This window comes from Schistocerca serialis, chromosome 5, assembly GCF_023864345.2.
Source record: "Schistocerca serialis cubense isolate TAMUIC-IGC-003099 chromosome 5, iqSchSeri2.2, whole genome shotgun sequence".
Lineage (NCBI taxonomy): Eukaryota > Metazoa > Arthropoda > Insecta > Orthoptera > Acrididae > Schistocerca > Schistocerca serialis.
In genome coordinates, this window is record NC_064642.1 from 547213733 (window position 1) to 547285821 (window position 72089).

Here is a 72089-nt window from a genome sequence, read left to right on the forward strand (position 1 = left end):
CCGTTTGTAAGGCTTTTCATCTGAATCGAGATGACTGGGTGTCTGTGTTGTCCTCATCATTTCATCATCATTCCTGAAAGAGGCGACATTGGCCTGAGCACAAGTTGAGAATTTGTACGGGCGCTGACAACCGTGCAGTTGAGCGTCCCACAATCTCATCATCATCATCATCATCTAAGGCTTTTTATAAAGTTTGCAAAGATAGATCGTGAGCACTGCGCACAATCTGGGTGCTCTTAAGCATACAATCACACTTCTGCTCTAGTAATTTGGTGACATTCTCCTTAAACGACATAAATTTTTTCGATTTTCGCATACACTGCGAATGTCTCAATAGCTGCACGAGCAAGCCCCACAGGACACACACTGAGCGGCTTAAAGAGCACACGTATGCACAATAACAGCACCTGAGTTACGTGTTCGCTTACATTTGTTATAACAGAGCAGACGTTTGTGGAACCTCTTCCCTTACGATGGCAGAGTGATTCGCGGCGCTGTTATCTTGATGCTATTCGATGAAGTCTCATACCTGTTACGTCGTTGCAGTTCTCTTTGGGGATTCTTTCAAATGCCACAAAATTGTATAGTTCCATTAGCAAAAAAAAAAAAAAAAAAATTCAATCCCTTAATTGTTTGCAAACTTCAGGAAATTCGCCCTACTGTCCGCTGATACTCGCCGAACACCATACCTCGAGGTATTTATTCATTCTGGTTCTGGATATTTCTGCAGTGGCCTGTCTTTGCCGCCTCACCCTCTGTAGAGGATGAACATAGAGCAACATACAGCTTAAAGAGAATCCACCAAGCCTACACTACAGGCAAAGCCGGAGAGTATGGTACCTCATTAAGCATACAAAGTGGTTACCGTAAGCACACAAAAAGTTAGTAACACATTAGATCAAATGCTCAGTGGCCAATAAAGTCCAAAAATAAAATTACGTATTAGGGCACGACATAAAAGAACGTAAAGAATTTTATTGGAAGATGATGATGGTACCAACGGGTGTTGAGGTAGCTGAAATTTATTGTACTTTCCGTGTCCTGGAGACGATTCTGGCTGCTGGACACGAGTTTGCGGAAACTGAAGGTAAGTCGGCTGCACTCAGGTCACCGGAAACTTCCTACCAGCAAGAGAGCGGGGGGCATACAAACAGTTGAAAGATTAAAATTTCATAACATTCGCTTAATACAGGCATTTTCTCCAGTTTGCGTTTGACGATTATAGACTAATAGGTGCATGATACAACATTAGGCACTAGTGCTTATTAAATCGAATATAATCTCGGAAAGAGTCACTTAAAGTATGTGCACTTTCTGGACAAAGACAGTGAAAATGTATATAAGTCAATTTTCACACATCACCTCAGAACTGAAGAACACACTCTTTTCCGGGTTTAGGAAATGACACTACCAGTAGTACGTTTGTTTTCAAATTCCGGCAGCAAAATAATTGACAGCCTTATTTGAGACGATATAAAATACTGACAGGCAATAGCAAAAGAAAAGTTATCCTGAGAAAGAGAACTTTATTTACGTTGCTGCTGTGGTCTTCAGTCCAGAGACTGGTTTGGTGCAGCTCTCCATGCTACTCTATCTTGTACAAGCTTCTTCATCTCCGAATAACTACTATATCCAGCATCCTTCTGAATATGCTTACTGTATTCATCTCTCGGTCTACCTCTATGACTTTTACCCTCCGCGCTGCCTTCCAATACTAAATTGATCATCCCTTGGTGCCGCAGAACGTGTCCTACCAACCGATCCCTTCTTCTAACCAAGTTGCGCCACAAATTTCTCATCTCCCCAGTTCTATTCTGTACCTCATTAGTTACGTGATCTACCCATATAATTTTCAGCATTCTTCTGTAGTACCACATTTCGAAAGCTTCTATTCTCTTCTTGTCTAAAATATTTATAGTCTGTGTTTCGCTTCCGTACATGGCTACACTCCATACAAATAATTTCAGAAAGGTCTTCCTGGCATTTGAATCTATGCTCGATGTCAACAAATTTCTCTTCTTCAGAAACGCTTTCCTTGCCATTGCCAGTCTACATTTTGTATCCTCTCTACTTCAACCATCATGTTATTTTGCTCCCCAAATAGAAAAACTCCTCTATTAATTTGTCTCATTTCCTAATCCAATTCCCTCAGTATCACATGATTTAATTAGACTACATTCCATGCTCCTCGTTTTCCTTTTGTTTATGTTCATCTTACATCCTCCTTTCAATACACTGTCCATTTTGTTCAACTACTCTTCCTGGTCCTTTCTTGTCTCCGACAGAATTACAGTGTCGTCCGCAAACATCAAAGCTTTTATTTCTTCTCGATTGATCTTAATTCCTACTCCAAATTTTTCTTTTGTTTACTTGCTCTATATACAGATTGAATAACATTGGGGATAGGAGCCCTGAAACTTCCTGGCAGATTAAAACTGTGCCCGACCGAGACTCGAACTCGGGACCTTTGCTTTTCGTGAGCAAGTGTTCTACGAGGTGCATTCAAGTTCTAAGGCCTCCGATTTTTTTTCTAATTAACTACTAACCCGGAATCGATGAAACTGGCGTTACTTCTCGACCTAATCGCCCTGCAGACGTACACATTTTTCACAACGCTGACGCCATGATTCCATGACAGCGGCGAAGGATTCTTTAGGAGTCTGTTTTGACCACTGGAAAATCGCTGAGGCAATAGGAACACGGCTGGTGAATGTTCGGCCACGGAGAGTGTCTTTCATTGTTGGAAAAAGCCAAAAGTCACTAGGAGCCAGGTCAGGTTGCGTAACGTTGGCTCGATGTGCGGGTGCGTTGTCTTGGTGAAACAGCACACGCGCAGCCCTTCCCGGACGTTTTTGTTGCAGTAAAGGAAGGAATTTGTTCTTCAAAACATTTTCGTAGGATGCACCTGTTACCGTAGTGCCCTTTGGAACGCAATGGGTAAGGATTACGCCCTCGCTGTCCCAGAACATGGACACCATCATTTTTTCAGCACTGGCGGTTACTCGAAATTTTTTTGGTGGTGGTGAATCTGTGTGCTTCCATTGAGCTGACTGGCGCTTTGTTTCTGGATTGAAAAATGGCATCCACGTCTCATCCATTGTCACAACCGACGAAAAGAAAGTCCCATTCATGCTGTCGTTGCGCGTCAACATTGCTTGGCAACATTCCACACGGGCAGCCATGTGGTCGTCCGTCAGCCATTCTTGGCACCCACCTGGATGACACTTTTCGCATTTTCAGGTCGTCATGCAGGATTGTGTGCACAGAACCCACAGAAATGCCAACTCTGGAGGCGATCTGTTCAACAGTCATTCGACGATCCCCCAAAACAATTCTCTTCTCTTTCTCGATCATGTCATCAGACCGGCTTGTGCAAGCCCAAGGTTGTTTCGGTTTGTTGTCACACGATGTTCTGCCTTCATTAAACTGTTGCACCCACAAATGCACTTTCGACACATCCATAACTCCATCACCACATGTCTCCTTCAACTGTCGATGAATTTCAATTGGTTTCACACCACGCAAATTCAGAAAACGAATGATTGCACGCTGTTTAAGTAAGGAAAACGTCGCCATTTTAAGTATTTAAAACAGTTCTCGTTCTCGCCGTGGCGGTAAAATTCCATCTGCCGTACAGTGCTGCCATCTCTGGGACGTATTGACAATGAACGCGGCCTCATTTTAAAACAATGCGCATGTTTCTATCTCTTTCCAGTCCGGAGAAAAAAAATCGGAGGCCTTAGAATTTGAATGCACCATGTACCAACTGAGCTACCCAAGCACGACTCACGCCCATCCTCAGAGATTTACTTCCGGATACAACCACTGCTTCCCTTTCATGCCCCTCCATTCTAATAACTGCCATCTGGTTTCTGTAGAAATTGTAAATAGCTTTTCTTCCCTGTATTTTACCTCTCAAATTTTCAGAATTTGAAAGAGGCTACTTCAGTCTAAATTGTCAAAAGCTTTCTCTAAGTCTACAAATTCAACAAACGTAGTTTTCCCTGTCCTTAATCTATCAGAAAAAGAAGAATCGTAGTACCCTATCACTAAAACATCAGTGAGTCACTCTTGGAATCTGCTAACTCATACGAATACGGTAGTGTAAGAATATTGTGACGGGCAGAAGGAGAGGTGGGACATCCAGTTATTTTGGAGCATCAGTTGTCGCAGTATCCGACATCTTAATAAGTTACTGGTAACAGTTACTGGTAAGAATTATTTGTAACGTTCAGTTATTTTTACTTCCGAACTCTACAGACTGGGTTACAGTTAATTATGAGCACTGGTGAAGAGCGAGTCGCTAGAATCTCTTCACTTTCCTCTTGCCAGTTTCTGCACCAAATAGAAATCTTGTCAAGATCTGACTGGTTATTAGGGCAGCTTTTATTAAGACAGTACGTCTTTATAGATAATGCACCACCTGCAAAAAATCTGAGGTTGCTATTGTCTGCAGGTCACATACGAAAATGCCGCAGCTTAAGACTGATAGTGTTTGGAACTAGTAAGTACACCACCAGCTGGGCGCAAATTACTGGATGACAGGCTGTCAGCAGTCGATAGCCGTAGCCTCGCCACACATTGCCCTCGGATTGATTCGCTCGAAGTTGCCGCGGAACGATGCGCGCCTCCTGAGCGGCCGGCTCTGCTTGACATTAGCATCTTATTTGGCGGCTCGACGCCGCGGGGGCGGAAGGCGGCGCTGGTTCCCGTCCGCCACACACCCCCGTCGCCCCTCACCAACTCCCACCACGGTCGCAGCATGAATAATGAGGGCCCCGCAGCAGACATCCGCTTACCCACACCCCGCAGAGCAGCGGAACGGAATTTTTTGCCGGCTCCTTCGCCGAGAGATCACTTCATTAGTTCTCTCCTTTTTATTCAGCACTAACCACTCACGATGGCGCCTTGTTATACGAGTGAGGAAGTGGGAGGAAAACGTCGACAGCCAACATCGCCAGGTGAGCCCGGCACAGGCGAGGAGGAGATTACCATACTGCATCTGTGGACTTCTGCGGCACAGAAATGCAGGGGCAGTGTCGCTCTGTATGATAATACAGAATTTTGGCCGTTATGAGCGTTTTCATCCGAACTTGTAAAGAGAAACCTTGCACCTGGCTCAGCATGCTGTCTCTTTTCGATTGCATCTCATAGTAGTTAGTTTAGGTAATGAACTCTAGAATGGACCACGAGTTTCTTTGTGTGGGACTCCTGATAGGGGCCTCTATTTCTCACAAGCGAATGAAGGGCTGTTTTGTTCAGAAAAGGTCGTTCCTGGGTTCTTTCCTTATCGAATTCTTCTACGGACACTCAGTCAGGTGTCTGAATATCGGTGGAGCTGAAACTAGAGAAGGTAGTGATTTTTGACTCTAGGTTCTGGTGCGAAGTCAGCGTCTACCTCAGCCCAGAGGTGTTATTGCCCACAACGATCAGGAATGTTATTATCAACAAACTATTGCCCCACAGATGTTGCTTGATAACAGGTTGCATTGTCATGCTGATGCAACAATTCATAGTCTACGAATTGTACCTTTAATTTTTTTCATATCCCTCGGCAATCAGCGTTTTCTTCAGCACAAAAATGTGAACACACACTAACCTCGAAAAATACGCCGTCTCCGCCTCAGTACATGAGTGTTGGCATAACTCCGAAGGGCATCTAATGTCCTCCAGCTATTTGTCACACCAAAATTCTTCAGTCGGGTGTTAACCACTGCTTAGCACTGACAACAGGAAAGCGTGGCTATGAGGAGCTGCTCGAGCTTTGTACCCAGTCTTTTAAACCACCTACTCTGTCATTGTGCCAACTGAACTGCTGATAGTGCTTTGGAGCTCACGAATGATTCCCACTGCTGGTTCCAAGCTATTTTTTTACACCTACGCTCCGTAACGCTCGACAGTTTCTGTCCACAATGGCTGGTCTTGCCTGGTCCTGATTTAGCTATGGTGCCTCCTTCGTGACCCCACTTCAGACACATTACCAGCAGTCGACTTAGACAACTTTAGAAGGGTTGAAGAGACAATGATTGATTAATTACTCAGGTGACGTCAAATGTCTCGTTCACGTTGAGAGTCACAGAGCTCTCTTGAGAAGCCCATGCTGCTATTACTGCTTTTCTATTGACTAGAAAAGTATTCTCCAGCTGCTTTTGTGATTTCGGGTCGGATTCTGTCGTGTTAATTTCGCAATACGTATGCGGGAGGAAATAATACGTCGCTAGACTGTTCCTGGAAAGCACTGTCTCGGACCTTCAATAGCAAACCGTGATGCACTACGCCTCTCTCGTAGCGCCTGTCACTGGAATACGTTGATCAACTCTTTAACGGTCTCGCCCCAAGTATACCGATTCGGGACGGAAAGTGTCGATCTTCGTTGGAGCTGTTCAAACGGTCCACATGGCTCTAAGCACAATGGGACTTTGCAACTGAGGTCATCAGTCCCTTCGACTTAGAACTACTTAAACCTAAATAACAGAAGGACATCACATACATCCATGCCAGAGGCAGGATTCGAACCTGCGACCGTAGCAGTAGCGCGGTTCCGGACAGCGTTGGTTCTGTTCTCTCTCTTTTATTAATCTCAATTCGAAATGGTAACAGGCAGTAAAGCAATAGGCAACAATCGGTCGAACGAGTGTTCTGTAGGCCACTTTCTTCGCGAGTGAATTACATTTCCCGAATATTCTGTCAGTGAGTTTGTCTGGCATGTACTTCACCTACCAGTTTTATGTAACTATCCCATTTCAGGTCGCTCCGGATTGTTACTACTAGACATTTTTCATTAATTACTGTTCCCAGTGATTTGTGGCCAGAATTGTAATTGTACAGTTTGTACGCACACGTGACGTTCATTCTTGTTCAGGACCAACTGCCAGTTCGTGCACAAATAGTCGATCCCCGACAGGTCCTCCTGCGATATGCTAGCCTTCTGGGATTGCAACTTCCACATCGACAACAGAATTGCCAGCATCTAGTCTCACGGAGCCCCCAACGTTTCCATTAGGTCATTAACATAAAATATTAAGAGTAACGGTCGCGCAGCACACCCTTGGGGTATTACCATTACATTTGTTGGTTTTGATCTTTCACGAACGACATATCTTCAGTCTGCAAGGAAGCCCAGAATTAGCTCGTGTTATATTCACCACGCAACATATCGGCGTGTCTCTTTCCTTTCCCATTCAAATACCGAGCGAGGCAAAATATTAAATTTTCAGAAATATTATATGTACAGATATCATTGATGGATGATTAGAACCATAAAGTGACAAAGTTCGCATTTTTCACTCTAAAAAGGTTCTATGACTTCACATCTAGTCAAGCGACACACTTCCAAGCAGTAGCAAACATTGTTCCATACCTCTTGTAGCAAGATCCTGTAAAAAGTCATCACATCGATGCAGTCACTAAGCTGTTGCAGTTCTCTTGGCGGAGGGGGTACGTATACATGGTCCTTAATGTACCAGTAAGGGTAAAACTCAAAAGGTGTTTGTTTCGGTGACCGGGGTCAAGGAAAAAAGAGTCACATCATCCTCACCGTTACACCAAATCCAGAGAGGCAGAAGTTAGTCATTTAACTAGCGACGAATATCGATTCTCCGATGAGGGGTAGATCCCGTCTTGTTCGAACATGAAATTCTCGGCGTCTTCAGTCTGTTTTCAAAACAGTTGCAACAAACGTAGGTAAAAAATACCGGTGACACTTTTCTCAAAGAATAAAAAGGGTCCATATAACTTCGTCTGTGACATGGCACAGAAAACATTAACCTTCGACCAATCTCGTTAGTGCACCACAATTTAATGAGTATATTCAGTGTTCTACACTCTCAGATTGTGGCAATTAAATTTTCCAGATAAATGGAAGCTTCTTTCGTCACTGAATATCAGCTTGGAGACATAATGTTCATTCTCAATAGCTTCCTGCATTGTGAAGCAATACTCAAGGTGCCAGAAGTAATATTCAGGTTTTAACTGTTGCCCGAGTTGCAGACGATGTGGTTTTAAATTTAAGAGCCGTCGCGAAATTTTCAATGTTTTTTCCTGCGGTATTCCCAGTTCGTGGATTGCACAGATGTTTACATTCTTCGACTGCGTACTACTCACCTTCTTCCCTTGCATCTGATGGTCTTGATCGTTCGGTGCTTTCCTGTTTACAGACACAACCGGTGTCCCTAAATTGTCGATATAAAGGGACAGTGCTCTGTTTACATGGCGGTTTCTTCCATAATTGCTTCTGAATGTCCGCTACACTGTTCTAACACATAAACAGCTTGCATATTCCAACACACAAAACCTCTTTCCTTGAATTAACGCCATTTTTTCAAAGAAATGCAGCTGGTAGGCACAGTGCAAACTCTGAGTGTACGGCTCTACTCTTGCTTTAATCATATTTGTACACGTAATACTTTGTAAAACATGATTTTTGAAAACGAATGAATCACTTACAGTAGCCCTGCATTATTCTGACGATATGTGAGAAAGTTATCGTGAGAACTTCGTAGCGCAATTTCCAAAGACTCCTATTCTTCTCTGAGCAACTTTCTTACACGTTCATATCGGGTACAGAGGCCTGTCAGGATCATAACTGCGCATTTCTCAATGCTTTCACCTTCTACTACAATTCTTAATAGAAACTCCAAATGCTCTACAACTGGTTGCCCTAGTCGTTTTTATGCGTTTTACAGAAGCTCTGCACGTTTCCAAAACTCTTCCACAAATACATGTACTACATAGACATTTTCGACATTACAGATTTTATATTTTAGTCCCATTTTATATTGTATTTCGCTAATATAGCGTCTAAGTATCCATACGCTATGCTGAGCTTCAGTTACCCATCATTAATCTCGTATTCTGATTATGTCGGGTTCTTCCTCTTCGTTGTGCGCATTATCGTCCACTTGCCAGTTTTTAAAGAAAACTGCCATCAATTTCACAGAAAGAAATACTTGGCAAAGTCTTTTTGCATTCTTTTATGATGACCATGTGACTACATTTTCTCCTAATCAACAGCTTTGTCAGTAAACAGCTTCACGTGCTACTGACCTCATCTGCTAAATTGTTTAGATACATGCTATTACACTTCGTTAGAGGAAAACAGATGTTTCTCCAGACTTTATCATTTTGTGCTACACAATTAAATGATTTGAATGTTAATGAAAAGACACAACAGCCGTATTTCAGCTATAATGATTTTCATTATCATTTTCTTCAAATTGTTCCAGTAAACTTACTCATATGTTCAACTTAGCGTAGGTGGTGAAACACTGAAAGGTGGCTACACTGTGCCACTGCGCCAGAGATTGCGCCAAAGAGTACTATTAAGCCGCCTCCACAGTGCGTGTCGAGAGTTCATAGCAGTCAGTGCTTGTTATGAGATTGTAGAGGTCAGTGCTTGTTGAGAGCTCATTGTAGTCAGTCGTACCGAGATGTGCTAGTGGGCACTGCTTGTCGTGAAGTCGGAGTGAGATGTGGTAGTAAAGAGTGTTGTTCCATGTTTTATGCAGTTATTTGATGGGAGAGATAGCAGATGTTATTGTAATGAGTGCATTTCGTCAATATATATGAAGGTAAAAACTACAATGTTCTTTTATTAATTGTGTGTCTGAAATAATGCGTCACTACAGGTTCAGTCAACAAAGCATCTGGCTTGTGTTCTTGTATTAGAGTGAATTCTGGTTTTCTTGCGTAATTATAGTTTTTCTAATTTTCTTTTGTCACGTCAGCATAGTTGGTATTTAAAAATTTTTGTCTTGTTGGAAAGAACCGTGCCAGATGTGGACGTTGAGTCACACTCCCACATACAGCACAGTTACATTTGTGCTTGGATTTTGTAGGTTTTATAGTTGCTGGGGACTTAATTAATTAACTGTGTTTACGAAAATTTTCTTACATTGTTTGTTGCAGTCAGATAGCGTAAAAATACTAGTCAGGGCCAACCGTTTACGAGACACAGCGTAATCGGACATACAGCTATCAAAATCATTTTCATTATATTAAATAAGCCCCCATGCACGTGGCGACCCTGCCAGGATCGTCCCTTGGATTCTTCTGATTGTGAAAATTGTAGACTGTAGTATTGTTGTAGTAATTTGTAGTTAGTAATTGTAGTCTATTTTGCATGTGTAGATTTGGTAATTGTCATTCTTCTAATGGTATTTTTTTTCTCAGAATTAAATTTGTTGTCTTGTCAACGGGTTTGACAATTTAGTGCAATTATTTCAATTGTTCGTTAATCGTGTTTGAGGGAAACATCTAGTGTGAATAGTATTGTTGGAGATAAGGAGTCATTGTGTGTGATTTTCGTACAGTGACGAATCTTTCGTATGTTTTGCAAATGATTACGCGATCAATGAAAAAGGCAAAAATGATGAATAGTGAGGATAACGAAATTGTTGACATGGCGAACTCGCCAACAGAGGAAAACAGTATGATGGATAATGAAGTGGAAAACAATGTAATAAGTCGGGAAGACAGTCCGGAACCATTTCAAAATTTTTCTCAATCAGAAAATTCACAGAATACGAGATTAGCGATAGAAGATTCTGAAATAGTATCGAACACAGATAGCTTTGTGGCTATGCAGAAGGAAGTTAGTTTTGTGGGAAATGTTAGGGGCGAAAGGAATTTCGAAAAAGTTAGTACGGAGCAGTTGATGAGTGCAATATTAAATTTGGGATCACAGTTACGATCTGAATTAAAAACAGATAGGGGAACAATGGAGCAGTTTCGATCTGAATTTAAAACTGAGATAGGAACAATTAAAACTGAGATGGGAACAATTAAAACAGAGATGGGAACAATGGAAACTCGGTTAGGATCTGAATTTAAAACAAAGATGGGAACTTTGGAAACACGGATAGATTCACGAATAGGGACATGTTTCAAAAATATGAAAGATGAGTTAAAGAAAGAAATCAGGGAAGAAGTACAACCGATTGTGAATTCTCACAATAATAGATTAATTGCAGTAGAAATCAGACAAAGGGAACAGGATAGAGAACAGGAAGAAAGAGATCGCGTGATAGTACAGAATTTTTCAGAGTTAAATTTACAACGTGCATGGGGGCTTATTTAATATAATGAAAATGATTTTGATAGCTGTATGTCCGATTACGCTGTGTCTCGTAAACGGTTGGCCCTGACTAGTATTTTTACGCTATCTGACTGCAACAAACAATGTAAGAAAATTTTCGTAAACACAGTTAATTAATTAAGTCCCCAGCAACTATAAAACCTACAAAATCCAAGCACAAATGTAACTGTGCTGTATGTGGGAGTGTGACTCAACGTCCACATCTGGCACGGTTCTTTCCAACAAGACAAAAATTTTTAAATACCAACTATGCTGACGTGACAAAAGAAAATTAGAAAAACTATAATTACGCAAGAAAACCAGAATTCACTCTAATACAAGAACACAAGCCAGATGCTTTGTTGACTGAACCTGTAGTGACGCATTATTTCAGACACACAATTAATAAAAGAACATTGTAGTTTTTACCTTCATATATATTGACGAAATGCACTCATTACAATAACATCTGCTATCTCTCCCATCAAATAACTGCATAAAACATGTAACAACACTCTTTACTACCACATCTCACTCCGACTTCACGACAAGCAGTGCCCACTAGCACATCTCGGTACGACTGACTACAACGAGCTCTCAACAAGCACTGACCTCTACAATCTCATAACAAGCACTGACTGCTATGAACTCTCGACACGCACTGTGGAGGCGGCTTAATAGTACTCTTTGGCGCAATCTCTGGCGCAGTGGCACAGTGTAGCCACCTTTTAACACGTTCTACGTAAAGTAGTACTATTTCCCTGTGACACGAACATCTTCATCACCAACAAAGCCACAATTAGACAACACAGCTCCATAAATTCATCAAAATTTCAAGTGGATAAGAACTTAATTCTAATTCGAATGTCTGAAGATATCAACAAAGCCTTGGGGTCGATTTGTGGCGTGGTATTTCCCATGATCACTTTGAATCAATGAAGGCTATTCGGACGACTAAATCGACAGGACTACTTGAGCACCTCGAGTGGCGCTATGCCTGACGCTTGAAAAATACTGTATCCCACCAGGTCATCGTGACATGTCGTTCACGAAATGCTCTGTGTGTAAGCGATGATTGGCACCATGAACGCGACGTTCATAAGCCAAAACATTATGACCACTAGTTCATAAAAGCGATCTAGATCACAATGTATAATTTTTTATTCTGGCAGCCAATTTTTGGATACGTCACGTTGAGACACCCAGGGGGACTCGCAGCTCTTTGGCGAGTTCGTGCGTGGCTACTACGGGGCCCAGCCTTCGCAGCATCTGTTCCCTTCCTTGCTGCACGTCTATCATCCTGCTGTTCTTTTCCCCTGCCTTGGGGAACATTTCTGGGATGTTCTTAGGAATGTTCCACACAGTCCGCAGTTGACTTTCGATCAGTCTCATCACTGATTTTTAGTTAGTTTTTTCTTCCTTCGTTCACCTTCTCCTATCCTCTCTCGTCCACCTCTTGCTGGATTACCCACTTTGAGCCGCTCTGCAGCGGACTTCAACTTTCCCAGCACCCTATCTTTGGGGTTGGGCGACAATGCCTCAATAGCAACTTTAGTTTTACGTTTTATTCGTGAGGGTGGAGGTTTTAATGTGTTGCAGGGTGGCTGGCTTCTCCTTTTTTCTTCTAATGGCCAGCCAGCCATTGTCAACTGCTTTCTTGTTTTTAGTCTCTTCTCCCAGTTTCTTGCGTCTCTCTGTGGTTTTCTTGTCCTGTGTTGTCCATTGTAGTGTTTGTTGTATATTTTTCATTCTTCTGGTCCCCTCTTGCTCCTGTTGTTGTGCCGTATGTCTTCTTCGTTTTTTTCGTTCTCTTGGGGAATTTTTATACTGGGAACAATGGATCGACGACCTCGCCGTTTGGTCCCTTTCTCTCCCTTTTAAACCAACCAACCTTCATTCGCTTCCTAAAGACACTACTCCAGTTTCATGAAGTTTACATGGAACTTTGCGATAGTGCCTCTGTGTACACTGATTGCTTCCAGACTGACTGGTGTCTGGTGTGCCTTCGTTATTCGCGCCGACGTGTTTCGTTAGTGACTTCCAGCACACTAGTCAGTATTTACATCACAGCTCTTCGCCCTGCCTGCCACAGAGTACATCCAACGGCATAGGCTTTCCAGTTGTCATCTGCTCACTCTCTCTCAGCTCCCTTCAAAGCCTCTGTGCGCTGCACGCCGTCCATCCCTTAGTGTAACGAGTCCAGGAAAACTGTCACAAGCTCACTCTTGCTGGAGCCACGGTGATGTTTATGTGGGTTCCTGGTCACGTCGGTCTGGCAGGAAACGAGGCTGCTGAATCTGCTGCCAAGGCTTCAGTCCTCGTACCTCAGCCCACTAGTTCTTTTATTCCCTCTGATCATCTCTGTGTTGCCGTCTGTCAGCAGGTAGTGTCACTATGGCATCGCCACTTGTCCTCCCTTCATGGGAACAAGCTCCGGCTTATTTAGGCTCTCCCAGCTTATACGACCTTCTCCCGGCCCCCCTGCCACGATGAGGCCATTTTAAATAGGTTTCGTGTTGGCCTTTTTAGCCGTCGCCATTTGTTACGTGCTGCTCTCCCACCACTTTGTGCACGTTGCGCTCAGCTTTTAACAGTCAGCCATCACTCTGACGAAAAGCCGTTTTATTAGCCGTTTACGTTCCCGTTTGAGTTTGTTGTCTGAGTTATCGGACGTTTCAGCGAACGACGCACAGGCTGTCAACCGCGTTCTACCTTTTATCCGTCGAAGCAATATGGCAAAGGCCATGTAATTTTTAGTTCTGAACTTAAGTTTCTCTATTGTGTATTTCATTGATAATTCTCCATGTCCCTGTTTTTAGCTGTCTTTCCCTCGTCGACTGGATTTGACGCATAGTTGTTTATAACTCCTCTCTTAGTGTTCGTGTTTCACAGTTTTGACACGGGTGCGTATGACCCTAGTTGTTCTTGCGCCCTAAAGCAAAACAAAACAAACAAATCATCACTTTAAGACCAGAGGCTTTTATATAGTGGCGGGCAGGAAATCGCGTATCTGTTGGAAATCACAGTGATTGAGAAGTCACAGATATCACAATAACAACTTTACAAATTCTAACTGCGATTTCAGCCACAGTTAGCAGTCGCAAGTAGCATTTCACATTCAACGCCATGAGCCATCTGTTGGCCGAATTCCGTACTGCTTTCTGCGATTTCAGTGAACAGTCGCGGCTAGAAGTCGCAAGTAGCGACTAAAAAGCGCAGTTAGCAGTGCCATCTGTTGAGCAAAGTTCATACTACGCTATTCGCTACCGAGTCAAACTGCTATTTCTGTGACAAGTCGCAACTAAGAGCCGCAAGTAGCAATTAAAAAGCGCAGTTAACATGTGCCATCTGTTGGCCGACGTACGTACTTCGTTATGAGAACCTTCTGCATCACGAGATAGATGTGCTGTGTGTACATATGAAGGGCTTATTTCAATAGTGGCACAAGTACATTTTTGTTCATTTTTAAATACAGAGTTGTAAAGTTAAATGAGCGCTGAAAAATCTGCATTTGAGACACCAGAAATATTCAAGCATATGGCTTCTTGCTACAGATGAACCTTTATTTATGTTTGTTTGGATCATAAATTTCAGAAGCATTATAGGCAGAAAATTGGAGGTAATGGACTTGTACCACTATTGAAATAAGCCCTTCATATTATATGACGACATGCACATTCAGCATCAGTTATGGTTGGTCAAACACAGTTGTGACTCTGAATGTATTATATTAATAAGAAGCGACAGTGCCTTTTTCTCCTGAAAATATCAAGTAACGTAACAAATGTGTTTGATCCTGCTTCCAATATGACAGTTTTGGTCAATACTCCACATGCCTACAGGAGTTTGCAATGTTAACACAGCAGAACTCAGACATCTGTATAAGCGTAGTGAAATGAAAACAGTATTATTGAGTCATTCCAATGCCTCACTTTTGTTCCGACACAGTTCAAGACTTGGGTGAAAAGTTTTACACCTGGTGTTCTACATGGCAACTTCACACACAAGAACTTTTTGCTGACACTACTACCACCTACATAAGTAAGCTTTTCCTGTGTTACTTTCAAGTAATGCACGTAAGCTATTCCTGATTTAACTGGAAGATCTGTACTTCCCACTTTCATATCAACAGCCTCAAAATGCATATTGTAGACTTCGGGATATGTTACAAGTCAGTGTCACAGCAAGATTATGGAGAAAGAGGGGGGGGGGGGGGGGGGCGGCGGCATGTCACTCTCCAACAAGTGTTTACCAATAAATAAGTGGCGGAATATTACGGGTATAGGACGGCTTAACATGTGGAAAATGAGATTTTCATTATTCACTCACTGTACTTAACATTTATTATTCCGTTAAAATCGCACAACTTCAATAAAACACAGTTTAATCACTCATCTGCACACATATTTCACAATTATGTCACTTTTAAACTGCAAATCCTCTAAGAGCTCTCTTGAATCTTCACGAGTCTCTCCCAACAGCCTTGATGTGGGTAGATACGTACAGCAACCAGTAATCAGAGTCAGAACTGTGTCTGCAAAATCACAAGGATTATTAAACAACTTTTGCTGTCACTAATTACAAGCAATATAATTGACAGAGTAGATTGCTAATATTTGCTGTAATGAAAGCCACTCAATGGGGTATATTTCACATTTGCAAGAATGATCTCACTGAAGTAATTAAGTCCATCGAAACACTTAGAAACTAACCTCTCGTCTGACGAAAACGGTCTAAAGACGCAGTGGCAACTTCTCCAGATCTGTTGACAATGATATTTTGAGTTATCACTTTACTGAGTGACTGAAATGTAGTTCGGGTACCTGAGAACATAACAATATGTTAGAATTCATTTTCTCAACACGAACTACTACGGTACTGTATGGCTACTTACATATTAATTACACTATTAATATTTTCACAGTTATTTCTTTTATACAAAATTAAAGCCAACGGAAGAACAAGCGTAAAACATACCTACGAATGACAGGTTTGTTGAGATGCAATTTTCTGTGTGGACAGATGTAACTTTTTCATACGGTGGTAAGTCGCGGGAGTATACACGACCTAGGTTCCTTAACTTCGACTCTTAACTGCGACAAATCACAGTTAAGAATAACAGATACTGAAAAGTAGCATTCACAGAAATCACTGATATCGGAAAATTGCAGTTTAGCCCATCACTACTTTTATATGAACACAAGGGTGTCAGAAATTATGAGCGCTACCCACCGAGTGACTGAATGCTGCCTTATAGCGTTGTGGTCACGTGACACTGGGACGTTGTGGTCGCATCTTACTGTACGGAACGTCTATAAAGGGAGCAGAGCCGAACAAGAAGTCTTTATACGGGCAACAAATCGTGAAACACTGACACTATCGACTTTCACAAAGAGCAGACTCTTTATGTCCTGGTGGCATGGACATGGCGAAGCTGGTCGGCTGCTCCCGTACTACTTTGGTGATCATGTATGGTAAGTGTTCAAAGCCACTGATAGGTGACAAAAAGTTCAACGTGAATTCGACGCGCATGTCAAATCACACAACGTTGAGGTTGGGGGAATGACTCTCAGTAAAGATGGACAGGCCACAACTGTGGCAGACTTGATGCGAGGGTACTATGCTGGTGCATGAACAAGTGTTCGGAAACAAACAGATCAGCGCACATTGTTGAACATGGACCTCCATAGCAGGCGAATCTTACATGTTACCATTCGACCCAACGATATAGTTTTTTATGATTGCTGTTGGCAGGGAAGGTTCGAAAATGGAACGTGGGTCAAGGAAAAAAGGCGGTTCGCCTGGTAGGATGATCCACGTTCCTTTCCACAGGAGGGCAGTAGTCATGTCCGCAAAAGTCGTCACCCTGGAGAAAGGCTGCTCGAAACATGCACCACGGGCGCAGGCTGGTATTTTGTTATGGAGACATTCAAACGGGGCTCCTATGGACCTGCGGTAGCAATCTGACACTACGACTCCTGTGGAGTACGTGAACATTATTGGTAATTTACAACAGTGTAACTGCCTGTACCACAAGGCCAGAATCGTACTACAGAGGTTTCAGGAGCTTAGTAGGAAAACTACGTTGATGTCTTGGTCACAAAACTCGCCTGACTTTAGCCCGATAGAACAATTCGTACTCTTGCTCCGCGTCCACAAACAACTAGTCCGTAATTTGTCGGAAATGCGTGACGCATGCCTAGACATCGAAAACTTTTCAAGAATGTGATGAATCCAGAACTACTAGTGTATTTCGTTCTAAAGAAGGACCTATACCAGTCGGCAATAGGTCACAATGTATTGGCTCATCAACGTATTCATAAGCTGCTATGTTATGCTATATTTTTTCCTAATGTACTAGATGAAATCCAGTTGGGCTAAGAATAAATAGCATGGACCAGGACAGTAATAGCTTGCTGTTAGTACAGTATACAGACTAAATACTAACTGCTTGCTTGTCTTTCGCTGGTACGTACATTGACCTTCACACATCCATGAATGTTCATTTTCTTAATGGGATCTACGGAAACGATGCTCGATGAATTGAACAACAGTGTTACTTATTATACCGGACGCGGATTCGCGAGGACGACTGTTCAGATCCGCGTCCGGCCATCCAGATTTAGTTCTTCCGTGATTTCCCTAAATCGCTCGAGGGGGATACCGGGATGGTTCCTTTGAGAGCGCGTGGCCGATTTCCTTCCTCAGCCTTGATTTATTCCGAGCTTGAGGTTCGTATCTAATGACCTCGATGTCGGCAGGTCATTAAATCCTAAACTTCCTTACTTCCTTTTTCCAATGAACATGAGATAATTGAAATAGCGTGTTCATAACCTTTATGTAGCACCCAGGTGAAGATGAAAAGACTCTGCTGGTCAGTTACGGGGCTTTCTCTCGAACAAATGTAAAGGGTAATTACGAAATTCATGAAGGACCTTAAGAAATTCGATATCAATAAGTGGCAAAGAGAAATGTAACAAATGATACAGTGTATGAAATACAAACCCACAAAATTAGTTTGCAGTCTCTGTAAACGTTCTGTATTTTCACCCTTCGTCGAACGTCACACATTTAATCGGTTGTCCAATTCTGCCGATAATCGGACGGCCAAACATATCAGAAATGACCGGCTATGCGATGAGGTATCACAAGTCTCAGAAGTTCTTCGGTAGAAGTAGAACGTAAGCAGTATTCTTCTATAATCACACAAGAAAGAACAGTGCGACATGATGTCCAGCCAACGTGATCACCACTGGAGTAGTGTGACAAAACGCGGCCACAATACGGTATATCTGCACACTATTGGATGTTCAATTGTGCACTAGTTTGATAGGTAGACTTTTTGAGACTTCACATTGCGTCCCTCACACAACCCACTGTTTGACACGTCTGATCATACATACCGTCCTCTTCACTTCATTTCGCTCTTATAATGTGATACATTCTGAAACACGCCACTAAAATCTTTTTACATTAACTGCCGATTGGTAACGGTTGTATTCTAGCATACACAATCTTGTACGCACCACCCTCGGCTGCATGCCAAAGTAACCTTCAGGCACCACATTCGAAAACTACTTCGAGAGTTTTTTCACGTACTATTTTTACTTGCTATGCTATGTTGAGTCTTTTACTCATGACAATTTCTTAAAAAGTTTCATGGACTTTACAATTATCCTGCCATCAAAAAAAGTAATTTTTTTAAAAGTGAGGTTACACAAAGTAAAGCTATATGATAACAAATTCAGACCGAATGAAACCCACGTCACTATATACAATGTGTGTGTGTGTGTGTGTGTGTGTGTGTGTGTGTGTGCGTGTGTGTGTGCGTGAGAGAGAGAGAGAGAGAGAGAGAGAGAGAGAGAGAGAGAGAGAGAGAGGGGGGGGGGGGGGTATCCGTTGTGTCGGACATCATCATTAAGTTTTTTTAAATGTCACATTTCTTTGTTCTATGGAAATTAGAAATAGACTTCTTTTCACTGTTATAAACGTCGTACCGTCTGAAATACATCGATTTTAAACGATGGCAAAGGCGCCACAGCAGCTGCTGTAATGCAGAGTGCGATGGTTGCTGCAGTGGGCTTCAGGAGAATGCAGCAAATCGCATAACAGCATTTTGGCAGAAACAATATGAACGAATGGTGTCTGTTGTTTCGAAAATACGTACACCATATAACTGATCTGCTTCGATCGACAATGAATCCACCACGTTCAGTGCGGTCGCACATTTACATACGACCTCCTGTGGGAATCTCATAGGAGGGAGAATGGAGGACACGGACATATAGGTGGCGCTATGTGGGACTGTGGATCGGCTGAGAGGCGTGCCGAGACATTCCAGGCAACTACGATGAATACTGTTACCTGGTGGCGCAGTTGTTAAGACAACTGCCTAGTAAGTGGGAGATCCAGGCTCGAAACCCGGTTCCTCACCTGTTATGACTCGCCACATCTGACTACGCATGAAGTCCCGACGCAGCTGACATCAGACGTTCCCTTCCCTTCGTCTTCCTTCCTTTCCTCTTTCTTCCCTTCCTCTTCCTTCCCTTCCTCTTCCTTCTCTCCCTTCCTCTTCCTTCTCTTCCTTCCTCTTCCTTCTCTTCCTTCCTCCTCCTTCCCTTCCTTCCTCCTCCTTCCCTTCCTTCCTCCTCCTTCCCTTCCTTCCTCCTCCTTCCCTCCCCTCCTCCTCCTTCCTCTCCCTTCTTTCACCTCTTTCCTCTCCCTTCTTTCCCCTCCTTCCTCTCCCTTCTTTCCCCTCCTTCCTCTCCCTTCTTTCCCCTCCTTCCTCTCCCTTCTTTCCCCTCCTTCCTCTCCCTTCTTTCCCCTCCTTCCTCTCCATTCTTTCCCGTCCCTTTCCATTCCCTTCCTTCCTCCTCCCTTCATCTTCAATCCACATAAATAGGCAGAAACTGCTACGCCATTTCCATTACTTAGCAATAAAATTAAATTTGTGTTGATGTGATGTTTGTAAGTATCGTGCATTCCGGCCCATTGTGTAAACACTTCACGTAGTTGCGTCCCTGCTCAATTGCAATTGTCACACTCCGTTTCATTTTGGATGAGGTGGCAAAATCGGGTGGACCATGGTATATATGTAAGGTTTCTATAGGCTTGGCAGCCAAACACGATTCTTTCAGCGAGAATGCACACCGGGTTTTGTTTCCTCTCCCGGGAACGCAGGTCGCGCTGGGAGCGAGGGTACATGAACAGAGACGCTGCATTGGCTATTACGAGCTGGGAATTTGGGTCGGCTGCAGAGCGTGTGTGGATGGTCGTTGCGGTTAAGGTAACTGTTCGAGAGAAGCGAAGCATCCAGGTTTGAGTCCTGACGCAGTATAGATTTTAAAATCGCGTTCTGATGCAGCACAAATTTTACACTCTCGGCATTAGTTAATTTCAGTGCCATAATGCGGCCGCCGCCTGAAAAAAAAGGGTTCACTGAATACGAACAATAGTGTGTCCCAACTGTCGCATCAATACACAGCTCACCCCAGTGTGGCAGCAACATAGGCTGTGTTCTCACATGCAGACCATTAAAAACTTGTTAAATGGCATTCAGTCATAGATCGTCGCAAGGATATTGCCCATTTTGTTGCAACTTGGTAATAGTCTTGCAGACTCAGTATTCGGTAATAGTTCTTGCAGTCTCACAAGGGGAGGCCGCCAATTGTGAAATTCAGATTCCATTCATACTGCGCATAAGAAAAGCTCATCGCCAGAGGTGTAATGTGGCAAAGCACCGAGATGCACTTCTCAGCCGTTGTCGAGAAAATCGACAGTTAAAATAAACCGTTACGATGAAATACTCTCTACGATAAGCGCTCGGGTTCGTAATCCGAAGGTTGCCGGATCGAATCTCGCGCCATGTAACTTCTTTTTTCTTTAGTATTTGTTTTTGTAATTCAAATGTGTGTATACACACACACATACACACACACACACACACACACACACACACATATATATATATAATTCCCGGCAATCAGTTCCAACAATTATGCATATAATAAGTTGTTGGAAGTCGTTTGTCGAGGAAAAACTGGCGACTTCGAACATAATTATGTATTCCACAAAGAAAGTTGCATTTCACAAATGTTATTAATTGTCTTCATAATGTTAACCACGTATAGTTAACGGAAGACGTAGAAACGGTATTCCGAAACGAATACGTATAGCGTAAGTCAAACGTTCGAATTAGAATAGAAACCCCACGAACACAAAATTGCTGTGGCAGCTATGAAATATAAACTCCGTTACTCGCTTGTTACACTTGAAGGACAGATGTTGAATGGGCCGAAACGAGCTGCCGCATAACAGCGTAGATGCCTGCTAACTTCGAAAGAAGGTAGATGCGCTCCCTAGCGCAAGTTATAACATCGTCGAAAATCAGTGAGGACGTGAGAGCTTTGGTACACCATGTTAAACAAACGGAAAAATGGAGGCGGTACAATTGGAGAACGATCCAATATATATATATATATATATATATATATATATATATACGAATTACAAAAAACTAATAATAAAAAAATGTTGCATGGCACGAGATTAGATCCAGCGACCTTCGCATTACGAACCCGAGCGCTTACCGCTGCGCCACCACGCTGTATAAGATTATTTATCGTAGAGAGTATTTCACCGCAACGGTTTCTTTTAACTGTTGATTTTCTCGACAACGGCTAAGAAGTGCATCTTGGTGCTTTGCCACCATACACCTCTGGCCATGAGCTTTTATTATGCGCAGTATGAATCGAATCTGAATTTCACAATTGGCGGCCTCCCCTTGTCAGTAGAAAGAGTAGGTTTGTCCTCTATCATGCCTCATACATGTTAAATTGGTAAGACCTCTGGTTAATTTCCTGACCGGGATAGTTGTTGTTGTACCACATAGCCTCATAGCAGTCGAAACTTGACATCCGTTGTCGTACTGAAAAAGCATATCGCTTTTCTGTCGATGAATTTGCAGTCACACGGGTTAATAGCCTGTGCAATGTTGCGGCATTGCTTGCTTTAACCTGCAGATAGACCAACTACGACCGTAAGTTGTAACTAATGGCCTTCCAAGTCATAAAACCTGGAATGTGACCTGTATGACATGGCCCAAAGTACTAGGGAACAAGCCGCTCGCCAGGTCTGCGTCATATACGTGCACCTCCATCACTCGCATGCAAGCAGAACCTACTCTCATCACTGACAATAGAGCACTGTTCCATTCTACGGTAGCTGCAATTGCGCGTGTCGTGTTGTTAGTGGTCGCCTGGCTAGAGGCATAGGTGCTCCTAATTTCGCGGCAACCAAACAGCTCCCAATGGTCGCAGATCACTAGTAGGTGCCACATGTGCCCAGATTCCTCACGCAGATGATGTCTGACCGGCCACCGCTGCTCGCAGAACGGGTCGATCTTGACGTGCATCTGTGCTACACGGGTGTCCAGAACCTGGTATACAGCGATGGGATTTTTCCACATACCGCTGCTGAAAGCAACGACGCACTGTCAATATATTGTGCCCAACATTGCAGCAACATGTCGATACATCCATTCAGCTTCCCACAGGCCCGCAACGCGCCTCCTTTCATTATTGTCCATCTATACGAATTCTGGACCCACAGCACCAAGCAACGGCCACACAAGAGGTCTCAAGATACCGTCACGAAACCTGATAGCAGTTAAACCTTGTCGATTCACCCGTACAATTTCATGAGCGACTGTTTGAATCTCAATATAATCCCTGCCAATACCATTAAGGATCCTCCTCGACAACGGTCTCTTTCCATAATGTTTGTGTCCCGAAATCGTGTTCCACGTTTCCTCAAGATGCGAATCCGTCGAGAATCACTCCTCAGACCAATTCCAGACTCATCTTTGAGAAGAACATTGGCCCACTGTTCGGGCGTCTAGGTAATATCTTGATGACTTCACTCTAGACGTTCCCATCCGTGAAGACGCATCAGAGGTACGCTTACAGCAAGTCTCAGACAATAAAGGCCACTCTGCCGAAGCCTTCTGTACACCGTTTGCTTCGATACAACAGGTCCAGTGGATGCTGCGAGGTCATACGCCTGTTGCCGTTTGCACTTACAGCCAAATAACGGTCTTCTCTTCTGATGTCACACGTGGTCGGGCCTGCCCTGGTCTTCGGGATACAGTTTCGGTCTCTGTCAACTGTAACCAGTCTGAGAAACAACAGGACGGTTCACTTTCAACCACCGGGCCACATCGGTTTGCTACTGTCCCGCTTACGCTCGTAATATGGCCCGCGACAGCAGTGAGTCTGGTCTTCTCTATGCCACACTCCATCGTCTGTGACTGTGTACACAGCGACTGTAGATGGGGAGCTACCCGATAAATATTACCCCGTTTGACGGGTGCCGTGACGTCATCGCTGGCGTGGTTGCCCGTTGACCGGAATGCGTAAATGTAGACTTCCGTGCGGAACATATGTTGACAGTTAGTACGATTATACTGTGACATAGACACAGGAAGGGGAAATAGCGGTTTGTTGCTTCAATTTTGGACGCCAGTGTAGTACACCTAATACCTTATATATGCCATTTTGCATATCCTTCTACACTACTTTGACCATATGTTGCTCCCTTGAGCGTCGAATTAACAGTTCCTGTATACAGTATCAGATGTCAGAGCAACGTATCCCTTATTTTTTCTCGCATTTTCGTTTCGCTACATCTTCGTTTCGTAATTTATTTCTCAATCTAATTTCTAAAATTCTCAGAGAGCGCCTCGATTCAGACACTTCCAATTTCTTCTTCGCCAGATTTTCGATGGTCGACGTTTCACTTGCGTACAGGGCTGTATTCCAGAGATAACTTACACTTTCAGGAACTTCCTTCTGTCCTGTATCTCTATAGCGGTTGTTAAGTCGGTCATTTACTGCTTTGATTGCTGCAGGGGCTGTTGCCTATATCTGTGACATTTACAGCACGGATGGTTTGAAAATGGACACTGGTGCACCGAACTAGTCACCATCAAAAAATAAAAAAGATACTTCTCAATATAACTTATGAAGAAGCTGCAACCATTTATTTCTATTAAGACATATTGCGGAACTATTTTCCACCTGCAGCATGCTGCAAATTTGTAACCTTCCATTATTGACCGCACTCTTACTTCATGGAAATAATTTTGTAAATGGGCGCACGACAAAAAATATGCGAATTATGATTAATACGACCTTGTGACGTTTAAGGGGAAGAGTGCAACAAATTATGGTGAACAAAATTACGGTCGCCCATACAAGACGGACGTACACTATTTTGAATAATCTTATTACTGCGTAAATGTTGTTGTTGTTTTGGTGGTCTTCAGTCCTGAGACGGGTTTGATGCAGCTCTGCATGCTACACTATCCTGTGCAAGCTTCTTCATCTCCCAGTACCTACTGCAACCTACATCCTTCTGGATCTGCTTAGTGTATTCATCCCTTGGTCCCCCGTCTACGATTTTTACCCTCTACTCTGCCGTCCAATACTAAATTGGTGATCCCTTGATGCCTCAGAACATGTCCTACCACCCGATCCCTTCTTCTAGTCAAGTTGTGCCACAAACTCCTCTTCTCTCCAATTCTATTCAGTACCTCCTCATTAGTTATGTGATCTATCCATCTAATCTTCAGCATTCTTCTGTAGCACCACATTTCGAAAGCTTCTATTCTCTTCCTGTCCAAACTATTTATCGTCCATGTTTCACTTCCGTACATGGCTGCACTCCATACAAATACTTTCAGAAAAGACTTCCTGACACTTAAATCTATACTTGATGTTGACAAATTTCTCTTCTTTAAAAACGCTTTCCTTGCCATTACCAGTCTACATTTCATATCCTCTCTACTTCGACCATCATCCGTTATTTTGCTTTCCAAATAACAAAACTCCTTTACTACGTAAATGTAGACTTCGTATAAACCTATTTCTCATTCCTAATGAACAGTTCAGGTATTTTCCAGTAATTAACGTCGTCTCTTATTTCATAACCAAAAGAAAATTAATCGAGTATTCACCTCATAAGACAGTGTCAGAATCTTAGATTAATTATGAAGTAAGTGTTTGAACCGTGCAGGTGGAATTGTAAAATGATAAAGATGAACAGAGTTCGCATCTAATACTCAACAATGACATCAAAGTTTAGTGAAGGATTCGAAAAAAGAACCAATAGTAGGTAGTATGTACTAGGTAACACACACTGCATATCGCACCGAACTCAATATATTTAAACCAAATAAACTAAATGAGTCCAAGCACTGCAATACTAGCTAAATCAGTATATCGCCCTTAGACAATAAAGAAAAGAGATGGTTTGTAGGTGTCGGTCGTAACATGGCTGCAGTTCCAGTACTGAAGCACTTAAGTAATTCACACAAGTCTGAGTAGGTGGGGCTGTTTGTTGAACGCTGCACTGCACTTTCAATGATACCGATAGACATTATCGTTCAACATAGTCGCAAAGTCTGTGTAAACAAGTGTCGAAACATTCTACCAGTATTTCATTACCTTGATAACATAAAACATTCTATTGATCATGGAGCCATTAGAGAACCGCTGTGTAAACGTCCTCATTGTTGGAAAATATACATCACCTCCCTCCGCCCCCCCCCCCCCCCTCCTTTCCTTATACCCTCAGAATTTCACGGTGAACCTGTGTGCGGTTTACACGTTTTGTCATCAGGGATAGTACTTCAACTTAGGAGTATGTTTTCAGTTTCCATGCCAGTTCAGTCGTGTACCATCGTGCAACTGTTAAACGGCAGAGCTGTATTTTCAGCATGTCGGGACCATGTACTCCCTCGTAACAACACGCCACTCCAGTTTTGCAACGGTAAAGCATGGGACGACATGTGTATCCTACATTCTGAAGTCAATATGAATTTGCAGTATGCCCTGGAGCTTATCTTGCACTTTCCATCTTCCAAGACATAGAATCATCTATCATACGAGACCTCTTCTACAACTTTTAGCTCCTTTGAGCTATGATAGCTCGCTCTTGCAGAAGATGCTTACGCCTTGTTCCTGTAAGACTCCTCAACCGTACCGTATTCGCAGGCTTTCTTTCTGCTCAATCCCCACCTTTTGCATACTATCTTCATACCAAAGAACGACATCCCACCGCTTGTTCTCTATCTTTTTTCCTTATCGATTCCTATAAACGGACCGCTGGTTTAAATACAAAGTTTCGGAGTAGCTATATATAAATTCAAGAAAACACAAAACAGCGTGATTCATTTACAGGAGATTTCAGCATAGACAAATTAACATACTTCGATTAAAGTATTACTTCAACACTAGTGTATGTATCATGTGAAGTATTGTGTTGCATGCTACGTACCATTTCAATACCGCGCCTCCAGGTAGCTCATATTCTTCTCTTTATATTTTCTTTTCCTTCATGCGTGTTGTCAGTGTCAGGTGGTAGCAACTTTATGCCCTCTAACTGAATTCCACAGTTTTTGTTGACATTACCAAGTGTAATTTCAGCTCAACGTTTATCGCCAGCCTATGTCCACTTACAGACACAAGTGGTCTACTTAACGGAAACAGCAGTGGAAATTCTTCCGTTGCCACGAAGCGCTGCTACGAAGCCAGCGAATAAAGACCGCACAAGGCGGCGGGGAATTGAATGTCACGCGAGCCACAGGTTGGCACGTGTTACGAAAGCGCTCGGGAAAGAAGCCATACAGGTACCTACAAGTGCAGCTAGCTTTAACTGGCTACGACAATCACCGGCTTCGTGGTTAGTGTAGCGCTTTACAAGACACGTGTATGACACTGGTGGTTTTGGCAGTCCTCTTTGAGTTTCTGATGTGATATTTGAGGTGTCTAACAAATAGAAAAACTTCCGCAGGCAAGAGCCACAGAATCCATCATCTGATTCTTGCCGATATGTATGTTTCAGTTCAAAACATTTTTATAGGTCGAAGTCCTATAAGTGATTCCAAATTATAAACGGTGAATATATTTCGTACTGCTGTGGAGAACGGGGTGTATTGCTTATATTTCGGCACAGAGTGCTTTCAGAAAGTAATCAAAGATAGGCTGCTACGTAAGCGTGATGATAAAAAATTGAAGGGCGATAATGCTTTTCTGCGAAAGAATTAAATAACTTGTGACGATACTCCGATCCCGATCGTCGTCGGGAGAATTTTGTTAACGATTTTTTTCTGAAAGCCTGAGTCCTCTGGTCTAACAACCACTTCCCGGACACACACATACACACATACACACATACACACATACACACATACATACATACATACATGCGTGCATGCATGGTATCCCATTTATCTTGACCACCCTAAATAACTGTTTGTCCATATGCAAATTACAAAATATTTCAAGCAAATGTTCTTTAGCCGTCAGGGGGACATCAATCATGATTGTCTTCGTTGTAGCTTTGTTTTTTTACAAAGATATGAACATCGTTATGACTCTTTTAAATGTCACCCTATATTTTTTATTCGGTAATTCATTTCTTCTCCTAAAGGCCTATTCAAAAGTGTATCACAGTGTACCATTCACTGAAATAAGACGTCATTAGTCACATAATACAACACTGACGTTGACGCTCCCAGCGCTTAGAGCAGGTACTCGGGGTTATGGAACACATGAACTTGCTGACGTTGACAGAGGACAAATGCAAACTTAAATAGAATGCACTCCCGTAATTCCGGCAACCATCGTCAGTTGCAGAGTTGTGTGGGTAGAATGTACACCAACGAAGAGAAGGTAGAAATGATACCCATCTATGGGGAATGTAAGTTAGCGGAACAGTAATTGCAATACTGTTTTCTTATGTACAGGTACATTTAGTACAGTAGTTTAGTCATTTTAATTATTGTTGTGTCGTGTAGGCATACAGTAAAGGCTGTCCTTCCTGCAAACTGCATCGACTTAACGTTTCTTTTCTTATCATCATTATTGTTGTTGTTGTTGTTGTTGAAGGTAGGCGAAATGCTACGCAGGCAGCGGAACTGTACAGTGAGCTATATCCTGGCAAGAACCCACCTTCCCGACGGATGTTTTCTCGTGTTGTTCCACGACAACGCAATCATCGTAGCACTCGCACAGACGAAGCTGCCGAAGTTACTGTTCTCGCTTCTGTTGCTATGAATCCATATGTGAACACACTATAGCTTGAACACGAGATTGCCATTCCTAAAATCAGTGTACATCGTATTCTTACACGTCACCGATCCATCCTTACCATGTACACCTACATCAAGAATTGCATGCGATTTATTCCCGGAATCGTGTACAATTCTGTCAGTGGGCACAGCAGCAAATCCTCGCTATCCCGAACTTCTTCTCCAATGTTCTATTTACCGTTGAATGTTCCTTCTCAATCAGAGAACAGGTAAATACAAGGAACATGCATTATTCGTCCAGCGACAACCCACGATGGCTTAGACAGGGAGAACATCAGTGTCAATGGAGAGTTAACTTCTGGTGTGGGATGATTGGTACTACAATTGAGGTGATTGAAGCTCACAAACCATCCACCAGAGCGTTGTTTCACCTTGTATCAGCATTATCCTTAATTTATGAGCGTGAGTAATATATGTAACAAGTAGGCAGTAGGCATATGTAGGAACCAAGACGACTATTAGCCTCCTATAAGAGATGAATTGTCGGTTGGGAAAAACATTTGTCCATTTGCGAAGGAGTTCAGTAGCTTATGGCCAGCCGAAGTGGCCGAGCGGTTCTAGGCGCTGCAGTCTGGAACCGCGCGACCGCTACGGTCGCAGGTTCGAATCCTGCCTCGGGCATCGATGTGTGTGATGTCCTTAGGTTAGTTAGGTTTAAGTAGTTCTAAGTTCTAGGGGACTGATGACCTCAGATGTTAAGTCCCATAGTGCTCAGAGCCATTTGAACCATTTTTGAAAACATATGATCGTGTTGAGAGGGCGAGAACCGTAAATGTTATCGTAAAACCTTAGTGTTTTCGCCGTTCTAGACGACTACCAGCGAAGACTATTAAGGTGAAGCTAATAGTTTTGCAAAGGTTGTTCAACTTAACATATTACGCACATTACCGAATTGGTTAGCTGTATTTAGGTATCTAGCGTAACGATTTTAGAAAATCACGGGGATTATGGAGGTCGCTGAAGGAAATTTCATCACTACTTGCAACGCATTAATATAAGAGGTTTATTCACACAATTATAATTATCAACTCTAAAATATCAAGTTGCTTTCATTAAAATTGGTAATTGCGTCACTGTGATACAGTTGTAAATGTCTGCGTTTTAACCGTTCAGGAAACGTTTAATTTACATGATTAACTCTCCTTACTCATGAAACGGTGCTACACCTGTCTCCCTCAACCACGGAAAGAGAAAGATGTCATTAGGCGCCCTATCAGCAAATTAGGAGTTGAGAGAAAATTTGATTGTTCAAAGGAGCAACACGTTTGAGTATGTCCTGAGCACAATGATTGGAAGCTTCGTCTTTACAGTTTCCCGTAAACTCGCCAGGTTTCCGTAAGATACTCCAGCGACGGTGTACCCCTTAGCAGCAAATTCATTTTAGCAATACTTCATGACAGCCCCAAAAGGGACTAGCATTACTTCTCCCGACGATGGTTTAGTTTTCCCCTTTTCCCGGTGATGTTGAATGCACACTTTTCCACGGCATACTTTCTTTTGTCTGTATTTCATAGCGGTAAGCCCAGTAGTCATCCAGTGTGAATAGGCGGCTGAAAGAGTCATCTGGGTTGGCCTGACACAGCTGCAGCATGCATGCTCCTGCCTCAGCCTCATAAACGCGCTTCGTATTCACTCCCACCTTGAAACATTGGAGTTTCAAAATAGGTGTGAGCAGCTACTGAACGCAGTGGGTAGTAACTTCATGTTAAAAATTAGGTGCAGTATGTCAATAAAAGTTCCTTCTTCCACTGTCGCTTGGATTATGACAGGCCAGTCTTCGAGCCTCAGTGCCTCCAGCTCACTTGTGATGCTGGTTCTGTTGTTCACATTTTCATTTGTTTGACTTCACCTCAAAATTCAGCACCACTGTGTCATATGATGGTAAAGCAGCGTTTTCCCTCTTCAGGCGCAGAAAACTGATTACCGTGGGGTAGTCCACTTTATCACAGTGATGCAGTACTTTATTACGACACCTCTAGGACTGTGCTGCTATTGTGTGGGAACTTCAGTGTGTTCGATGACTGTAGACCAATATCTGCATAGGAACAAACGATTAATTACGTAATTTTAATTTTTAATTATGGAAATTAAAACTTTTACTGTCTATACGTGCCATATACAGGATGTAATGGGTATAAGTGTAGATATCTTTACTCGATGGTTAGGATGGTGTACAGAACAACATTACATCAGTTTTTATGCCATTTGTAGACTAATTATTATAGCCTTACGTTGCTGTTTGTTTTTAGGGTGGGCAGTATCTTTTAATACATGTGGCAAGGACAACACATTAATGCATATGCTCCCCTCGGCTTGAGATCAGGTGCTGATGAATGGATGCGTATACGCAAAACGTTTGGTTTATCCTGACAGTGATAGTCCACTTAGTGGTACAGTCACAGCCATGCAGGAGACATTAGGTAGTAAATAACGTGGTGTGTTTGTGGGAAGACTGTTCGACACGCACACACACAGAGAGAGAGAGAGAGAGAGAGAGAGAGAGAGAGAGAGAGAGAGAGAGAAAATACAAAGAAAATCTGAACTTTCGCCCCTTGCACTTCGTGTGTCTGGCATTTGTTTCATCTTGTCTTCTAATCCAGTAAGGCATTCGGAGAAGTTATTGTAGGTATCACGGTGTAGGGCAGAGGCAACGGAAGGAATGAACCTATGGGGGGGTGGGTCCTGAGCTATACATGGATAGTCCACTAGATAAAAGCACTGTACGTCGAACTTTCGGTTTTTACCTTTTACAGGATCTAAGTAAAACAAAACACTTAAATTACCCAATTCACGAAGTGATATATATCAGATTTTAAGCAGTAATGTTTGGAACCGATAAACTTCAGTCTTACAGTTCTTACTATGCTGGACATTACAATCATCCAATTTTAAGATAAACTTTCCTTCGGAGTGCATAATGTAAAACATCTTTGCACAAATTCGCCAGGAGCAGTTGTAAATCAAATACAAATAAACAGATACACTTTCGAATGTATCAACGTTGTCCTGTTAGCGCGTATCGTCACTCATACAGTGTGACCAGAACTCGGCCTACTAACTTTCAGAGGCAGTAGTTGAGGAAAAAGAAAGATAAGTCTAGTAAGCGGGGGCTGTAAAATGCGTACCTTGAGAGCTAGAAGCACGTGTTTGTCTTCGCTACTGTGAAATCATCTCTTCTACTGAACACGTGTTTGTAACTATTAAGGTACGCATCACAGAACCCAAGTTCAATAGACATCTTTTCTTCTTGTTTTAGTCCACACTGCCCCCTCTGAAAGTAGGAGGAGTTCTGCCTCACCCTGTAAGAGTGACGATTGCGGTGTGTCGTCTTGATAAGATACAGAAATGCGGGATGGAAAAGCAGTTTGCAACCAGCATGCAAATGAATCTATTGTTCACAGCTAAATGTGTTGCAGGATAACACTGCCGTTGTTACATGAGAACCATGTCTCGTTTTACGGTACGGTAAATAGTTTTAATGTACCTGGTTGATAACTTCTTAGGATTGGCAAATCTGATCCATATGCTGGCATACATCGCTATGGGTGAGAGTGAAGAAAGTACTAAAGCTTTGACTTCCAGTAATATAACAGGAAATAAATTTAAAATTTTTTCAAAAAATTGATCTTTATCATCAAAGCAAGCCCATCCAACAAGGTGAAGTCGTACCACATCGGATGGGAAAAGTCGGTTTTTAATTGTTCTGAGGCAGAAAACCCCATAAAAAGCAAAAATTGACATCGGTTTTTTTTTACCCTAGGCAAAAGGTTAAGTAGCAAGCAACCACTAAATGGTTTTTTAACTGTTGTGAGACAGTTCCAAGACATCTTTACTATACTGCCCGCTGTTTTCTGCCACAGGATGAAACCGAGAAACAGCATGTTCTACAGCAGGTCGGAGTTTCTCTGGGGGGTCACTTTCAGAAAACGTTGTGCAGTGCGTGCCTTCAGTTCATCTATCTTCGTAATCGGAAGACTGAACACATCATCTTTCAAACAGCCCAAAAGCCAGAACTGAGACAGATTAAGACCAGATGAGCTGAACAGCCAGGCTTCAGGAAAATGACGACTGATAATACTAGCATTCCAAAACGCTTCTGCAGCAGCTGCTCCACTGGCTATGCTATGTGCAAAAGAGCGCCGTCTTGCATAAAAATGATCGTACCCACACATCTATGCTAAAAAAGGGTTGGTATGACATTGGTGTGCAAAATATTTTCATAACTTCTACCAGTGGCAGTACAGGGAACAAGACCGGCAGGACCCAGACCTTCTAAAAAATACGGCCCTACACATTTACCTTTGCAGACTGAAGCGATAACGGTTAATGTACGAGCGGATTCTCCGTTGCTTGTATTTTGCGATTATGTGTACTAACATCTCCTCGAAGACTGATCGTTCAAATGGCTCTGAGCACTATGGGACTTAACATCTGAGGTCATCAGTCCCTTAGAACTTAGAACTACTTAAACCTAACTAACCTAGGGACATCACACACACCCATGCCCGAGGCAGGATTCGAACCTGCGCCGTAGCGGTCGCGCGGTTCCAGACTGAAGCTCCTAGAACCGCTCGGCCACGCCGGCCGACTCGCAGACTGAAATGGGCTTCATCTGTCCACAGAATGTTGTATGCCATTCATTATTCACTTCCATCTGAGCAAGGTCAGCATGTAGCAATTCCTGACGATGATGAATTTTGTATGGACAGCAATGCCGGATGTTTCGTATAGTTCTGAAACTGTGCTCACAGGCATGTCCAGGGTTCGGGCAGTTCCCCGTGCAATGCATGTTTGCCCACCACAAATGGTTCAAATGGCTCTGAGCACTATGGGACTCAATTGCTGTGGTCATAAGTCCCCTAGAACTTAGAACTACTTAAACCTAACTAACCTAAGGACAGCACACAACACCCAGCCATCACGAGGCAGAGAAAATCCCTGACCCCGCCGGGAATCGAACCCGGGAACCCGGGCGTGGGAAGCGAGAACGCTACCGCACGACCACGAGGTGCGGTTTGCCCACCACATCTTGACCCCTCCTGCAGTGCAGTGGCTACGTCTTCTACTGACGTCCTCCAACGCAGCGGCAACATCTACTTGTCAGATAAAGTTTTCCTCTCTCTGCCACAATGCACGTTAAGACGCAGTCTTTTCGAGTTACTTAATAATTTTCTCAAGACCCTTGACAGACATCGAACCAGCACATTTTTTCATACCGTTGAGTGTTCGGAAGTTCTGAAGAGTTAGCTTGTGCACTGTCATCGTTCTAGTGAAAGAAGTTCACCAGCAGCGCAGTGATCTTGCATTGAGAAGAGCATCTTAGACCCAAACTGAGTTACATCCGTGTACCCTATTTTCTGTATTCTCCCGTTTACACCACCATCTATTGGTAAAATTGTCTTTAATATTTTGTTTTCTTTTTTTTCCTTTTTTCAGTATTTTGAAGCTACAACTTTAATTATAATCACCATGTATTTTTCCCAGTTATCCTGAATTCACCGCTGGAAAATGTTCAGTGACACCTTTGTTCAACGTCCACGCTAGATTGTATGTAACTCTGTAGCTGTCTAGGTCACTTCAAAAGTGGGAGGTGGGCTACACTATATCGAAGTATCAGCTCTAGCAGAATAGAAATGCGGAAACACAAGTCCGAAAACAATTTATTGGACTCACCAAAACGAAACAATAATAGAATCTCCAAAAGAACAACAGACTCAATCCCGACTGCGGATCGTCACCTATATACAATAAGAAATAATAATATAAAAGACCAGAATCTTTATGGGGAGGGATCACATTCAAACAGTTCTAAAATGTCCATAAGTTCATCGATTATAAAACGTCCATCCGCAAGAGGTCGGCCAGCTAGAACAGGCGTCCGGCCATGGCTGCCAGGGTGGCAGCTCTCTAGACTTCCAAGAGGTGCGTCGAACTGCCCTTTGCCGACAGTGCGCCGCCTTATAACTCCCGTTTGGCGGATGTATATGTCGGAACTATTTGCGAACGGGTAGCGGTCTCTGGCGGCCGTTGGTGGAAACCTGGTGTTGTGGCCGCCGGTAAATATTTGTGTTTACAACACAGACGACGTAGGTTTCCCTGGTGAATGTACATCCTGTGATGCGAGCATCCCGTTTTAGTCGTATGTGAAGTGGGGTGCCGACACAGTAGGCGCTACGATGTCTGCAGTTTTCGACCACAGCAACCTCCAATAGGCCGATGCCTACTAAAGCATACTGCTGTTCAAACCAACCTTTGGTTTGATGACAGCTATATCTTAGCACAGTGGATGATAACTCCATCAGATTTTCCTTTAATTATTTAGGAAATACTGAGGATTGATGACTCAGTTCGCTATGTATTTCAGACTGGACTTTGACACTTTTATAATTTATTTTTCTTGCTCTATCTGCAATGTGTGACGTAAAATATTATGTCTTATTTGTGTCTCGATTGTAGCCTACAGTCCAGTGAGGTATATCATTGCTTAAAACTATCAGTAATTTCCTTTTGTAAATATCGTAAGACCTCAGGGTGTTTATTATTAGGTCTATATTTCTTTGTTAGTAGCAGATTCTTAAGTTGGTAGCACACCACTAATCATTAGTAATTACCCCTAAAAATTGTAAAGACATGAGAGTCTTCGAGTCATTATCTTAGACTGAAAAACAAAACGTTCACACAGCTCACAGAGATACATCTCGATGACGTCTTCGACAACCACAGCTTTTTCGATGTGCCCCCGTCATTTCCAAGGCACAGATGCAACGAGTGAATCTGTACAAGGAAATTTAAAACCTCATTATGCGGGATATAAGACAAAAGACTGCGCACAACACTGTAAACACTAGGCACCAGTACACAAACAAGGACGACGAACTTCAGGAGTAACTGATAGTGAAAATTACTTAGAGGTGAGCAAATAGCTTTAAGTTTCTTTAAAGTGAGTACCGCCGTTAGACTGTCTTTTATTGCAGTGTTACATTTACATGATCATGATTTAGACTTCAAATTGCCATTATCAAGTGTTAATTGTTATACAGTGCCTAAGGTGGCATACTGTCGTATTTAAAATACATTATTAGACACATTGTCTAAGCGTCGATATTCTGGTAAACTCTACTGCTTTGTTTTATCACTGAGTATATCAACCCTTAGACAATGTGTCTAATTTTAAATACGCCAGTATGCCACCTTAGGCATTGTATAACAATTAAAACACTTGATAATGGCACTTTGAAGCGAAAATCAAGATCGTGTAAATGTAACACTGCAAATAAAGTCTAATGGCGGTACTGACTTAAATATATTATGACTGTGGCCCAACATTATGAAAAAAATCACTAGCTTTAAGTTAGTCCCTACCTTGTTTGACTAGGGAGAGAGAGGGATAGCAAGTTTAATTTAAACAATATCCTCCACCTCTATTTACAATGTCACTTGATAACTCCATCTCGACTGCTTCTGTAATTACGGCCCTAACAACCGGAACCTCCATTCAACAGAATGACTGGCGCCAAGCCAACGTTCTGCCACAGAAAATTTGCTAGGCTATTGTAAGCTTGTGCGACACTTACGCTCAGTACACCGGCACTTCATTATCCTGATGGTGTCATTTTGTGAGATGCCAAAACTGAAACACATGCGGTAGACACCGGAGGGTAATTACTATTCACTATTGATATTACCAGACATTGATCACCTTTGGCTGTGTGGTGGCATTAGCACTGACAGAGTGTATTTTGTGTTTCTTATGTTCAGCCTTTCGAGGTTTTAAATTACCTTGTGCAACTTTCTCTAGTTACATTTTGCTTTCGGACTGCCATGGTGCACACCTCTAGACATATCGATGTTTGTTGAGGACGTCACCTGGTTGGATTCCCATATGTTGTCAACATTCTGCACTTCAGGAGAAACTCTAGACCCACAAAAACAGAGGTGTTTCCCTTGTATAAGAAATACGATCTTTCAATAAGAGCATACGGTCACATTAATTAAGACGATGTCTGAGTTGTATTTCAGAAGTCGCACAAGTAAAATCTCGAACTTAGCAGCTGTGATCTTTTTGTAACGAAACTGGTCATATAGACACTGAGTACTGGCAGCCCCAATTATAATCTCTATGGCCGGTCAGTCGTGGCGCTCTAGCTTACACTGGCAAGATCAGGTTTGCTCTGATCTCTCTCTCTCTCTCTCTCTCTCTCTCTCTCTCTCTCAGCTGCAGATGAAGCGCTGGATCTGTCAGCCGGTGGGGCCGTTTAATTAAAACAGGTTTTGCGATCGCGGATTAGGGCAGCGGAAACAACGCCGGCTGAGGGAGTTGCAGCTGCGCACGAGATTAGCGCTCGTTAGTCGGTTGTCATTCTCAAACAGCGCTGGCTAATGACTACGGCTGAATCCTGTTCTCCGTGCACCTCCTGTATGCAGCACACAACCCTCGGCGCAAAGAATATGGCGTTTTCGTTCCACCCCCCTCCCCTCACTCCTGCACCCAATCACGCACCCGCCACGAACGAAACAATACCGCACGACGCCAAAATCAACTCTAGGGTTCATTCAGTGTGTGTGAGTGTGTGTGTTTATTCTACGCATGGTCTGATAACTTGATATCTCTGCAGAGGTGGCACCAAAACCTGTAAGGTTCTGCATATTCTAGATTGTGTCTGCTCTTAAAACTTTGCACCAAGACTGCTCATTCCAGTGTTAAGTTTATTATTCTTGGATGCTTCAGAACAAGTGTTGTTACTCTGCCCTCTCCTTCTGGTAAGGCTATTCTCGTCTAAACTTTTTAGTATTTCTCCATATCTGCACAACTTATTTTTTAACTATCTGTAGCTCGACGTCTATAATTCACCTGGTCTTTTCCTCATTGTAGGAGGCGGGGAAGGGGAAAGGGGGGGAAGAGAAGATATTCTACAAACATTTACAAGCCGCCCTTGAAACTCTCCTCATTTGTTCAGAGGAAGTGGCTCTAGGTGTTAACACGCTCCTGGTTACATTTTACGTCTTCGTTCTGCTATCGGCATGTAGTAAAAGCGAGTAAGAGAACTCTTACTTTAACCGCCTTAAGAAACGTTAAAGTTTGGTTAGTTCCGTCGAAGTTCGCCGCCTGTCCTGTTTTACCGGTCAGCCAAACCTACGACGTCAGACATCTGTAATGAAGAGTGGCCGCACAGTCCCAAGACGTCTGGGCGTGGTTTGCCACGTCCTGAAGACACTCACCAAATCGCACCTCGAACATCCGACATACTGCGCAGTTTCCGAAATGTTCGAGCCGACCTCGGGGCCATCACATTCCTACCCTCCTGCAAGCTCAGATAGATCGCGCTTATTCGCCATTCTGATACAGACAGGACGATCCCTGACACCACATGTACCTTGCGTTACTCTGACTAGCCGTTATTCCTTGCCAGGTTACGCTATTGCCTGAACAGGTTTTTATCGATGGTAGGTCGGTGGTATAATATTGTGCCCGATCAGTGTATATACTTGTTAATAAATGACGATTGTTCTTTTCTTCTGCAGTTTCGGCTTTAAGATATGAATTTTGGATTAAAATATCTCGTTCGTTTGGCGGGTTTTCAACATATGCATATTTCTTGCATTCGTTGCCATTTTGTACAATTCTGTTGAAGGGTTCATATACAACGAGTTTTAGTTGCCCCTCCCGTGTTGCTTTATACAACTGTCTCTAAAATTTGTCGTAAAACAGGGTTCGTAGTAGAACTGAATATTTCACAGTACATTTCCCTCTCTAACTTTGATGGATTACTTAATGAATAAAGTCGATAAGCTTTAAGTAAGCTAAATTCAGGAGAAATGTTATTCTTGGATTTGGTATGTAGTCAATGGTCATTAATTCTCGCAGTCAAAGATCTTATGCCAATGTTAACTTTCCCTTCGATTTGACTAAAAATTGACGATCACTACTGTGGACTGCGTAATGTAGCGATCGAAAATAGTCCTCACAGTTTCAGTTCTGGAATAATATCTATCCAGTGAAACTCGCTATCTGACTTCCCTGAATTCCCGTAAAAAAATTATTACTTCTTTCAATAGTAAAATTTTGCCTCTCTCAAAGACAATTGCTACCAGATAAAGTGGAAAGTACTTCTGAAATTAAAGTTTCGAATACCTTCTCACTAAATATTTTCATAATAAGTGCTCACACGAGCTAACACAAGACAAAACGCTTTAGACAAGATGAGCTGAGATACAATGACAAAAAGAGTTCGAGAAATTGTCTCGACTATTTATAAACTTACGCAAAACAAAAGTTAACGTAACTGTAACTTCTTTCCCTTAGACGTTCTTAGTACACTATTTACTGTCTTGAAATGAGTATCCTTAAGTAATTCACAGCTACGCAAAAAAAGAATAACGAAATTGAAACTTCCTGGCGGATTAAAACTGTGATCCGGACCGAGACTCGAACTCGAGTCTCGGTCAGGCACACAGTTTTAATCCGCCGGGAAGTCTCATATCAGCGCAAACTCCGCTGCAGAGGGAAAATCTCATTCCCGAGTAACGAAATTATTTTTAAAAAATGGTTCAAATGGCTCTGAGCACTATGGGACTTAACAACTGAGATCATCAGTCCCCATAGAACTTAGAACTACTTAAACCTAACTAACCTAAGGACATCACACACATCCATGCCCGACACAGGATTCGAACCTGCGACCGTAGCGGTCGCGTGGTTCCAGACCGAAGCGCCTAGAAACGCTCAGTCACATCGGCCGGCAAAATTATTTAAAATCATGGTTACGGCCGTATAGGAGTAGATTCATTAGCCCCTCGGACAGTAGGCAGTTAATAATTGTTTTTCTGGCCTCTGTTCAGGAGCAGCCACGATATCATACCCATTAAATTTTAGGCTAAACTCTAGAAGTTATTTGTGGGCATAACAATTTGCTGTCTTAAATTTCATTCCTTAACCAATCTTAAATGTTCCAACCTAAACATTCATTGAGCCTGACAATGTTTGCTCACTGTGAACTTCAATTATTTCACCTCTTAAGTACGGTAACTTAAAATTAGATGGTCCTAACATGCTGCTCACTACACACTTTAATTATTTCAAATTTTACATATCATTTTACAATTTTCTTTTATGTCTCTTGTTGTTCTGTCTTCTTTCTTTAGCCAGGCGGAATATCTCACGAACTTTGAGTAAACAGGTATGACAACCCACTAGGTCTACAGCTGGCGGTTTAAGAACCGAGCCCAGTGGGATCATTTTATCGATGGCTTCTGTTCGGCCAGGCCGCAGCCGGCTTTATAATCGGCAACATGTGGTGAACAACTTTCAGTACTCCAGCATGAGGACTTCTAACAATCGAACACAGCGTAAGACAATTATCAACATTCAGAATACCTGTATATACATAAAGTCTTGGAGTAGTGTCGGCTATTCCAGATGTGCGATTTCCCAATTTCACAACATCTATAACAACGACATAACATCTAGATGCATTATTTTTGCATACAACAGTCTCGTACATTTGTCGTGTACACTGTGATTACAGTTCCTTCATTTTCTTAAAGAGTTTGGTTTTTGCATTTCTCGTGCGTTATCACGGACCAACGACACACTTATCGTTGCGTTTTTTATGTCTGTTCGTAAAGTCCTTTTCACAGATAATGCTGCGGAGTGTACGAACGAGTCTTCTTGCAGCATTGTTTTCAAATGTCGTCACAATCACTTTACGCTTGACATTAAAAGATTCTAACTATAAATGGTTAAGTACACTTGAGTAAGGACAGTTTAAATGGTTATGGAGAATTCAGCAGACGCTGGTATTTGCGGTTAGCCTTACCAATACATACCACGAGCATAACTACTAGCTTCTATCTGCATAGGAAAGAAAAATCTAATCTCAAAACATGTTAGTCACAAGCGACCTCCCTTGATTTTACGTTCTTACTTTAATTGTGATGAGTAAACAGTCAGTTTGTCAATGACAGTCCGATACAACAGGACCTTTTTCAGTGCAACAAGCGCAGTTTATATTAAGTTCCTTACTATATATTTGACCCAAAAGATCATCAGCTTACTACATAAAAAAAAAAAAATCCGAGGCCCCTGTAAATGAAATTATCATTAAGGTCCTGGTCAGTCAGAGATAATTGACTAATTACCACATAAACGTTTAATTAAGTGAAGCAGATGAGCATACTAACAGCGAGAGAACAGTTTACTATCAGCAAAACTTTGTATACGAGAGGTAGGCTCAAACTACATGAAAATTTCACTTAATGCTAACACACGGGACAAAAACCTTTTTAGAAAACAAATGCCTGCATCTACATACAAAATGACAAATTTTACGTAAAAACTTACTTCATTGCTAATGACTACTTGTAATTACTTTTGAGGCCGTTAAGAAGATATAAATCTTGTTTCTTCTAATTTTCTTCAAAAGTAAGTAGCTCCCTTGATGAGGGATCTATAGAACCATGTATAGTCCAGAATGAAGAACTTACCACTTTTTGTTCCACTTTTTTTTCAAAAAAACGCTTTATGGTAACTTTATCCATATAAGATGAAAGCTGTATTCTTTGTGTAATTTGATCTCCAAGTAGGATTGCCGGCCGATGTGGCCGAGCAGTTCTAGGCGCTTCAGTCTGGAACCGCGCTGCCGCTACGGTCGCAGGTTCGAATCCTGCCTCGGGCATGGATGTGTGTGATGTCCTTAGGTTAGGTTTATGAAGTTCTGAGTTGTAGGGGACTGATGGCCTCAGATGTTAAGTCCCATAGTGCTCAGAGCCATTTGATTTGCAAGTAGGATTGTTTTGAATCTACTGAAGTTAAATATTTTACTCCAGAGTTTTTGCTACAATTCTTCTATATTCTCTGGTCACATACAGACAGGTTCAATAATTTTATTAATGTATAGCGCATCTAGAACTAAGCAGATATTTCCTTCTGGTAATTGAACCACCAATACTGCCAGTAGTCTGCTGATAGCTGTTGCCAATACAGCTAGCAGCGGACTGCTACAGGCAGAATTGGTGGTTCCATTATCTGCTAGTCCAGCGTCTTACGAATTTCTTTAGTCACTGCTTCTGAACAAGTCGATCGACAAAATGTTTAATGAGGGCACTACGTTGTGTGATACACGAAGTTCTTAATAATCCCAAGCTTTTCATCCAATACCTTTACGTAATTTTTTAACAGATGACAAAGTTACTTACGTTGTTCATCTTTCAGATACATGGATTCAGCTGCTTTGTGGTAGAGTGTGTTATCTCTACTTCTTTTCTCTGTTTTTAATTACACAAACTATTTTCAGTTGCTATGTGCAGTACCTTTTGATTAAGACATCTTACAGTAATTAGCTGACAATATTTATCGTGAAATATGAGCAGCTTCCCTAGGTTCAGTTTTATATAGTTACCATTACTCTCTAATACTAATATTCCTGCCTTACGGTCCATTGTGATTTTCCTCTTGCGCAGGAAATTCCATCCCCAAAATACATGAATTGACAATTTATTTAATACCAAGAAGATGCTTTTTAGTACTTCCTTCTGGATCATAAAGTCAACCTCCAATAGCTCCAGTAACATTGCACTTCTGAATGGGGAAAACCTGAATGTCTTCATACTGATCTGTTTGTATGAATTGTAGCTCAAATGGAAGTAGTAGCCCCAAATACATAATTAAACAAGTAGTTACCTCATTAATTGAAGCCTTAACCATGGCTTATATCATCTTTCCCTTGGCTGATTTACATTCTAGATATTCTTTACTTAATTTTTGGTTCAAAAATGGTTCAAATGGCTCTGAGCACTATGGGACTCAACTGCTGAGGTCATTAGTCCCCTAGAACTTAGAACTAGTTAAACCTAACTAACCTAAGGACATCACAAACATCCATGCCCGAGGCAGGATTCGAACCTGCGACCGCAGCGGTCTTGCGGTTCCAGACTGCAGCGCCTTTAACCGCGCGGCCACTTCGGCCGGCACTTAATTTTTCCTGAATTTTCTCGCAGTCATTTCGTCTTAGCATTAGAACTCCGTTTCCACATTTGCCTCGCTCTACTTCCGCGACCAGCCTCAGAAGGAAAAGATTGGTCATATTTAGTTTTCTTGGTTTGTCAGTGCTTACGTGATTCTACCATAACGTCAACTACTCTCATACTGTGATTATTCTGTGGCTAAGATTTTGACGGGCCTGGAATAGGTGTAGTATTATTTACATGACTGTTCATCTGACGGTACATTTCTAAATGCTATTCAGTTGCAGCAGCAGCAGCAGAAGGTTGCCAAGAAGCTGGATTATTATTATTGATGTTGTTGTTATGCCACTGAGGATTCATATTTCGGTTATCTTTATTGTATGTACCAGCGTTTTTATTGTCCTTGTACCTTCTTTTTCTCGCATTATTATTGTTCTGTGCATGCCGAATTTGGTTTTGGTGGTAGTACGGATAGTAGTTAGTACTGAAATTTACGGTCGGACTTGAATTACATGTAAAATTTCCATCCCCGTTTCCATTGCTATTACCCCGATAATTTCTGTTTCTCTTCTAATTCTGATTATTCCTATCGAAATAAGTACTATTTTTACTCTTATTATGATTCTCATAATTATTGGGGTTGTCTTTTGAATTTTCATAATGGTTTTGTTGATTTCCGTCACCATTCAATTGTTTGACATTCTTTTGAATCGCATCATGGGAATCTAATAGTGATAACAAATGTTAGAGTTCGTTACAAGGAACATAGCCAAATTTTTTTCTCATGTTGATCGGTAATTGAGCTTTTAAAATTCTGAGTAGTTCTCGGGGAGAAAATGGTTCATCCCAATATCGGGTCTTACTTATGTAGCGCTCAAAATATTTTCGCAAGCTAGCTATCTTTTTGTTCGTCAGGGGTCCACAATCTGTCGATAAATCTACGTTTGAAATCTTCGTACGCACCGCATAATTCCATGACTCCAGTGACTACAACGCGGAATCGCCGTCTTTGTGAGAGATAAGAAACTGGTTTTTATGGTACCCATTCCAGGATCGTGGAGAAATGTTCAACTTTTGATGTACTGGGTGCGTAACACCATTCTCTGAAGAGTGCATCTGGAATTCCCTGTTTCTAATTATACTTTCCTCAAGTTTCATTAATGGCGTAGACGGACAGCTACATTTTGGATCGTCATAGCTTTCAGAATTCGGTCCGAACATTTTGTGTTTATTCCATATCTGTAACTAGGTGAAACATTTCAGATGATTTGTGTCGATTTGGAAACTTGCTCAGTTCTTTGTTAGTTCCAACAGAAAAATTATTTTCGTGTGCGGTAAAATTACGACTAAAGGTACCCTGCCGTTTCCGGTGTTAAAGTATGACCTTATCTTTTATTTGTTTGAATTCGGCCTTCATTTCTTCGAGCAGTTCCTGCGTACTCGTACTTGAATCTTTACATTCTGGTTGAATTACTGCACCTATTTCAGAAGAGACCTTAGCACTAATTTCGGTATTTTTGGCTTCCATCCATTCGAACATACTCCCTTCCCATTTTTTTAGATTGTTTAACCAAATATTCATGTCTTTTTGATTACCTAATTCCATATTTTCGATCTCTTGCATAACTGATTCTACAGTACCTTAGATCTTGGTTTGTTTTCCCTGGAAACATTCTTAGTGTAGCTTTAATTGAGCGACCAGTTCAGGCACTCTCATATTTATCGTTACTTCGGCCAATCTCATATGGATTTGTTCAAAATCATCGAAAGTCTTTGTCCCTCTCTGCTAATTTTGTCCCTCATTCTTTTCTCCTTTCCTCAAGTTCAGCGATTAATCGCTTATCCCTTTGAGCCTCTCTCTTCTCCCTCCCTCTCTCTCTCTTCTCCCTCCCTCCCTCTCTCTCTCTTCTCCCTGCCTCCCTCCCTCCCTTCCTCTCTCTCTCTCTCTCTCTCTCTCTCTCTCTCTCTCTCTCTCTCTCTTGCCTTTCCTAATCTTGTTCATCTTATTTCATTAAAAGAACAGTAAATGTGTCAGAAGTCTTTATCCGACTGGGTACCTCCTCCTGTTTTACTATTGATTCTCATTATCGTATGTATCGGCATTGTTAGTGTCACGCGCGACTGCTACAGTCGCAGGTTCGAATCCTGCCTCGGGCATGGATGTGTGTGATGTCCTTAGGTTAGTTAGGTTTAAGTAGTTCTAAGTTCTAGGGGACTGATGACCTCAGAAGTTAAGTCCCATAGTGCTCAGATCCATTTGAACCATTTTTTTTTTGTTAGTGTCACTGTAGTTCCTTTCCCTCGGATTGTTGTTATTCTGTACACGCTGATTTTGGTTTCAGTGGCAGTGCGGACGGCAGTTAGAACTGAAAATTAGGGTCGAATTATATGTAAAATTCCCGTTTCCATTTCCATTGCCATTAGGTCGATAATTTCTGTTTCCTTGTAATTCTGATTATTCCTACGTGTTTCCTGAACACGTAGATGCAAAACAACTTCAGGAAATATTTATCTGCGCTCAATAACTGATTCAGAGGCATCTAGGTTCGATGACTCAACACTATCAAATCTGCTGTGTCACTTGCATTGGAATATTTTCTACTTCTATTTCGTCTACATCGATTAAATTTTCACGTCATACCAGATACGCCAATCTATCTGATGCCATCGTTTCTGATGTGTCCTTACCACTGCCGATAAAAAAGGATAACTTTAGTTACACTAATGGGATAAAGAAATCACGATAGTTTCTAAAGACTCTGCTTATTGTAATCTCCAGTTATTGTCCTTTGTTGGGTCCCCATGCTGGTTTGCACCATATGTGACGGCTTTCGTAATCTTCATACTCCTTGATTAATTGGTAGTGGACAGTGAGCGCTAATGTTGCCCTCTTTCTGATCTCAGGGTGTGGCCATAGTTAATTTTCTTAGTCAGAAGACACCAAAAATTACAGTCATTAAAATTTGTAATAAGGCAGGGTTCGTAATAGAACTGAATATTTCGTAGTGACTTTCTCTCTTTAACTTTGATGGATTAATGAATGAACAAAGATAATAATCCTTAAGTAAGTCCTGTCCAAATTAATTTTGCGCCCTTGCAAATAGTTAAATGCACGTGAAAAGTTATTTTTAAGAGTTACTACAAAGTCAGAGATCAGTAGTGCTGGCAGTCGAAGATACTGTGACTGTGTTAATTTTTCGTCCGATTATATTTAAAAAATTGCCTATCGCTGCCCTGGATTGCGTAATGTAGCGATCGAAAATAATTGAGTTTCTCACGGTTTAAGCTTTAATTTAATTTCTGTCCTCTGAAACTCCCCTTCTCACTCCCCTAAAATCATTTAAAGGAACTGATTATCATATCTTTTAATACTAACATTTTTCTTCTTATAAAGATCATTACTTTAAGATTAAGTGGAATGTACTTCTGAAATTAAAGTTTCGAATACTTTGCCACTACATATTTTCACAACAAGTGCTCTCACGAGCTAACACAATACAAACAATGTTAAACAAGATGAGTTGAGATAAAATGACAAAAAGAGATCGAGACACTATTGTCTCGACTATTTACGGAACTATACAAAACACAAGTTGACCGAACTGTAACTTCCAACGCCTACACTTTCTTAGTACAATACTTACTGTTTTGAAATAATTGTTCTTAAATTATCCACATTTTATAAAAAGATAGCGAAATTATTTAAAATAATGGCTTGCTATAATATAAAGATTCGAACGTGCTTTTTACCCGCATTTTAAGCAGCAAGTACCCGATCTGTCACAGATGTAACGACTATAGAGGGAGCTCAAGGCTTGGCTACAGTAACAATGCTCAAGTTGATGTAGGCTGCTGCGGTTGTACAGAGATGAAATGGCTTGCGCTGGTAGAGCGGCGCGCAAGTTATTGCCCTTTCGGTAAGAACTAAAATATTTGTGAGGATTACGTACCTAATTCAAGAAGCTGAGTACGAAGACATGAATAAATGTACCATAAGGAGAAGCTAGTGTGGATTGAATGCTCATCTGAAAAACGGCGATGGCCATGTGGAATGGGGTACATTAACCTGCGCAATACCAGGGTGTGGCGGAGGATAATATCTGTCCACCTTTTGAATATGTTGTTATGTACTCAGTTACTTAATTTTTTGAAAGATGTATTTGACGAGTTCTTCTACCAGATACCATAAATACTTCAAACTTTTCAGACAAACTTCATGCAGAATTTTGAGTCTTAGTAGTGTGTATCATTTTTCCAACTGCCAATATTTTGAAGTTCGAGATCCATCCTACACATCAATATCTGTTTAAAACTATGTTTGAGTAGTAAACGCATTTTAATGCGATATGCTTTTTTTCTTAGTGCAGGCCCCTTGATAGTACATATTATTCAGAACACAACTAACATACCTATACATCTCAGAAAAATTTTATGTTAATATATGTCAAAATCATTTCCGAATATGTTTTTCCGTTTTATTTTAGAGTGGGCATTAACTCCCTTCCCAGCTCCCCGTTGGTAATACGTGTTATGTAAAATCCGTTGGTATTGCTAGGGTTAATATCTGCTTCATTATTAAACGAGTGAGTTAATTTTCAGGTTAGCTGTCGTTTATTTAGTCCTAAGATCTAACACAATTGGCAAACCACGTGGTTAAATTTGTCCAACTTTCTGCTGAGCCTATCCGGAGATAAAAGGAACGAGCAGCCCGCGACAGCGTCTGTGGCTCGGCGCATTTGCCACGTAATCACACTGCTGTTTACGCTACGCGTCCTCGCTGTGACGTCAGGGGGCTAACGCAAATAGCAAGCACCTCTGTCAGAGTGCCCCTCCCCACTTCTCCGTGTCACAGGGTCTTATTCCTCACAGGCACCCCGTCAGGCAGGCGCTGTGCGACAGTAAAGTAGTGAACCTCAGCGGTGCAGAGCCGGGTGAAGCTTTCATTATTAAATCTGGCGCTGAGCTCGGATTAGCGGGGAGAAGCAGGCTGCGCTGTCAGGCTGCAGAGCCGTGCGTCACGCGCGGCCGCTGCTGCTGCTGTTGCGGCCCGTCACGTGTGACGTCACGCGGCGGCGGCGCCTCGCGAGCGAGTGAGTGCCGGGACGGGCCCGGCGGTGTTTAAAGCTCGGGCGCTGGGGACCGCGTCTGCGCCGCCAACTTGATTGCCGACAGAGCAAACACCGGGATCAAAAGGCCGCTGTGGCTGCCGCTGCCGGCGAACATCCCCTCCGCTAACTCTGAGCAGGCCTCGGCGGCGAAATTGCTCGCGGAAAAGTCGCAGCCTCAACTCTGTCTACATGTAATGCTTCCAGTGCCTGCGAAAATCGTTTGTCAACGGACGCTGACCACTAGATGATTTCAGAGAGATCACTAACGAAACGCATATTTTTAACTTTGCAAAATACGGTTCCTCAGGCCGTTCAGCTATGCAAACAGCAACAAAAAATTGGATATGCGGTACGTGTATGCAAGTAACTGAAAGGTTCGAAGGAATTACTGACACAGGCTGCAAGTGGACGTTGACTGATATCAATGAAACGTTGAAAATTTTAGCCGGACCGACATTCGAACCCGGGTCTCCTGCTTATTAGGCTGATGCGCTGACTAATTTGTTCGTTGTTGATCGTCGTGTTTGGCCGATGCGGACGTCACATGACATCCGTCAAGTTCGTTTCTTGATGCTTCCACTCAGTTTTTTTTATTGCAGAGGCCAACCAGCTCTCTAACTGAACACGCTGAGCTACCATGCCGGCTGTCATCTGAGCCGTCTGGACGCAGTGGACATCGCAGCTACCTCGACTACCCTAGCATACTGCTAATGTAGTGCTCCGTGCCCATTATCCTCATGACTCACAGCATTTCGCTCATTCCCGCAAACGTTTGGAGCCGGGTGTGTATCTGCACTGAAGAGGTCACTGGCCGTCTCGCCTTAATTACTAATACTGATCAGCCAGAACATTAAGACCACCCAACTAATGCCCAGTTAGTACATCTTTGGCACGGATAACGAGTCGCGGCATGGAAGTAGTGAGGTCTAGGTAGGACGTTGGAGGGAGTTCGCACCACATCTGCACACCCAAGTCACTCAGTTTCCATAAATTCCATGGAGGGGGCCACGTTCATGTGTGTTAGATCGGGTTCAGATATGGGGAGTCGGTGGGCCAGCACATCATTTGGAACTCGCCGCTGTGTTCCTATAATCACTCCATCAGGCTCCTGGCCTTGTGACATGGCGCATTATCTTGTTCCAAAATGCCACTGCCGTCGGGAAACTTGATCGTCATGAAGGGGTTTATGCGATATGCAACTAGTGAGCGATAGTCAGGGTGCCGTGCATGAGCTCTGCTGGACCCATGGATGCCCTGAATGTTCCACACAGCAAAATGGAGCGGCCGCCAGCTTGTTTCCTCAGTACAGGTACAAGTAGCTGTTCCCCTAGAAGACGACGTATTCGCGCCCTCCCGTCGGCACAATGAATATAGCATCGGGATTCATGCGCCAGTCTGCCGCTGCGCTAACGTCCAATGACCACTTCAGTCATAGTTGCCGTTGTCGTGGTGTTAACATCGGAACATGCGTGGCTCGTCGGCTGCAGAGGCCCATTCTTCGGAGTGTCCGGTGCACTGGTGTTCAGACGCACGTGTATTCTGCCCAGCTTTAAAGTCTGATGTAAGTTCTGCCACATTTCACCACCCGACCTGTTTTACCAGTCTGCCTTGTCTGACATCCGACACCTGTACTCAGGAGAGGCCATCCATCCCTACGACGTCTCGACGTGATTTCGCCACGTGTTGAAGAAAATCGCCACAGCAGTCCTAGAACACCCGAGAAGTCGTGCAGTTTCTCAAATGCTCTTGCCGAGGCTCCGGGCCATCTGGCAAACTCAGATGATCTCGCGTCTTACTAAAAGCTGTGCTTCAGATCAGTGCAGGAATCACTAGTTATCAAAATTGCTTAATACGGAATATAAAGCATCTTCTAAAAGATGCAGATTGTAAGGGGACGGACACACAAGACACACAATTTACACATGACACTCGTTCATTAATCTGCGTTGTCTACGTTGTGTGCCACACTACACTTTTACCTTTTTTGGTTTGGGAAACTTCTTTCTAGTAGCAGCTGATCAATCCTGTTTTGTTTTGGATGATTCTTTGTTTTAGCGACAACTTCTTTATTCGGTACTCTAATAAGAAACAGCTCACTTCGATAGCGTAAATTTGTCGAATTACTGGTTATACAGAAATACCTGTTAACAAGATCGTTTGAAGACTCTGTATACAAGATTAAAAGTGTAGCTACCCAGCGAGGCCCATTGTGGGCTATAATTAATGAATGGCAGCGAAACTTGGTAGATATTCTAATGTTATGTAGAGCCGATTAAGTGGATGTCCGGAAGGGACATGAGCTGGCATATAGAATATCAGTGCGGAGTGTATTAGCCTTCTGTGGCAAAAGAAGATTAGGCAACGGATCCTTCTAAGATCCAGCATTGATTCCCGAGAAAACTCCCTCTAAAGGGCAACCGTTGCCAATGGTTGTGGTTTTTGGACAATCTAGTTTCCTTTTGTCAGTCTTCCGACTGCTTTGATACGGCCTTCTACGTTTTTCCTGTCTTATTGCTACCTCACTATCTCGGAGGAGCTTTTGCACAAAACTACTTAAATTACTTGTTGTGTGTACTCTAACCTGTTTATTCCACTACAATATTTGCCATCATAGCTTCCTCTCGTTCCATGGGAGTTCTCCTCTCACGTCTAAATCAAATGCTGTCATACCTTTAATCCAACCAAGAGCTATTCTTTCTTTGCTAGTCCTTTTTTCTCTCTGCTCGTTGCATCCTCATTCAGCCTCTGTGCCAGGCTTTTTGAGATAAAACACAGGTCCATCAGATCGACGGAAAAGGCATAGTTACAGTCGCAGGTTATCATTCCTAAAAGTAGCAGCCGTTACATCGTAGCTGCGAAATACATGTAGTGTTGGAGCTGCTGAAACGACTCAGTCATAAGTGACTCAATGTCATCTAAACAACCTCCCCGAGAGACACCTTATTCGCCAAACAGTAGAGCCCTGGTGAGCTTTTGGTTCAATGGAATTTATCTTACTTTCTGAAATGCAGAGAAGCCTCTGAAAGTAGAGAAATGTGCATACAAAGACTGAGATGCGGTTAATGGCTGTGGCGGATATTCTGACATTTTAATGTCTTCCGGGACATTAAAGGCAGGCCGTGACGGTGCACCTGTTACACCTTGCCAGTACTGCGATTTATTATTCGCCTCTCACAGCCCCACTCCCCCAGGGAATCATACTAACAGTCGTACAAACCCTCACCTCATAGTGACTGTGGCCAGCTGCTACTCAAACAACGATTTGGCCACAATGTAGTCGAGCATAGGACCTACAGTTTGCGGCAGGAATTAACGAACAAAATGGAATACTGAAAGCAGAAATATAAAGGACGTGCTACAGGAAAATTACGGTGAAACGTCCCTGCCACGATGAATTCATTAGATTATCGGCACAAGCCTGGCTGGGGAGGTATGGAGAAATGTCCAGTAGGGTATCTTTTCAAAGGTTCTGAGAAGAATGGGAGAGCAGAGACGAGTAATGGACAGGAGGATCAGAAATTGAATACCAAAGTAAACATATGAGGTTTATAATAGCTCGATATCAGGAAGAGCAGAGGGGATGATGGAGGAAAAGATTGCAGATCATGGATAATGTGGTGGGCGACAGTACATATAGAACTCGTAAGAAAGCGATCGACCACCGGAAATTGTGACGTGCAGTTCCTACCGACGTAGAGCAACAATAATCATTTCAACGGAATCGTCGTTGTTTTCGGGGAGACAATGGAAAACTTGAAACTGGACGTCCGGAAGGGCACATGAGCTGCGTGAAAATTTTCCGCATCGTGCATGGCGTTTATTACTTCTGTGCTATTAGCTCCATTTGCAACGCATTTTGCAGACAGTATCCCCATTTGCAGCTGAATGTACCTATACAAATACATCATTGCACGATGATTAGATCAAGAGATATTACGTCATAAACTGAGATGCGTGAAACCGTCGCATCTTGCATCAAGTTTTAAACCTTTATTCTTTTCTACTGAGGCATTTTTGCAGTTGAGTGAACTTACGAACGAATCTGACACCTGGCAGCGCTGTTGACAGCTGTCAACTGCGAAGCCAAACGGCTGTAGATGAAAACAACAGCTGTGTGTGTGGGTTGGGGGGGAGGGGGGGGGGGAGGGAGGCGGCTATGAAGAGGAGTTGACATACGTTTACAAAATCGCGTTGTAGACACCCGAAGGAGCTGCGACCAGCATACAGGTACAGTCCGGGATATTACACTATCAACACAGTCCGTTTTGTGTTTTCGCTCCTATATGCAGTTCTCTCAGAGCCCACCAAGATTATGGTGGTTGAAATTACCAGAACGTATTATTGTGCTGCACCTGAGCGTGACGTCTATACATTAAATAATGTTTTAAACTGTACTTGGCTACTGCAAATTATGTAGAAGGACTGGGAATGGCAGCCGCTAGAATGGGTACACGGTTATTCAAATACAAATGAAAGATTATATTTACTAGCTAAAAGGATATACCCAATGCGATCTAAAGTATCAGGACACCTATCTGAAAATTACTTAAAAGTTCGTGGTGCCCTCAACGGTAACGCTGGAATTCAGTATAGTGTTGGCCCACCCTTAGCCTTGATGACAGCTTCCACTCCCGCAGGCATACGTTCAATCAGGTGCTTGAAGGTTTCTTGGGGAATGGCAGCCATTTCTTCACGGAGTGCTACACTCACAAGAGGTATCAATGTCGGTCGGTGAGGCCTGACATGAAGTCGGATTTCCAAAACATCCCAAAGGTGTTCTATTGGATTCAGGTAAGGAATTTGGTTGTCGTGTAACCACTACGCCACAGGCCGTGCATTATGAACAGATGATCGATCGTATTGAAAGATGTAATCGCCATTCCCAAATTGCTCTTCAAAAGTGGGAAGAAAGAAGGTACTTAAAACATCAATATAGGCATGTGCTGTGATAGTGCCACGCAAAACAACAAGGGGTGCAAGCCCTCTCCGTCAAAAACACGACCACACCGTATCACCACCACCTGTCTCTGTCAGTCAAGAGACGAGGTCGGCTTGTACGCTTTTGCATTGTACTTGTCCCTTCACGTTTCTACTTCACTGTGATATCGGAAACAGTGGACCTACGGATGTTCAGGAGTGTGGAAATCTCGCATACAGTCGGTATGACAAGTGACACCCAATCACCTGGCCACCTCTGAAGTCCATGGGTTCCACGGAGCGCCCCATTCTGCTCTCTCACGATGTTTAATGACTACTGAGGTCGCTGATGTAGAGTACTTGGCAGTAGGCGGCAGCAGAAAGCACCCAATACGAAAAAAGTATGTTTTTGTTGGTGTCCGGATACTTTTGATCACATAGTGTAATGATTTGCACATTATGACTCACATGGTTCTCAGGGTCGTTACCGTGATGTTTGAATTATGGTTTCCATGTTGCAAACAGAACTGACAGGCAGACTTGGATGTGAGTTGCACTGCATTTACCTGCTGGTTATCAGACTGATGTTAACGAAAGACACGCCACACGCGGTTGGCAACGTCTTGTGGCTCCGCAAAAGGACGGGCAGTCGTGCTGCAGACGGCTGTCCATATCTCCCGGCGGCGCGGCGGATAAGGCAGGCAGTGACATTTCGATCACAAGTGTCTTGTTTTCCTTTTTCCAACAAGTGTCTCTCCACTGCAGTCTCTTTACGGCGTTCAGATCGCTGTCTCTGGACGTAACATACAGTCGACAGGCTGGATCATATTCATCTCCAATCAATCAAATTATTGCTCACCTCCTTGTCAAACGTTCTGTGCCAACCATATTTCCCTCGGCTAGACGGCCACACGCAGGCTTCGTTATGGGTAGACTGCCTTCACTGGCCAGGCAAATTGTCGCCAGTTAAAAACACATACATTGTGTCCTGTCCATTCGTAATCTCCTCCAGCTCTCCTAAAATCTACTTCCACTTCAGAGCGATCTTCGCCACGTATCTCGGCAGCAGAACACAAGGAAATTCTAAATGGTACTCACAGGAAGCATTCTTTTCCTTTGCAAACCTCAAGTCTTCCATTTCACATTGTTATCCTTTATCCCACAGATATATCCAATTGTCCTCTACTCCTTCATCCGATAACAGATTTCTATTCTTCTCTAGCTGCTCAAGGGGGATTGGGGGCTCTGGTTAGCACCCATATAGGCTTACAGTGATCGAGGTCAGGGGTGGCAAGGCCCCTAGCCTCTTGTCCATTCAATCTTTACAGATATTGATACAGATCATCGGAAGAAGTTCCTGAATGACTACGTTTGAAGCGTAGTATAGTATGCAAGTTACACAAGCGCCTTCGGAAGCACGGAAGGAGGCAGATACCGGAAGCATCTGAAGTGTGGTGCTATCGAAGAATGTTGAAGATAGGTGGCTGTGGAAGACCCCCCAACTAGGAGGGGGTACTGGAAATTTAGGGATCTGGAAACGGCATCCACAAATAGTGCACTTGGCGATGAAACAAGCAGCAGAGAGGAAAAATAAGGTGAACGAAATGTGGAACACACACAATTCATTATAGTCGACTTTGGGTGTAACAGCTATGTTTGAGGGTTTTGAATATTCCCGTTCTTTGTCTAGAGGGTGGGACAAATAAGTGGTCTAGAGAAAGAGTTCCATAGTACCAGGTAACACAGCAGAGGAAAGGAAATACAATACTAAACTGACTATAGCAGATGCTGAAAGTGACCACCATTCACGTGTTGGTACTACAGGGCTTGGTCAGTAGAAGGCACATCAATGCTAGACCGCTGGAATTGCTGCAGTTTCATTCGAAATGCTCTGCTGCAGTTCTTGAAGACTATGAGCGTTGTCGCGAAAAACCTTAGACTTGAGGACTCCCCACACAATGCAATCGCACACTGTCAGATCACGTGATCTGGGTGTCGAGAAAGGTTTGACCGACTTTATGGGCAGTGCCTCCATTCTGTTAGAAGCAACTGAGGTCTTCCTCGCTTCCGTTAATGCTGCCACAAATTCACGTCCCATAGTATCCACACTTCCGGCCCACTTTCATTTGTCCCACCCTGCACTTTGTAGGCGTAGCAAACCGACTCCATAACGTAATGGTAAGCTTTGCTGATTTCATTGGGCTACGACCAATGTTAGATTCCCCGTAAATCCTCAGATTCTCTCTGGGCAGAGAGATGTACATCAAATGAGGAGCTCCTTGAACAAAGAAGCAGTGGCATCGTCAGGACGTACACCTCCGGTAGCTGAATGGTCAGCGTGACGGATTGTCAATACTCTGGGCCCGAGTTCGATTCCCGGCTGGGTCGAGGAATTTTTCTCTGTCCACGGACTGGGTCTTGTGCTGTCATCATCATCATCCTTTCATCCTCATCGACTGCATTTCGCTGAAGTGGCGTCAAATTTAAAGACCGGCACCCGGCGAACGGTCTGCCCGACGGGGACCCTAGCCATACAATAACATAACATAACATCGTCAGGACTCGTCTGCTGGCTTAAGGCATCGGCAACATGGTGGTCACATGCCCCACTACCACAGATAGTCCCTCGTACTACCTTGTGGGCAGCAGTCGGTTATGTTTACTAGCTTTTTGGCCGAAGATTCGCACGTGTACGCACATGACACGTATTTCACACACACATATGTTGAACATATCTCCCACATACTTGTACACACATTTCATCCGCATCTAGCGAAGTTTCCTCTGCAGTTTCATCTGAAACCTGAGGAAACGTGTACTTCCGCCAGTAACAAATTGTCATGTAGATGAAAACAACAGTCATTGACACCCGTCTGTGTGTCCGCGGTCTTACAACATAAGACGGTGTTGTTAAACCATAGTTGCAATGTTCACCCTGAGAATGTAATTGACTCACTGAATAACGTAAATAAGAGACTCGTTTCCGTATGTTTCTACAAGTCAGTCCTTCTCATAGTCACCCCTACTGCTAACGGTTGTAGGGTATCTTACTCATAGAGTATTTTTATACAAATAATAAGTCATGTGGATGCAGAATTTGACTGAAATAGCTACAGGCTTTCTTGAGTTACGCTTTTATTTTACACCTTTTCATCCCAAGCCGTCAGCCGTAGGGGTGATAGTGGCCTCTTACTGTCAGAAAATTTCTCCAAATGTCAAGTGATAGCAGTGCCAGTTTTCGTAACAATTCCTTCAGGCATTAGAGACAGATGCCGTCACTCTTTCTCCATTGCCCTTCTTTCAACAACCCCATGGACGAAATGTCATCGTGATTGTTGTCACCAATGAGTCTAGCAATCCATGAAACTTTAGATGTGATAGAACAATCGGTCGTCATCAAAAACTTTTACATATCACATATCTTTACCGCCATTTTCATGGGTGGTTGAGGATTATTACCCACCCACGATATTTTGTATAGGTTGTTACGCAGTTAACGAGTCAAGTATATAAAAAGATCCGTTGAAATACCTCTAGTCTTTCCCGAGTTAAGCTTCTAGGTCACGTCCTTTTCTTCCACACATCTCTACTTACGCGGCCACGTACACAAGTACTCGCTAAAGCTTCATAGTAATCCGATGAATGATATAGGAACGCATAGAACAACAAGCGGACAAAAAATATTCTTTTTTAAGTATTAGGTTTAATTTCACCAATTATAGAAGTGCTTAAACTGCATTAAACATGTTCAAACTAGTGTTCAATTGTATACATTTTTCTGTAGCTACGCGGGAGTACACCGCGCATTAGTGTCCAGGTAACGAGTGTCTAGATTGTATGCAGAAATAAATAGGTAAGTAGAGAAAGACAGATTGAGCACAAGATAGAATAAGACGGAAGGCACCGCCATCCCAGTAGAAAAACGGACGAAATAAGTAAAAGGAAAGAAAGTGAAAAGGAGACCTATAGCTATTCCATTATTCCAGCCGATATTCAGGGCTGCTTCTCTAATGATATCGCTACCTGCGAAAGATGAGACAGTGAGATATAAGGAAACGACTGTACAGTTTAACGATTCGATTAGTGCAGACGATTTCTTCGCTGTATTAATGATAGCCATGGGACTGTTTCATAAAGTTCCCAGTTATGAAACTCGTTACTGGCGGACACTTTCTTCGTCCCCGAGGATTTTCTGTCGCAGCAGTTGGCTGACTTCCAGTTGGAAAGAGTTCGGTAGTCCGTTGGGCGCGTCCGGGATATAAGTACAAAATTTTAAACAACAAGATCGTCATCATAAGTAGAACTTAGATATTTCTAATAAAAAATCTGACAATCACCGTATTTTCTCAATTAGCTTATCTGCCTTCGTTAATACAGTCGTTACGTCCTTTTCAATAAGAACTAAATTGCCAAGCGAAATTTTTGTCGCATTCTAAAATTGTGGTTTTAATTTTCTAGCTCCTTATCCTTCTGCTCTTAAGACACACTGTCTTCAGTGTTCTACTCGTTGATTTGTTCACACCACTGAACTGTCCCTGAGTGGACAGTTACCTGTGCGTTATAAAGAAATAAATTTAGGTGGACCTCAATATTTAATTTGATTTGACATGGAAAACAGCAGTCAGGAACAGAATTGCTTTCTCCTTCTCCTCCCAAAAGCTTTTGCACGTTGGCATTTATTGATATTGTTCGTGTGGTGGTATCTCGCCGCTAAGCACTTCAATGATTCGAAATAGCAGTTACCAAGTACTATTGTCTCTTTGTAGCATATAGGTTTTAATTTATTTGACAGTAACTTTGTTGTTTAGAATTAAGGTTACTGAAAATTCCTGACTGAATGTTTATGCGAACGTGCTACGTAGTTGAAGTACTAATCCCACATTCCTTTTTTATTGCATTTCTCGCATTCACATGATTTCCTGTAATTCTTCATTACTTTCATAAGACTGTTTACTTCCAGTGTGTTACGGGTAATCTTTCACATTAGTATGCATCTCCATAGTACACATCGACGACTTTTACGCGATCAAGATTATTTCTAAACTGAAGCTCTCGGGAAAGTCTTATCTGTGAGCAATTCTTTTGGCACTCTGGTATGAACGGTCCCAAATATTGTTCTTGATACGGTGCCACTATTTTAGTAAAAGGATGACGAATATTAGAAAAGCTGCATTATTTTAGCTCTATTAATACAATGGAATTCGAAATACTGCGCTGCTCTTTGTCAAAATCATTCAACTTTTATCTGGACCTCAGTTGTGGAAATTATCCTGGTTAGAAATAAATTTTTATTTGTTTATTAAAGATTTCGTTTTCAAACACATTTGTTGACCTTTGAGACCGCAAATGAAATTTAGGAAAAAGTTAGATGAAGACGTACGTAAATGAGCAAACCACTGTCACCTTTATTCTACATGTCCGCCCCAGTAGCTGCATGATCAGCGCGACGGAATGCCGTGCAAAGAAAGGGCCACGGGTTCGATTCCCGGCTGGGTCGTAGATTTTCTCCGCTCAGGGATTGGCTGTCGTATTATCATCATCTCATCCTCATCGACGAGCAAGTCGCCGAAGTGGCGTCAATTCAAAGTACTTGCAGCAGGCGACTGGTCGATCCGACGAGAGGCCCTAGCCACACGACATTTCATATACATCATCTTTATTACCAAACGGCTGAAACTAAACCACAGTTGCATGTTGCCTACCTAACGGTTTCCAGTAGGAACAAAAACTTGATTCTCAGTGGTTTTTATATTTATTGATCGAAAACAAAAATTTAAAATGCTATCAATCTACAAATTAAGAAGTATGGTTTAACAAATAAGGGAATGTTAAAATTAGAACCTGTTCACGTGCCTTCAAGCAGCATCTCCTGCGGCTCACCAATTACACGGAAAACATTCGTCCAATATTTGAGAATGACAGAAGTTACCTACTTTCAACAAACTTAACAGGTAATTTCAAACCTCTTAGAAACTTTTCCTTGCTGACTCCTTTCAGGAAATAATAAATGGAAAACATTATCGCTTACTATAGTTTCCCTACGCACACAGTAAAATTTCAACATCAGACGTGATGTTTTATTTGATTACTTATGTACTACCAATTCTATTCGCGACACATTTTAGATACAGTGTACACACACATCACTGAATGTACTTGCATAATTGTATTATTGTACGACACGTAGGTCAGAAGATGCGTCATAAACGGTGAGATGCATAACTAACTTTACTTGAAAAGGAACTGCAATTACCCAGATTACACTCACCTACCGTCTGTTTTTATAAAAGGAAATTTGATTCTTTAAATAATCACAGGTGCGGAGACTACTGCTGTTGATATATTTCGCTACTGTAAATTTGCAACTTTAAACCCAGGCAGTGGTAATGTTCAATATTTTTCGGCAGCATAGCCCGAACATGCGAGGTTGCCAACGCACACTCTTATAGTAGTATCTGATTGAAGGTGTCCTAATCGAAACTGGTGCAATAATTTTACCTCTTTCGTATCAGGCCAACAAGATGAAGAGATGACAGCTTGTGGTTTCTTAGCACTCATCGCAGTCTACGTGAAAATCAGCACTCACGCTTTGGGATGTAAAATTCACGATGTGGGTGAGGAAAACAAACGGTTTCCGGTTCCAGCAACTCGAGGTTTGATATGCAATAATTTCATACGAATTTTTGTTGGAACTCAGATAATTTCCATCATGGCTGAGACCGCAACGTCCATACCGGAAAATTAAGGCAGATAATTATTTTTATCTCCGGTTTCCTCTTCCCTTCTCCCGGATATTTCTCGCCACACCTGTTATAAATCTTGTGATACGACTCACGGTCTACCGTATTGCGTTGGAAGCAATTTTTTTGTAATTATGCTAAATGGTAACTAAAAAGTCAGCGAAATACAATACGTGCAGTAGCAGTAAACTGGTTTTAAAGAGGAGAGAGATACTGGTGTATCACACGCCCAGTAATTATGGTTGCAGAAGATAGTTTTTTGTTTCACCAAGCAACAAGCAGATAAATTCGTTTTTGCGCGCTAACGGTTCTCGTTGAAATCCAATAGAGGCCAGCCACCTCATTACTGTTGCCTCACCAATAGCTACTCGTGACGTATTGAAAAATGTACTCAACTGCACCGACGATACTCTGCCTGGAACAGTTCCAAAAATTGCTGAATAATAACTGCAGTATTTAATAACACACTTCCTTGCAGAGAAGCAAACAACGCGCGTTATTGATCCAGTGTGTAGTTAGTGCGTTTTATATGTGTAACATAAACGCTGAATGTATCTAATGTTCTAGTTATAGTTGTTGGTGGGTGGTGGTTGTGGTGGTGGTGGTGGTGGTGGTGGTGGTAGTTTTCTTTGCACAGAAGATCGTTCTGACGCAGATCTGTACGCTAGCGCGTAAGACTCTTCACTTTGCCTAACTACCCCAATTTGCATCCACTTAATCCTGTAGTTATGCCTTGATTTCCGTGTATAACTTTTATCCGCAGTACTTCACTTTATGACAAAATTCTATATTCAGTGTTGTCTCAAGATGTGTCCTATGAACCCATAGCTTCTTGTATTCAAGTTGTGACGTAAATTTCTGCTTTCTCCGATTTGATTCGCTACATTTTAACTAGTTATTGTATCTAACCATTTAATCTTCCGTATTTTATTGTAATTCGCATTTCTAAATCATTTATTCTCTTTTGTCTATACTGTCTATCGTTTCCATTTTACATCCATACAAGGTTAAAATCCAGACCAATACTTGCAGAACTGAGTTTCTAGCACTTAAATTTACGTTGTATGTTAAAAGAATTATCTTTCTCTTGAAAGTTTCATATTTTATTGACAGACAGTACCTTATATCCTCTCCATTTAGGTCATCAAAATTCTTTTATACCCCAAATAGCAAAACTCATCTACGACCTCAGTACCTCGTTACATAATGTAATTCTCTCAATATTGTGTGTTTCAGTTCGATTTTACTGATCTATCCTTGTTGTACTGTAGTTAGTGCTCAGCCCACCTCTTCAAGACTATCTGCAGGGGAGTTGAGGGCAGAACAGGAGAACGGATCATAACGAGGTTTTCCCGTTCCCTAAACTGGAGAATGTTGCAGTCTATTGTAGTCACATGTAACTATGTGTCTGAATGGAAGGGAAGGTGCAACTGATATTTTGGCTTGGTTTTGACTGCGACTAGTAAAAACTCAACTAGAAACGCCAAGACAACCGTTCACTTACAACTTTTGGTGAATCTGAACGCAAGGTGACCCGTTATTCTTAACTGTACGCCCTTAAATTATATGTTATCTTAAAGTGCACGGCGTTCGCTATAATTAAGTTACATAATACAGTTATATCCGTCCGTTAATACGCTCCACAAAAGTTGTTAACCTGAAATGTGCTCTTGAGGTAGAATGGGACCGGGCAAAATGGGATAGTGTTCCATTCTGCCCCTTCATTTTGTGATTCACTTAGATTTCAGACTATGTATTTCCATTTTTCTTTGCTTTTCCATATAGTGTGAACTTTCATTAGGAAGAGTGTTAGACAGCAATAGGATAATAAATCAATAGAAACAGCAGTTTCAGCCGTTTTATCTTCCAAATTATGGGTTTTAAAAGCATTTAAGTAGCTTAACGTACCAAAATCAGTATTACAAAGATACGTCGTTAGAGTTGATGATAATCCCAACTATAGAATTAACAAATCAGATGCAAGACTTAAAAATGTGTTCACAGCGAAACAAAACAGATGAGGTAGTAACAATGGAGAACAGACGTTTTAGTCCAAAGATGAAACAGAAAGACATGGCATACTACACAGATTTGACAAAGAAGTCGCCAGAGAGATAATGATCCTGTATCCAGTGAGTGGTCCCACAGTCGTGCTGTTGACGTACGAGATAAGTAGGTAACTTCACCTCGATTGTATTGCTCTACTTTGGTGTTCCGCTACCCAAGACGTGTTTCGGATATCATGCACATTTTTGAATCACACTGCCGGAAAAGGGCACAGTATATTGAACAGAGGTCAAGTATCCGACAACCGTGGTGACAAATGATTGATGTAAAATTGTTAAGTATTCACGGCCTAAGCCGGCCGCTCTGGTTCAAATGGTTCAAAACGGCTCTGAGCATTATGGGACTTAACATCTGTGGCCATCAGTGTGGTGTCACCGCCAGACACCACACTTGCTAGGTGGTAGCTTTAAATCGGCCGCGGTCCATTAGTACATGTCGGACCCGCGTGTCGCCACTGTGTGATCGCAGACCGAGCGCCACCACAAGGCAGGTCGCGAGATACGGGGTAGCACTCGACCCCAGTTGTACGACGACTTTGCTAGCGACTACACAGACGAAGCCTTTCTCTCATTTGCCGAGAGACAGTTAGAATAGCCTTCAGCTAAGTCTATGGCTACGACCTAGCAAGGCGCCATTAGCCTTACATAGTTTGATAGTTATCGTATGAAATGTCTCATCAAGAACGTTGTAAACCAATGACGGATTAAAAGTTAAGTATTCCCAAAGCAACGTACTTTTCTTTATAGCAATTGATTGAGCGTCCTGTTTCAGACTTCAAGATATTCTGCGTGAGCTTATAGCGTGCCTATCGGCCCCCTCAAAATAACACTGTATCGGCACTTCTGTCGACACATCAATCAGTCCCCTACAACTTAGAACTACTTAAACCTAACTAACCTAAGGACAACACACACATTGATGCCCGAGGCAGGATTCGAACCGGCGACCGTAGCGGTCACGCTGTTTCAGACTGAAGCGCCTAGAACAGCACGGCCGCACCAGCCGGCGGGCCGTTGTGGCCGTGCGGTTGTAGGTGCTTCAATCCGGAAACATGCTGCTGCTACGGTCGCAGGTTCGAATCCTGCCTCGGGCATGGATGTGTGTGATGTCCTTAGGTTAGTTAGGTTTAAGTAGTTCTAAGTTCTAGGAGACTGATGACCACACATGTTAAGTCCCATAGTGCTCAGAGCCATTTTGAACCATTTTGAACCACTGTCAAGCGGTAGCTGACTACCTGTGAAATCGGCTGTGTCGTCACTGGAGCTGAGGACATAGCTATAGAAGACAAAACTTACGATTCCAGACAATCTGTGAATGGCAGTTTCCAGACTGTACTGAGCTGCAAGCGCGGCGTATATTCAAGGTGGTATTGATGATGAGATGTGATGAGGGCAGCACGATTGCTCATGTGATGCCGAATGCATGATTATCTCCGATTGGTGACATCATTCTGTATTAAAAGTAATCGATCGTTACTCTATGGGTGCAATATTAGCATCACCATTTGGTTAAATGTTTAAGCAGACCGAAAACAACTCCTCCTTGGTGGTGCTATTCTTCTTCCGTCTGTATATTTTCCAGAATGGCTTAAAATGGTTTGTTCGCGTTGATTAATCAAAACTACTCCAATATGGTGAGTTGCCTTGTCAATAAAAGGGAGGAACACTTGCTTCGTAGGCGGTTGTTGCTCCTCACTATCCCTGGAATTACGGCATTTCGGACGTTGTTCCACTACTGTCTGGGACAATACTGTACGTTCTTTTGCCATGTCACAGCTCCTAACACAATCTGTTCTCAGAGACGTTTTGGCCTTCCATGCAGCATAATGCAACTTGAAAAGGTTCTTTCTTTCTTGGAAGGGAAGTCTGCTAGAGGCAGTCTGTCAGAGGAGTGAGTATTGTTGTTGTTGTGGTCTTCAGTCCTGAGACTGGTTTGATGCAGCTCTCCATGCTACTCTATCCTGTGCAAGCTTCTTCATCTCCCAGTACCTACTGCAACCTACATCCTTCTGAATCTGCTTAGTGTATTCATCTCTTGGTCTCCCTCTACGATTTTTACCCTCCACGCTGCCCTCCAGTGCTAAATTAGTGATCCCTTGATGCCTCAAAACATGTCCTACCAACCGATCCCTTCTTCTAGTCAAGTTGTGCCACAAACTTCTCTTCTCCCCAATCCTATTCAATACGTCCTCATTAGTTACTTGATCTACCCACCTTATCTTCAGCATTCTTCTGTAGCACCACATTTCGAAAGCTTCTATTCTCTTCTTGTCCAAACTAGTTATCGTCCATGTTTCACTTCCATACATGGCTACACTCCATACAAATACTTTCAGAAACGACTTCCTGACTTTCAGTGACTCCTGGATAACCATTGAGGCGGACGCAAGCGAATATCGCTGGAAAGGGCAAAGGGAGAGGCAAAATCAAACAGTAGAAAAAAAGCTGTGAGGCAGCGGAACACGAGCTGACGCGGGAAGACTTGCAAGTTGGATTTCGCAGTGGTCGTTAGGAGGCAATGTGAGGTAGAAGGGGCAGGGCGATGGGCGGATTCGTTGATGGGTTCTCCGGCGGCTCATTCGATCACCGCCCTCAATCCCGAACAGCCAGAGCGCAATCTGTGTGATTGCGGCGCAGGTGGGGCAGGGCACAAGGGCAGGTCGAGCCCCAGCCGGCCGTGCAGCCCACCTGCACGCGCTGATGCCGCTATTTATCCGGGCCGGCGCTCGCGCCCACCTCTCGTTACCGCGTCGATGGACCGAAATAGCTGCGCGCCGGGCGTCCGTAACGAGACGCTGACGGCCGACTTGTTACGTCGTTGCGAGCTCTGCGCGTGAGCGTAATAGCGACGTCCGAGGGCTTCTCATTGTGCTGCGGGTGAGTCAAAAACTTTCGCCTGATGCCTATCTTACGAAGCGCTGTCAATAAATAATGCAATCCTTTTTTCTAAAAGCAGGATGCTTTTATGGAGGGTTCCAATACACTGTATTATACGCCACTATTTTGGCGATAAAACGATAGTTCGACAAAATTTCGGGCGAACTGCCGGATGTTTGCAACTTCCTGCCACAATATTTCGGCGCAGTGTCTTCTGCCAATCTTCAGGTGATACTGGCGAAAACTCCTCGAGCTCTGGTATCTATGCCAGAGCTCAGATACCAGAGCTCGAGGTGTTTTCGCCAGTATCACCTGAAGATGGCCAGAAGACTCTGCGCCGAAATATTGTGGTAGGAAGTTGCAAACATCCGGCAGTTCGCCCGAAATTTTGTGGAAGAATATGTACTCCCGGAAAGTTTCAAATCTCACACAAACGATAGTTTTTAACTTAATCACCGTTCAATTGCGACACCCTTTCGCCACCTTGCTGGGAGAACATGTACTCCCGCATGGTACCACACAACTAGTTGACGTCGGAGACAACGTCAGTACCTCCCTATCATCCATGTACAGCTTGCCTGAGTGCGTCCCTCATTGGGCCAAAAAGATGGAAATTGGAAGGTGTGAGACCCGGGCTGTAGAGTCGATAAAAAATGGTTCAAATGGCTCTAAGCACTATGTGACTTTTCATCTGAGGTCATCAGTTCCCTAGATTTAGAACTACTTAAACCTGACTAGCCTAAGGACAACACACACATGCATGCCAGAGGCAGGATTCGAACCTGCGACCGTAGCAGCAGCGCGGTTCCGGAGTGAAGCGCTTAGAACTGCTCGGTCACAGCGGCCGGCGTAGAGTGGACAAGGAGTGACAGGCCAACGAAATGTTTGCAAGCTCATTTCGGGTGCGCAGACTTCAGTGAGGTATTGCATTGGGTTGGAGAAGTTCGTTTGAAGTTTTGCGAAGTCACTTCTTTGATTTCCGGACGGTAGCATAGCTGTGTGGGCCGGACTGCACGCGGGGGTAGGACATTGCTTACATACTGCGATATAATCTGTTTTGTCTCGTGTGTGGCCGAGTCCATATCATTTTGATAAATTTCCTGAGTTATACCACTATTGGTTATTGAATTTTAGATAAAAAGAATTGTGCAGCTACTAGTGATCGACAAGTGAGTTACAAAGTAATTTTTGTGGTCTGTTACCATAGGCGCCATTCTGCGTCTAAATCACTTGAGGAAAGGAATACAGGAATTAAAACAGAAACGTCTGTCATGTCTGTAGACAAAATAGTTCAATCGACGTATAGAACACTGTGTTACCTACTTTATTTGCTGTGTTCTCTCTTCACCCTCAGGCTTTAACTGCATTTTGCTCAGTCATAACACAGTGCTTCCGGCAGTGTCAGTTTGACTTAGGTGGTCTACGGTATGGCCGGGTTAACAGACCTGCTGGTATTTTAATTTTCATTGGCCTCTGGATATAAATTCAGTCCTAATACACAGAGCCGCCAATATTTCGAATGATTTTTTTGTCTTTTCTAAAATTTCTAAGAAATCTAAAATATAATGTTCATTGACATGTTTAACAGCATGTAATTAAGTACATGCCCTTCATACTCAGTTTTTCTTTCTCCTTTGAGTCATCATATGCCTTGTTCAATGTGTCACAACAAGAATTCCTCTCTAGCATTTGCACCCTACGTCGTCGGTTATTTGCTGGCTGTATTCCAATCTCTGTCTTCCTCTACAGGTTTTAACCTCTACATTTCCCTTTAGTAAAATGGTAGTTATTTCCAATGTCTTAACACATATCCTACTGTCCTGTCCCTTCTTCTTATCAGTTTTTTTCTATATAATCCCTTGCTCCTTTCCTCGCAGATTCTGCGGAGAAACTCCTTACTCCATCTTAACACACTACCTAATTTTCAACATTCTTCTGTAGCACCAGAGCTGAAACGCTTCGATTATCCTCTGTTCCGGTTTCCCCAGTGTACTGTACAATGCTGTGCTCCAAACGTACATTCTTAGAAATTTCTTCTTCAAATTAAGGTGTATGATTGATAACAACAGACCTCTGTTGGCCAGGAATGCCCTCTTTGAACTTTGTAATCTGTGTCTTCTGTTCTTGCTTCGTTCGTTACGGGTTCATAGGTCTACCTCGTGTCCACTAATTTGATGTTACTCGCTATTCTCATTGCTGCTCCTACTACTCATAACTTTTGACTTTCTCTGGTTTACTGTAAATCCATATTCCGTACTCATTAGGCTATTAATTACATTTAAAAGTGTCTGTAATTGTTCTTCACTTTAACTGAGGACACAATGTCATCAGCGAGTCGTATCGATTACATCATTTCATCCCGAATTTTGTTATCAGTCTTGATCTTTTCTTTTATCTCCACTATTGCTTGTTCGATGTATAGACTGAGCAGTAGGAGTGGAAGACTGCCTCAGTGTCTTAAGCTGTTTTTAATGCGAGCACTTGTTTCTTGGTCTTTCCAGTCTTAACGCTCTCTGCTGATATTTGGACATGTTGTATATCACCCGTCTTTCCCTATACTTTACTCCTATTCTTCTCAGAATGTCGAATGTCTTGCACTATTTCACTTGTTGAACACTTCTTTCTAGATTGACGAATCTGATGAGTTTATTTAGATTTTACTTCAGCGTTGCTTCCATTACTAACCGCAACATCAGAACTGCCTCCCTGGTTCCTTAAGTTTCAAAAGTCAAACTAATTGTCATCTAATTGATCCTAAATTTTTTTCCATTCTTCTGTATATTATCCTCGTCAGTATCTTGGATGCAGGAGATTTTAAGATGATTATGCCATAGCATTCATAACTATCTGCCCTTCAAAGTTGTCTGTAATATTAACACAGGCGAGGGAACTTCTAGAGTCATTTGAACCAGATCCGTAAGCAGCCAGACTAAATGTGGTTTGTAATGAGGGCAACCACTCAAAATAGATACGGTTGAGTTCTGGAGCAGCCCGCGGTGGTCTCGCGGTTCTAGGCACGCAGTCTGGAACCGTGCGACTGCTACGGTCGCAGGTTCGAATCCTGCCTCGGGCATGGATGTGTGTGATGCCCTTAGGTTAGTTAGGTTTAAGTAGTTCTAAGTTCTAGGGGACTGATGACCACAGCTGTTAAGTCCCATAGTGCTCAGAGCCATTTTTTGAGTTCTGGATCTCCCAAGTTGCAGCACAGTGACTGTGTGACTTGGATTCTATGCCGCGCGGTTAGAGGCGCCATGTCACTGACTGCGCGGCCCTCCTGACGGAGGTTCGAGTCCTATCTCGGGTATGGGTGTGTGTGTGTGTGTGTGTGTGTGTGTGTGGTGTGTGTGTGTGTGTGTGTGTGTGTGTGTGTGTGTGTGTGTGTGTGGGTGGGGTGTGTGTGTGGGGGGGGGGGGGTTGGGGTGGGGTGGGGGGGGTGGTGTGTGTGAGGGTGTTCTTAGCATAAGTTAGTTTGAGTTTGTTTAAGTAGTGTGTAAATCTAGGGACCGATGACCTCAGTAGTTTGGTCCCTTAGAAATTCACACACATTTGGATTCTTTCGAGGAATTGTATGTACAGCAGGGGTTGAATTTCAAGCTGACAATGCTTCTTAGAAACGGCCATGTGTCCCATATACCAGTTAAGTTAAATTTCATATTCCACTTTTCAGTGCGAATTTCACGAAATTTTGTGACAGTCTGGATATTTAAATAGCGACCTAAAGTGCACGAAGTATGGTTGCAAAGACTGCCTTTTCCTTCAGGTTGGAACAATATTGTAACTATCGGAATCGTATTAGTTACAGTATTGAATGACACTCAATACTTTAATATCCGCAGGGTCAAAGCAATACTTACCGTATAAAAACACCTTCTATGCAGCAAGCCGGCAAAATCCGTTGCAGCTACGCCCGGATCTTATAAGTTGTATAGAAAAATATTGTGCCTGGCAAAAGGCCGGAACCCAATCGGCTCGACTTTCACTCTTTTTCTCAGCCTCCTTCAGCCATCGTAGCATTTTGACCTCCCGATTGTGACTGAGTCGTCGCAAAGTATAGCTTGCTTTGTTACTATTCCCTTCTTCCCCACTCTCAGCATCTCCTATCTCAGCATAAAGAGACGCGAATATGTTCGGCTGACAAAATTTTTGGGAATTTTTTTAAACGTTCTGAGGAACGTGGGTGAGGTATCGGGTTCTCCTGTTTTGTTTCTTTGAACGGGAACATATTCGCCTTTTTTGTGCTCCGAGCGTTTCTCCACTGGTTCCATTCTGTTCTCTGAAACAACAAGGAAAGTAGCTCATATGGAAAGAACTTCATCGCTCAGTTACATTTGGATACTTCACTGGTGAGAACCCTTTCTGCGTCTGCGATTCCAAATGGCATCATTAAGTATTCCCGGCTTTTTTGAGCTTCCCAATGCTTCAATGATACCGTTTGGCATCGCTTCTCGTAGTTCCAAGTTTGGCCAACAGGTCACAGTGGCGTTTGCTTTCGTGATTCGCCGTTTGTTTGAAGTGCAGAACAGAGAAGTGTCGTGACTTGTGCTACTGCATTTGTGAGTGAACAATAACAGTTGTTTGGTTTTATTCTGTGTATACTGAAATTCTTGGTTATGGAACCAACTTTACGTAGTTCCTCAAGGGCAAGGGAAAGAAATACGGTAAGTTTACAATAAAGTTATGTATGCATTTTTTGAGTAATTATTACATAATTTCTAATGATGCCATTTGGAATCATTCCTTTACTAACCAATAGAACTTTTGCAATGGATATGGCATATGCGCAACATATACAGTAAATATTCATCACAAAAAATTTTCCCCAATTTTTTTCTAAATATGATGCACAAAGGGTTAAAATAACTAGAATGTAATTTTACACTGCGACCGGTTTTTATGAGCACAAAAATTTCACATGTACTTTATTATTACAACATGGAGTTCCCCGAACACTTCTGATGATAATGGAGACACATTTCTCCGTGTTACGTCTCTTTGTACACTACACTTTTGCTTCACGCCTGATTTTATGTGCGTGTAAAAAAGGGCAAGTTTGATCTTTTGTGTGTCGGAAACGTATAGGAGTCTTGAAAATTGTAAATATTGTTAGAGATCGGGACCTTAGTAATACCTGTATATCGAAAAAAATACGTCCATTTGCGTTCGTACCCACCTTGAGACGCGACTAGGTTTCGGTATCAAAAACAACGTTTTTTGGGAGTTCCTCGATAACAGAAAAAGATATTTAAGAACGGGAAGATGGTGCTTCTCGAGAAATGTCTCGAGAATATATCACTAAAAGGTGAGCGATATTCTGCTGTTAATTATTTAGGTACCCTCCTCTGACGGCGAAAAAAGGGTGAAATAAGCTTTCTCTTGTTGCCTCAGGAACGATCCATGAACTTGGTGGTGTCTCTACAAACCCCTTACGGCGCCCCGTAGACCACGTTTGAGGAAAAAAATGTACCTAGTGATTCGCTCCATTTGCCTAAGCTCGAGGAAGTGTGTAATATTCAAACTATTAACCAATTTCGTAGAATAATTACTCTAAGACAGTCGTTCTGTTAGGTGTTCAATGGACTCCAGCTTAGCGGCTATCCGAAGTACTCTATCCTACCTTTGTATCACTAATATAACCCGAGGTATAAACTACGGAAAATCTCGCTTTTGTGCGCCGCGTTTTGAGACATTTTTCTAGAGCACAAATCGCATGCGTAACAAGTCATCAGAAGTTCTCAACCATCTCTTAGCTGCTTCTGTAATCATTATTATCGCACATGGCAGTTGTTTGTTTCTAGTTTTTGTGATTGAGCTAATTACCAATAATTTAGTGTAACATACGCAGGCAGACTTTTTTACTGTGCAGTATGTCAAGAATGTGGGCAGGGGTGGAAAGCGCATTAGCCACCAATGTATACTCGAATAATTTTAAACAATGTTCATTACGTGAGTCTCAGTCTTTCGCTGAACATCGTAGTGCTTAAACATCTCTGATCAATCAAATCGTTCTGAAATGCGCGACACTTATTTAACCATATTTTCAAATTCCTTCCCTCAATCGCAGTTTCACTAGCTTGCGCTTATTACTCAAGGATCAGTTCACAGAGAGGTTTCGACAAGACTTCCTTCCCAGATGAATTACAACAACTCATTACGTCAACTACGTCCCAAGAAATTGTCTTTAAGGTCTCATTTCTTGTTAAATCGCCTCTCCGTAAGTCACTTTTTCCTTCAGTAGCTCTTAGATGACCAAACAATACGTAGATATTCCGTCATTGGATTTTACTTTTTCTTCTTGAGTAGTGGATATTAAATTTTATAGCACGCGTTGAGTATCTCCAAGGCTTCCTGTATTTAACAACAATTTAATGCCACGATAAGTCCTAGATTACACATGTCATAATATGTCGACAGCCTCTGAGATCTATCGGCATTACTGACCATTTGATCCCGAGGTTCGATTTTTCCCCCGGTCATGGGCATGTGTGTGTGTGTGTGTGTGTGTGTGTGTGTGTGTGTGTGTGTGTGTGTGTGTGTGTGTGTCCTTCGGACAGTTTAGGTTAAGTAGTGGGCAAGCTTAGGGACTGATGACCTTAGCTGTTAAGTCCCATAAGATTTGACACACATTTTTTTTTTTACTGACCATTTCGAATGTAAAGAGAACATACCGATAAGCTTCAAAGAGTATTGAAAGCTATTTTGAACAAATTAAGAACTGAATTACATCGTGAAGACTACGTCACAGTCTCTTTCTCCACGAGATGGTACCATCTAAGTGGTAGTGTCTACACTCTACAGCTAGCGGCACCTATCCGGCCTCGGCTCAGGGAATGGGTGTTGTGTTGTCCTAATCATCATCATTTCATCCCCATGGACGCGCAAGTCGCCGAAGTGGCGTCAAATCGAAAGACTTGCACCAGAGGAACGGTCTACCCGACGGCAGACCGTCGTCACACGACATTATTATACCTGTCCGGCAGGCATTATTATACCTGGGAAGCGAGGCCGAGGTGTGTGTGAGAGCAACGGCTACGCACCGTACTGCTACCCGCGCAGCCGTGATGTTAGCATGGTAGCGGTACATCAGGGGACACGCGGCAGCACGGTGGCCCGATACGTCTGCTGTGTGGAACCTACATTTATGAGCCAAAACATTATGACCACCGGCTTGATGGCTCGTCAGTCAGTCTTTTGAACAAACTACGTCATTGATTCTGCGTATCAGGGATCCGAGTTTTTTCGTAGGTTTGTGGAGGTGTGTGACATTCGATGTCTACGGATGTCACGTAATTCGTGTAAATAACGGGCCGCTGATCTTCATAGACTGTGATGGCGCCCAATAGCGATCTAGATGGTTAGCGTATGATTTATATCAGGCGAATTTGGTCACCAAGACATCAACATGAGTTCACTATAATGCTCCTCAAACCACTGCAGCACGGTTATGGCTGCGAGAGAAGAACTATACTACTGACAGATAACATTACTGTCGGAGAAAACATCAAGGTAGAAGGGATGCAGAGGGTTCGCAGCTGTCAGTGCGTTCGATTATTACCACAGGTCCCATGCAAGTGCAGGAGAACACCTCCCATAGCATAATACTGCTCCCAACAGCCTGCGTCAGTAGAACGCTGCACGTTTCGAGCTACCCTTCACCTCTATAACGGCTTTTATGAAGAAGACTATCGACCCAGTAGAGCAAAACAATCTTTCTCCCGAAGAGCCGAGACGTTTCCGCTAATCTAGGGTGGAACCCGATGGTCCCGTGTCAACTGCAATCGTAACTGACGATGTCTCTGGGTCAACTGGTGAACATTTACGGGTGGTCTGCTGCAGATCTCTATGCTCAACAATGTACCAAGAACGGTGTGCTCCAAAACACTTGTGCGTGCACTAGCATTGTGATCTTTAGGCGGAGATGCCACAGATCACCATCTATCCTACTTCACAGAGCAGACAAGCCTCCGAAACCCCCCGTTCCGTGAAGAGTCGTGGAGGTCCAGCCATTTAGCGCCTGTCGTAGTCTCTCCATCGATCCTCACGGCACTAGCATCTGAACTTCCGACCAGCTTCGCCGTTTTCTACATATATATTCACAGGCTCTGCGTAATAATAATCGGCCCTTAGTCTCTTACCTCAATGGATTTCCCCATTTGCAGCGCACATCTTTGCTAGGGTGATTTCCCCCTCCCCCCC